This window comes from Tiliqua scincoides, chromosome 3 (assembly GCF_035046505.1).
Source record: "Tiliqua scincoides isolate rTilSci1 chromosome 3, rTilSci1.hap2, whole genome shotgun sequence".
NCBI lineage: Eukaryota > Metazoa > Chordata > Lepidosauria > Squamata > Scincidae > Tiliqua > Tiliqua scincoides.
The window spans coordinates 20,138,666-20,210,361 of NC_089823.1; the positions used below are offsets into that span (position 1 = coordinate 20,138,666).

The 71,696-nt window shown below is 44.9% G+C and overlaps 3 protein-coding genes across 3 annotated transcripts; all 3 read right to left on the reverse strand.

Moving 5' to 3' along the window:
* Nucleotides 1–21,796: 21,796 nt before the first annotated feature.
* On the reverse strand, nt 21,797–27,660 carry LOC136644075 (vitelline membrane outer layer protein 1-like). The gene is made up of 3 exons (XM_066619586.1): nt 27,487–27,660; nt 25,515–25,618; nt 21,797–22,094 (listed from the first exon to the last, which is right to left on the reverse strand). Exons 1-3 carry the CDS (start codon nt 27,658–27,660, stop codon nt 21,797–21,799), a joined length of 576 nt encoding a protein of 191 aa, XP_066475683.1.
* Nucleotides 27,661–34,464: 6,804 nt separating this feature from the next.
* On the reverse strand, nt 34,465–37,284 carry LOC136644078 (vitelline membrane outer layer protein 1 homolog). Its single transcript, XM_066619588.1, has 3 exons — nt 37,195–37,284; nt 36,437–36,540; nt 34,465–34,705 (listed from the first exon to the last, which is right to left on the reverse strand). Exons 1-3 carry the CDS (start codon nt 37,282–37,284, stop codon nt 34,465–34,467), a joined length of 435 nt encoding a protein of 144 aa, XP_066475685.1.
* A 10,694-nt stretch (nt 37,285–47,978) lies between these two features.
* Nucleotides 47,979–51,639, reverse strand: LOC136644079 (vitelline membrane outer layer protein 1-like). The gene is made up of 3 exons (XM_066619589.1): nt 51,472–51,639; nt 49,608–49,711; nt 47,979–48,288 (listed from the first exon to the last, which is right to left on the reverse strand). The coding sequence occupies exons 1-3, from the start codon at nt 51,637–51,639 to the stop codon at nt 47,979–47,981; spliced, it is 582 nt and encodes a 193-aa protein (XP_066475686.1).
* Between the last annotated feature and the right edge of the window lie 20,057 nt (nt 51,640–71,696).

Consider the following 71,696-nt stretch of genomic DNA (forward strand, 5'->3'; position numbering starts at 1 on the left):
TGTATGGAACTCGGTTTGTAAGGCCAAGCCTCCCATCCAGATTGCCTTGCACTGGAATCCTGATGTGATTCGGATTCATGGAGTTCTGTGTTCTGGAGTCCTGCCTCCAGCCTCATGGAGTCCCAGTGCTGTCACTCCCCCTGGGTATGAGTGCTGCTCTTTTGGAACCAGTTTCCCAAAAGAAAAACAACTGTTGGCAAAATGAATACAAAGCAGCAGTGTGTAGCTGTAGATAGATAAGGGGAGATGGCAAACCTTGTGTATTTGAGTATGATGTGCTTACATGTGCCTAAGTGTGATATGTTGAGTGTGCTGTATGTGACATGTTACAGAATGTGTTGTGTTTTATGCACAATGTGTTTTGCTCAATGCAAGATAGGGTGCAGGTTCCAGCATCTCTGATGAAAAAATGGACTAGGAGCAGGGAGAGCCAGGTACAAATACCCACCCAACCAGTCACTATTCTTCAGCCCACCTACCAAACAGGCATGTTGTGGTGATAAAATGGAGATGGAGGACCAAGTGTGCCCTTTAGACTGTTGGGAAAAAGGTAAGGGTAATCACTGTTAAAGGACACTACTGGTGCACCAGCCTAAGTTGGTCCAAAAACAGGTCAAAGAGAACATTGAAAGAGTCAGCTTTTACACTGGAGGGAAAACTTTGTACAGAACAGACTGATATCTGTTACTCATCTACCAGTTACATTTCCTTTGGCCCTTATATTGAACTCAGGTGAAAAAAAGTGTTCTTTAAATTATTTATTATTAGTGCAGAATGCGGTGGCCCGTGTGGTTACTGGAGGTAGGCGGTTTGACTCTGTCAGCCCGCTTCTCCAGGGGTTACATTGGCTGCCCATTCGTTTCCGGGCCCAATTCAAGGTGCTGGTTTTGACCTTTAAAGCCCTATACTGCTCTGGACCAGGGTATCTTAGAGATCGCCTACTTCCGTACAATCCGGCTCGTCCTCTTTGGTCATCAGAGAAGGCCTTTTTACAAGTGCCGCCACCTAAGGAGGTACGTGGGGCGGCAGCAAGAAATAGGGCCTTCTCTGTAGTGGCACCAACGTTATGGAACTCCCTTCCCCTTGACTTAAGAATGGCTCCCTCTCTTGAGACTTTTCGGCGAGGCCTGAAGACCCTTCTGTTTAAACAAGCCTTCTGAGTTCATGGCCTTTTTAACATCTTTTTTATATCTTTTAGTGTTTGTTACAGGCCTGATTTCTTTATGATCTGCTGCTGTACGCTCCTTTTACCTGCCTTTTTATCTGACTACTGTTTTTATGATATCTGTTAATATGTTAATGCTTTTATCTGTTTTTTAAATTATGTTTTAATCTGTTTTTAACTGTTGTAAGCCACCTTGGGTCCCTTTGGGGAGAAAGGCAGGGTATAAATAAAGTTGTTGTTATTATTATTATTATTTTATTGTAAATTTATACAAAGAAATTATTTTTTTAAAATGGAAATAAAAAAAGACCAAAAAGCAAAATGCACATGTCAATCAGAAATCTTCCAGCACAAAAAGATACTTAAGGCCTTGGAAAGCAAGTCTCAGAATTTCATTGGAAATTCCATGTATGATTTAATCATGTACTGAGAGTGTAATATATTAATTATGGTGTAAACCTAAGGAACTGATAAGCCAGCACAGCCTTCCCTGTACTGGCTCCAAGTGTTGTAAAAGTGCTATAAAGCATGTTTGCACCTACTCAGAGCTGGCTTGGCCAGCGCAGGTGACCTTACCATCTCAGCAGCACTGGTTCTGGTCCCTGAACCTGCTGGAAGATGTAAGAGTGTGCTGGGTGGTGCAGGGGGTAAGAGAGGGTGGCAGGAGGGAGTTTGGAGACAGGGAGGGGACATTTATGGGCTGGAGGGCAGAAAGGGAGAAGAAAATGCTAAGCTGAGTTTTTTAAAGGGCTCAAACTGTGATCTGGAAAAAAAAATCAGTCACCACCAAGTATCATGTTAGGTTTCAAAAAAGTGCTTCCCAACTACATGGTTATTATCACTATTCCTGAGGTAGAAGCAATTGAGGGCAGTGCAGAAGGGATCTCTTCACACCTTGCTCCTGCCGAGACTAATCTGATTGCTATTTGCCCTGAAAAAAAAGATACCAGAAGTGTTAATGGGATTGAGGCCAAATAGTAGCTTCTTGTTTAGGACAAATAGCAGAACAGAAGGACCAAATTTGGATTAGGAACATAGTGGGCACCTTGGACTAAAGTTCTGAACAAGGGAAGAACAAGCACTCCATGGACAAACATGGCCCTGGTTATCAGAATGTGTCACTTGGCTCTTAGTCAATCAGATTAATGAACCACCAAAGGTCATTGCATATCCCAATTGGGACATAGTTCAGGGCAGTGACCACAGGAGAGGCTGCCCAAATTTCAAGGGTATAAATTCAGGTCTCTTATTCTTCCATTGCCCTCCTTCAATTGGTTCTAGAGCAAGCCCCATGGCTGTCTCAGTCAGCAAAGTGCTCTTCTTCATCCTCTCCTGTGGCCTATGGGTTGCAGAAGCCCGGAAGTATAATTCCGTCCTCACGGTGCCAAATGGAGGAAGATGGGGTCTATGGGGACGTGCTGAATTTTGTTCCACAGGTCATGCTGTTGGCTTTCGAATAAAGGTAAGTCTCACTGTAGTCTGGCTGGCTTTCATCCCTGTGAAAAATATGAGCCTCACATTTATGCTGAATACTGTATGTTTCAGCATCCAGCCATAAGGAATCCCATGCTGCCTTTTAAAATCTCAATAGCATGCAATGATGGATGTTGCATTTGGTTGAGCGGCCCTGTTCATTTGCTAGCTTCTTCCAAAACATGATTCTCACTTTGGATGCAAGAACTCCCACATTAAAATACCCCTGCTACCCCTGCTAACTGGGTAAAAGGCACTTTTTCAAGTTAGTGGCACTTGTGAACTGGGTAAAAGTGGCACTTTTTCAAGCCTCTTTTTAGCAGGGGGAAAGTAACTGGCCTGCCTCACCCCAGTAGTGTCTTTTCTAGTGGCTATCTGCTGGTGTTCTTTTGCATCTTTTTAGATTGTGAGCCCTTTTGGGACAGAGAACCATTAGATATTTGATTTCCTCTGTAAACCGCTTTGTGAACTTTTTGTTGAAAAGCAGTATATAAACACTGGTGTTAATAATAATAATAATAATAATAATAATAATAATAATAATAATAATAATAATAATAATAATAATAAATACATAAGAATGACTGTTGCAACTGTGCAAAAGTGACTGTGTTTTTAGAAAATGTGTGGGTGGGAAAGACAATCCAACATTCATGTCAGTAGCAGATCATATCCACTGCATGCTCAAGTTCAATCCTCAGTTTCCTCAAATATCTCAGGGTAGCAGGATTGGAAAAGACACTCCTGAGTCCCTGGAAAGCTGCAACCAATCCAAGTCATGAGATCTGGGCTATATGGGCAAATGGAGTATAAGGCAACTTCATACATTTTCCTTTCATTGAGTCTTTCAGGAGCATTCCTTACCTTCTTAATAGTCGGAAATTCAGGATGCATACAGGAATCATTTTCTTTGTGGGAGAAAGCACTGGAGCGATTGTTCCAAAGGGGGAAAAAATGTTCCTATAGAAAGAACAGCAGCATAAGAAGTACAGGCTCCTGTGCAAAATCCATGCAGAGTCCCAGTTTCCAAAAGGCAGACTCTCTAGGCTTCTGCTCACTCCCAAATTGGCCCTTTCAGCCACACTAGGCGCTGTACCAGAACCACCATTCAGAGTGCAATACCATAGTCTTTCAAGACTGAAGGTTGCCAACATTATAAGCTTCTGTCTGATGACTACAGCATTGAAGGGCCAAACTACTCACATCACCTAGCACAGAGCATTTGCGCTTTCAATGCAAATAGTAATCGTAGAGGGCCTGATGCAGATCATAAATATGGCAGAGGGGAGGAACATTAGCCCTTTGGCTCCATCTTAGATTTGAGCCACAAGAACCTTCCTATGGCTGCTAGCTACATTTAAAAATGACATGACAAAATGACTTGTTAACCCATGTGCTCTCTGACAGATGTAATGGTAAGGCACATGTTCCCTTAAACACACATGTGAAAAGATCTTTGATTGTTGGATGTGGCCTCCCTATATCGAAAGCTGAGAAAAAGGAAGTCTGAACCAGGCAATAGTTTGGCTGCTATAATAGAGAGAAGGAAAACTGACAGCATTTGTATTTTTGGTCCACAAAATTAAACTTGTTTTTCAGGAGTTTCTTTCTTTCTTTCTTTCTTTCTTTCTTTCTTTCTTTCTTTCTTTCTTTCTTTCTTTCTTTCTTTCTTTCTTTCTTCATTTTTTTGGAACAAGACAAAACAAAAAAAACATATAAAACTACATCCTTAAATTATAGCAATAATGAAGTCATAAGTTCAAATTTGCTTATATTCCTTATCCATATTTCCGATTATTCTCTGACAGTTGCTGTTCTCTCCAGGAATTTCTTTCTGATCATCCAGAATTCTTGCTCAATCTCATAAATCTGACCAATCCATCTGAGAAGGGGCTGAGAGGAAGCAGTGATGGTTACAGACAAATATAGACTCAAAGGGGGTCTCAGAGTCCTTGCAGTTCAATCAAGAAGCTCAAGGGCCCAATCCTATTCAACTGTTCTGCACTGACGATGCCAGCAGGACTGTACTGCATCCTGAGGTGGAGGGACAATCACAGAGGTGTCCTCAGGGTTACAAATTTACTCAGCGTGTGGTTGGTCTGTGGAACTCCTTGCCACAGGATGTGGTGCTGGCGTCTAGCCTAGACGCCTTTAAAAGGGGATTGGACAAGTTTCTGGAGGAAAAATCCATTATGGGCTACGGCATTTGGGCCTCTTCAGCCTAGAAAACATACTTCTGAGGGGGGACATGACTGAGACATACAAAATTATGCAGGGCATGGACAGAGTGGATAGAGAGATGCTCTTTACACTCTCACATAACACCAGAACCAGGGGACATCCACTAAAATTGAGTGTTGGGAGGGTTAGGACAGACAAAAGAAAATATTTCTTTACTCAGCGTGTGGTTGGTCTGTGGAACGCTTTGCCACAGGATGTGGTGATGGCATCTGGCCTGGACACCTTTAAAAGGAGATTGGACAAGTTTCTGAAGGAAAAATCCATTACAGGTTACAAGCCATGATGTGTATGTGCAACCTCCTGATTTTAGAAATGAGCTATATCAGAATGCCAGATGCAAGGGAGGGCACCAGGATGAGGTCTCTTGTTATCTGGTGTGCTCCCTGGGGCATTTGGTGGGCCGCTGTGAGATACAGGAAGCTGGACTAGATGGGCCTATGGCCTGATCAGTGGGGCTGTTCTTATGTTCTTATGTTCTTAATTTTTCCTTTCCTCAGGGCTGCATTGCAACTGCAACAGTGCTGAAATGTTGGAAAGAACTGGGTCCCAGATCTAGGGGAGCTTGGAGCCAGGGCTGGCTTTAAGCATTTTGGACCAATTGCTCCAAATTGGGCCCCATGCCTCAGGGGGGACCACATGAGAGTAATCTAGTCTTGTATGCAATTTTAAATGTATACCCATGCTAATTGGGTAAGAGGCACTTTTTTCAAGTGGGTGTTCCTCTTTTTAGCAGGGGGAGAGTAACTGGCCCACCTCACCCCAGCAGTGTCTGTTCTAGTGGCTGTCTGCTGGTGTTCTTTTTGCATCTTTTTAGATTGTGAGCCCTTTTGGGACAGGGAGCCATTTAGTTATTTGATTTTCTCTGTAAACCGCTTTGTGAACTTTCAGTTGAAAAGCGGTATATAAATACTGTTAATAATAATAATATGCAATTTTATATTAAAATTCACTTAGATGCATTTGGTCCATTAACTCATGTGCACTTTTAACATGTACATTTTGATTCCACTATGCCATAGAGATATAAAAACTATAATAAATTTTATTTATATTTATGAGGTGTCCCAGTCCACTAATCATCTTGTCTATTTGGCCTTCAACCAGCCAATTAAAAACCCATTATGTTCTTGGGCATCAGATTGGGTGTGCTGTATGATTGGGCTGCTGGAACAGGAGAATATCTGGCACTGAATAGAAACCAGCAGAGTGAAGGTTAATCAATGGTGACATTGAATTTCTCCTTCTGATGGCCCAATATAACTGGTCATCATTGCCACACCTCTTCTGCTGGCGCTGTCTACCATAAAGCAGTCAGCGCCATTGTAAAAGGCTCTCTGGCAGCAAACTCAGTAGCATTGTCAACTCTCCTGCTGCCCACTAAAGAGGTAAGTCAGCAGGAGAGGCAAAAGGGGCTCGAGGGAGGGTGAAATGGGGGGAAGTGGGTGGGGAGGGGGGCGCGTGTGGGTGGGTCCAGTTCAGGAAGGGAGTGGGTGGGTTCAGTGGAAGCAGTGGCCCCCAAATACCAACCCCCTTCCCAGATACAATCCCACATCTGATGACCTCCTCCCAGAGCAGTTGATGTTTCTTTGTGAGAGGCAAAGTTCAGCTTAAAAAGGCAGTAGCAACAAACACTGCCTCTTCATGCATAAATGTGGGCGGTGTGAAGGAGGTGTATGGGGTTTTAAGGGGAATTGGAAAGGATAAAGTAACTGAGGAGGAGTAGAAAACAGAGAAGGACAGCATGGGAAAGGAAGAAAGGACCTTTGAAGTTAGAACTATAGGATTAGGCAAAGTGAGGGGGGAAAGGTGTGAAGCAATAAGAAGGGGAAGGAAGAGTTAACTTTGAAGTGGAAAGTAAAAGAAACCCAGAAGGCCAGATGGCCTTGAGGAAAAGGAGAGATGGCACCAGGGAGTGGAGATAACACACAGGTGCAGAAGATTAGATCCAACCAGGAAAGGGAGTACGTGTAGGAGTCCTTATTGGATCAAAGGGAAAAGCAGACCCAAGATATGATTGGTTAATTAGATAAGTGGGATCAGTATGACTCAGCAACATTGTAAAATGCTGATTGGCAGATGGGAAAAAGAGTTGCGCCAAGCCTGATCTCTGGGTCCCTGTGGGGCTGGCGAAGGCCAAGGAAAAACTCAGCTTCTCTGAAACTATGATAGAATGAAGATGTAAGTGTAAATAGGCATGTGCAGAGTAGAACTAGTGAGGTTTGTTTTGTTTTGTAGCGACATATACACTGACATTCCAGCTGCCCTCGAGGAGCCCATGGTATTGGGTGGCAGCTGCTTAAGTTACTAACTTCAGTTACAATAAAGAACTTTTTTACTTGGATTTTGGTGAATGTGTGGTGGGGGGGGGATTGAATGGCTCAAAAGGACCCAAGGGCTTGCGCGGGAAAGCAGCAAAGGGAGCCGGGGTGGCAGCTGTTCAGAGGCAGCTGTTCACCCTCAGGTTGGTAGGCAGTTTCATCACAATCTCTTTCTTGCTCTGCTGCTAGGTAGAGCCATACGGACCCGAGTACGACTTAACAGCCCTGAATGCCATCGCCCTGTTGTGTGATGATGGCAAAACAATTACATCTGCAGCTGCACCGTGAGTCCCTTTTTGCTTGCCCTTCCTCTTACTTCTCTTGGAGTGCGATGGTGGGATGGGCTGGGTAGGAGTAAACCTGCCTGAGTAAAATCAGAATTCAGAAAAGGAAGTGTCAGAATCAGACTCTCGGGACAAAAAGTAGCAGGTGCTAACGTCCTGTCCAAACGGCTCTTCTCAGGTATCAGGAGGATTTCCTCCCTTACATCCTCTCCTGCTGACATTTCTTCAAAACACTGCAGGGAGGGTTGTTCCCATGATTCCCCCCCCCCCCGGGACACTTGCCAATTTTGAAGGAACCTTGGCAGAAGAGGAGCAAAGGGTGGCTTGGCAACAGTAATGGTAATCACGGAGATGTGCTCACATCCACCCATGACAATAGAGAGAGATGGTGGAATTGAGCCACCTCAGGCAGCCACTGAGCTTCAGTTGGCCTGGGATGTCCGAGGTTGTAGTGAACTCCTGAAGTATTTCTCATCCTGCAGTCATTTCATTTTACCCTCATTGATTTACAACCCAATCCTAACTTGTACTGGAGCAGGAAGGCCAGTGGGCCTGCGCTGCATCCAGTGCAAGTTTGGGGCCAAAAGTGGCACAACCCAAGGCAAGGGGAAACCTTTCCCCTTACACCATGTCATGCTGCAGTGGCCCCAATTGGCTCTCACAATCTTGGATCTCAGGAGATCTTGTGCGCAAGATTTCATGAAAATTGTGCAAGATCTTGCGCAATCCAAGATAGTGGCATCCCATGAAACCATGTCAGTAGCGATCCTGGCCCCGATAGCACCTGGGCCCAAGCATGTAGGCTGCTGTGCCCGCCTTCTTACCACCAAAACTTTCCATTGTGATCTTACTGTGCCCACCTGCTGTGCCCACCAGCTTGTGCCAAGCTGCCACCCACCTTCACCAGCAGGCTTCTACCCCTGGCTTCCCTTTCAGAGTCCCAGGAAAGCAGCACACTACCTCCCTGGCTGTCAGAACACCTCTGGGCTTTCACCCTGAGTGGTGCGAGGGGGAGTGGTGCAGGGGGATGGCTGTACAGTGCGGCCAGACTGGCATATAGGGCATTTGTGCCCCTCGCCCCTCTCAGGTACACCACTGACCCTTGTGAGTTGGAAGCAGCTAGGTCTGAAGCAGCCTACATAAGAACATAAGAACATAAGAACAGCCCCACTGGATCAGGCCATAGGCCCATCTAGTCCAGCTTCCTGTATCTCACAGCGGCCCACCAAATGCCCCAGGAAGCACACCAGATAACAAGAGACCTCGTCCTGGTGCTCTCCCCTACATCTGGCATTCTGACTTAACCCATTCCTAAAATCAGGAGGTTGCGCATACACATCATGGCTTGTACCCCATAATGGATTTTTCCTCCAGAAACTTGTCCAATCCCCTTTTAAAGGCGTCTAGGCTAGACGCCAGCACCACATCCTGTGGCAAGGAGTTCCACAGACTGACCACGCGCTGAGTAAAGAAATATTTTCTTTTGTCTGTCCTAACCCGCCCAACACTCAATTTTAGTGGATGTCCCCTGGTTCTGGTATTATGTGAGAGTGTAAAGAGCATCTCCCTATCCACTCTGTCCATCCCCTGCATAATTTTGTATGTCTCAATCATGTCCCCCCTCAAGCGTCTCTTTTCTAGGCTGAAGAGGCCCAAACGCCGTAGCCTTTCCTCATAAGGAAGGTGCCCCAGCCCCGTAATCAGCTTAGTCGCTCTCTTTTGCACCTTTTCCATTTCCACTATGTCTTTTTTGAGATGCGGCGACCAGAACTGGACACAATACTCCAGGTGTGGCCTTACCATCGATTTGTAAGAGCCTGAAGATCACCAAAGGGAGGCTTGGGTGGTGTGGCAGTGCACCCCCTCGAGACTCACACCTGGGATGGCCCTGCCTCCCCCTTTCCAGCCTCGTGTCGCCACTGTTTTCGATATATTTATGAAACCATTAAAACTATTGTCTTCTTTGATAGGTGGGGAATTTGGCAAAAGGAGCAATATTGTCGCCAAGGCCAACTAGTCTCATTTGCTCTGAGAGTTCAAGAAGCCATGAAAGGGGATAACACAGCAGCCAACAACATCAAGTTTCGTTGTAGTGATAATACTCTACTGATGGGCAATGGAAATCCGAGGGGTGAATTTGGCTCAGGGACCAATCGCTGCACCAAAGGCTCCATCTGTGGAATCCAGACAAGGGTGCAACCTCCACAATTGGAAGCTGATGACACAGCACTTAATGATGTGAAAATGTTCTGTTGTGACTGACCAGTGTGTATTTCACCCTTTTAAAACACAGTTGGGTTTGCATTTCCATGGGCTTGCTATACATGGCTATACATGGCTACAATTAAACCTTGAAGCAAAAATGTTGTGTGTGCCTCTCTTTTCTCTGTTCTCATTCCATTCACAGAGAAATGCTAGTTACATTTCTACCCATCAATACCGCTGTGCCCATTCAAAGTGCATCAGCCTTCATGCCAATCTTACTGTTCCAATATAGTGCAAACATTCTCCATCTCTCATAGAAATATACACGGCATTCAACCCAATTCTATTGCTCAGCAGCGCAGGGTATACAGGCCCACCAGGACACTGACCGCTGCATCCAATGCTCTATCCAGGAATGAGGCCAGAAGGTAAGAAAGGGCAAAAACTTACCATTGTGATCTTCTGTCTCTACAGTCCCAGATGAGACCCTTAGATTCAGTGGTGTCACTAGGGTTCGCGTCACCTGGTGCGGGATGCCAGCGCATCACCCCCCCCCCGTGCAGTGGGCGGGGCAACACCCCAGGTGGTGGGCGTGCTGATGTACCATCACTCCACCCCCACTGGTCCTTTGGCGCTGTACCTTTTGATAGAACAAAGATAGAACACATTCTGCATGAAATTACTCATTGATTGATATATAACATGATGGTATTATTCCTCCAAACTGTGATTTCAGTGATTTTGGTCACTAGTGGTGTCACACACCCCCAGGGTGTCAACTTACTAACACCTTATTGCAGCAGTTCTCAAACTTTTAGCACTGGGACCCACTTTTTAGAATGACAGTCTGTCCAAGACCCACCAGATGTGATGTCATGGTGGAAGTGACATCATCAGGCAAATTAAAATAAATAAGTATAAATAATTAAGCAAAACAAATAATTAAATAAGCAGAAGCCAGCCCTGTTCCAACAAGTGAATGTCCTCTGTAGCCTGCCTGCAATAACATCCCCCTCCAAAACCAGTAAGGTTTTCAGCCCTACCCAGTGCCCAGTTCAATTTAAGAACTTCTGTTTAAACCAGATCACTGTCAGGATCCACCTGGCTTTGCAAGTCTCAAAAAGGTTCACCTTATCAGCTGAAGCCTCTGTTTTGATCCTTTTTAGTGGGGGGGGGGACTGCCTTCTGGAGCACTTGTTTAGCTGCAGGTGCATAGGATCAGCACCATTCTGGTAGCCTTGCACTCTCCTTCACCTGATCTTCCACACCAGCCAAGGCACGTTTGCTTACTCATGAGTAAACGCAACCGTGAGGCTTAGTTTCACTTTCCATAGGGCTCAATACATTCATCTGCTTGGAAGGAGGGACTTCCTTCTCAGGTGTGTTTTTGGGGGCTGCATTCATTGGATCAGGACCATTCTGGTTTCGTTGGATTCCTCTCAGCCTGCCCTTTTCAATGGACTAAGGCAAGTTCACCTACTCACGATATGGCTCACTTTAACTTTCCATAGGGCTCCATGCATTTTTTGTTCTCCAGTTTTTTGGCCATAACTTCCGATGGACAGGAGATATTTCACTCAGGCTTTTTGCATTGCATTCCACTCGAAATTCTGCATCCAACGGTGTATAATATGATAGGGTTACTCCTAACCACCATGATTTTAGTGTGTCACCCCCTCCAGTGCGCTTCACCCCCTGTGCGCGTCACCCGGTGTGGCCTGCACCCCCCGCACTCCCCTAGTGACGCCACTGGCTGGGAGCATATCTGGGCTAGGACAGAGGTTCAGAATGTGGCAGACACTACTGCTGGTGTGATCTACTCCCATCTGACAAAATACAAATGTTTTGGTCTCTGCTGAGAGGCCAAGATGAAGGGGGCAGTTCTCAAGTCTAACAGGAAGGAATTCCATTGATTTGGAGCCACTACAGAGTCAGCCCTAATTCTCGTTGCCACCACTTGAGCTTCAACCAATGGCAGCGCATACAGGATAGGGTCCTGTCCCCCACAGAAGACCACAGGGGGTGGGTTTTCTTATATGAATGAGGTTGGTAATGCCTCATATATGGTGTGGTGGTGATGAAAGCATTGGATCGTTCTGAGTGAGGAAAATGGTTTTGTTCATCACCCATATCAGGAGTGTTTTCCTCAAGTTGCCCGAATATTTGCGAATAAAAGATGGCAGCCCTGGAGAGGAGTGTAGAAATGACATCTGGTTTTCCTCAGTGTTGTCTCCCTTCCTCATCTCCATCCCACCAATCCTAACCTACCATAAGCACAGTGGAATACCAGGATTGGGAAATCATACATGTGCCTACTGCTGCAATCACTTTCCTGGGAGTAAGCCTCATTGTACACAGTGGAACTTACTTTTGAGTAGAGATGCATAGGACTTTGCTGTATGTGTGATAATATATGTGTTGTATGAGACATGTTGCAGAATGCGTTTTACAAACAATGCGTTTTGCGTGATATGGTGCAAGTCCCAGCATCCCTGATAAGAAAATGGATTAGGAGCAGGGAGAACCCTGGTGCAAATCTCCACCCAGCCAGTCACTATCCTTCAGCCCAACAACCAATCAGTCATGTTGTGGTGATAAAATGCAGAGGGAGGACCATATATGCCCCTCAGACTGCTAGAGAGAAGGTGAGGAGAATTACTGTTAAAGGACCCTCCTGGAGCACCAGCCTCAGCTGGTCCAAAACCAGGTCAAAGAGAATGTCAGAGAGAACATCACTTAAACTGGAGGGAAAATTTTGTACCGAACAGGCTGACATCTGTTAATCATTGACCCATTACCCATTGATCCTTTGGCCCTTATTGAACATGGATGAAAAAAAGTGTTTTTTCAATGAACTTTTCATTATAAATTTCTACAAAGAAATAATAAAACAAAAAATGGCAATCTAAAGAAGACCAAAAAGCATAATACACATATCAGCCAGAAATCCTCTAGCAAAAAGATAGTTAAAGGCCTGGAAAACAAGTCTCAGAATTTCATTGGAAATTCCATGTATGATTTAATCATGTATTATAAGAACAAAAGAACAGCCCCACTGGATCAGGCCATAGGCCCATCTAGTCCAGCTTCCCGTATCTCACAGCGGCCCACCAAATGCCCAGGGATATTGATAATGTAATATATTAATTACGGCACAATCCTCAGGAGCTGGTGAGATGGGGCAGACCTCCCAGAAAGCATGTTGAGAGCTGGCTGGGCCAGCATGAAGGATCACACCAGCTCGCCAGTGCCTTGGACTGCAGTGTTTGGACCCTGCGACTGCTAGAACAAGTAAGTGTGCAACAGGTGGTGCAAGGGTTGGGAGAGGGTGGCAGGAGGGAGTTTTGGAGGTGGGGAAGTTACATTTATGGGCAGGTGAGGGTAGAACATTGAAGGATCAGGACTAGGTGGGGTTGGCAGAATGGGGAAGGATCAGACCTGCAAGGGGATGCAGTTGGCAGAGGCCTCCTCTGCCATATCCTAACTCCCGCTCCTGTACCGGGTAGCCCTACACAGGCTTCTGACATTTGCACCAGCTAAATAGCTGGTGCAAATGTGACAAGCCCCATAGGGACAGCTGAGGCTTTACTTGGGGGGGAAATATCCCCTTACCTAGTGATGACCTCCAGCTGCCTCTCCAGCTGCATAGGCTTCAGTGCAGGCCATGTGACCTGGCTGCATCAGTGCAGTTTAGGGTTGGGCTGCCCATGTAATAGTGATTATGTGTTAACATGGACATACATGTGATGTTTCAAAGGTAAAAATACCAGGGTTGGGAACTCGAGTCTCAAGTCTGAGTCACTGACTCGAATTCCCAACCCTGGTATTTGTACCTTTTAGTCATGAAAATGCATGTTTTTCGGCGACTCATGAGTCGCACACATGGGAGACTAGAGTCGGGGCCACCTAATGCAGCACTCATTCCCACGCATGCTGACTAGAGTCTGCCTGTGTCTGGGTGTGCTTACTTACTGTTTTCATGGCATGGAAAACCTTGTGGGGCCAGTATTCCAATGGGTGAACAGCAGGGAAGTTCCAGCCTGGAGGCAGGAAAGGGTTAGTGTGAGCAGGAAGGAACCCACTACAGATATTATTTCCCCCACCCATTCATTGCCTGGTAAACATCATGGGTAGGCAGAAGACAGGCTGGGAAGGGAAGGAATAGATTATTTTCTGGAAAGCATCTAATTGACCCAGGGCACAATCTTATAGACACTATGAATTTCACTCAAATTCCCTGCCAAGCTGAGTTTTTTAAAGGGCTCACAGCCAAGTGTCATGTTAGATTTCAAAAAATTGTTTGCCAATTGCATGTTTATTGCTCCTGAGATAGCAGACATGGAGGGCAGTGAGGAAGGGATCTCTCCACACTTTGCTCCTGCTGAGAATCTTTTGGCTATTTGCCCTGAAAGGAAAGATACCAGTGGTGTCAATGAGTTTGAGGATCAATAGGAGCTTCCCTCTTTGGACAAATAGCAGAACAGGAGGGCCAAATCTGGATTTGGACCATAATAGTCATCATGAATGGATTAAAATTCTGAAACAGATTCATATATCTCCATCACCAGATATTTAGAGAAAAGCAAGCACTCCATGGACAAACATGGCCCTGGTTATCAGAATGTGTCGCTTGGCTCTTAGTTAATCAGATTATTGAATCACCAAATGTCATTGTACATCCCAATAGGAACATAGTTCAGGGACAGTTTGACTACAGGAGAGAGGCTGACCAAATCCAAAGAGTATAAATTCTCAGGTCTCTTATTCCTCCAGTGTCCTTCTTCAGTTTGTTCTAGTGTACAACAGCACCATGGCTCTCTCAGTCAGCACAGTGCTCTTCTTCATTCTCTCATGTGGTCTCTGGGTTGCAGAAGCCCGGCTGGTTAATTCCATGCTCACTGTGCGAAATGGAGGAAGATTGGGTGAATGGGGACCTGTTCAATTCTGTTACAGAGGTCATGCCGTTGGTTTCATGTTAAAGGTAAGTCGTACTGTCATCTCACTATATAACTGTTTTGGGCAGGAGGTCTGGTCTAGAGGGTAGACCCTCCGTTAGCCCGAAAATAACATCAGAAGGTCGCCAGTTCGAAGCCACCGGCAGCTCTGTGAATGGCGAGACCCTGAAGCAGCTGACAAGCCAAGCTGAATTATTCCACCTGCTCTTTGGTGTGAGCGAAGAAGCGTCTTGGCTGCCCTTCATGTGAGAGACGAAGGAGCCGCTTGTCAGCCTGCGTGGGAGGCAACCAGAGGCCAGAAGTGAGACCAGACCAAGAAAGATCCATCTGAAATGTTGTGCGGTTCTTGAAAGAGAGAACCTTTCTGTGATTGTAAAAATCCCCTTGAGGGATTTAGAAACAGCCTGCCTATGTAAACTGCCTTTAATAAAGTCAGAGGAGTAATCTGATGACCAGAAAAGGTGGTATGTAAATAACTAGTTGTTGTTGTTGTTGTTGTTGTTGTTGTTGTTGTTGTTATCCCTGTTAATTATAAAGGGCGTCCCACATTATCTGCACAGTTTCCGTTCCAGGACCCCCCACGGATAAGGACATTCCTGGATGATTAAATCATCCTGTCTTACCCTTAGAAGGTCTCTTTGGGTTTTCTAGAGCAGTGGCTAAGTGGCTAAGGGGGTGCAGGGGGTAGCGGTTGCACTGGGCATCAAGCTTTAGGAGGGTAACAAACTGAGCTTGACACTAGTGACCAAAATTGTGAAAATCTTGGTATTTATGAATAATACCATCATGTTATATATCATTGGAAAGGTAATTTAATGCAGAATGCAATGAAACCAACTGGACTGGAATATCTGTTTTCTCTCAAAAGTTATGGCCAATAACCAGAAAATGTAAACACAACTGCCTTGTAGAACAAAAAGTGGATTTGCTTAACTCCAAAGTGACCTATGAGACTGTTTGTTCTGCCAATGAGATGTTGTTATGCTACAGCATGGAACCAATAACATTTTATTTATTTACTTAATTAAATTTGATTTCGTCATGCAGGATTGGCTACAAAATGTTCTTTGACCCCCAGGTTGTAGATAGATGCCTTAGCTATGCCACTGACTGGGGGGAGGCAGCAGAGCAAGTGGGTGGTGAGCTGCTGGGGGGAGGAGGTGGGATCCTCCCAACTTTCACTTTTCGAAAAGCCTGGGTGCGATGCCATTTCCGGTTGTGACATCACTTCCGGGGCAACATTTTGAGCTTGGCACCAGGCTACACGATTATTAGCTATGCCACTGTTCCAGAGGAAAACACCCTATAGAGGAGACCGGAGCATGTGGAGAGCATGGTTAAGTGCTTGCACATAACTACAGCAAAACTCATTATCAATCTAACCATCCCAGTCAGATAAATGCTATTCAATTCAGGCAGTAAGTCAGTGTGCTTTGGCAATTCATTTATTTAGGAAAATGATACCCTGCCATTCCTCTCCTCATTGGGAGGTGCTCCAGGTAGCTTACAGTATTTTTAACAACAATTTAGGCAGGCGTGCCTCTTTGAGGACTTCCCTTTTCCTTCTTCTCCTCCTCCTCTCAGGGCAAGTGGTATTTCTTTGTTAGAGGCAGAGTTCAGAACTTTAAAAGGCAACAGCAACAAACACTGCCTCCTCCTCTTCCAGAAACACGGGTGGCTGTTCCGCCTTAGGTTGTTATACAGCTTCATCACAATCTCTTTTTTGCTTTTCTGCTAGGTAGAGCTCATGGGAATGGAGCCCGATGCAACAGCCCTGAATGGCATCTCCATGCTTTGCAATGACGGTGGAAGAATTTCATCTACAGTTGGATGGTGAGTCCCTTTTTGCTTGCCTTCCCTCTTACTATTTTTTTTTAGAATGTGATGGTGGGAGGGACTGGGTTGATGTAAGCTTGCTTAAGGGCCCGATCCTATCCCAATTTCCAGCACTGGTGCTGCGGCAATGGAGCCCCAATGTAAGGGAACAAAAGTTCCCATACCTTAAGGAGGCCTCTATGATTGCCTTCCCACCACAAGATGCAGTGCTTGCCCCATTGGCACAGCTGCACCGGCACTAGAAAATTGGATAGGATTGGGCCCTAAATCAGCACTCAGAAAAGGACCAGACCTCTGGACCAGACCTGGCAACTAGATCTTGGCTTTTGAAATGGCGCTATTAGAACCCATCCTCCTGGCACTGAAACAAATCAATTGCACTTTTTTGCAGCATAGAAATGATGTGCGTGATCACACTGCGAATCCTCTGTGAGGTTATGTCTCTATGAAGTTATGACTGAGGGTATGAGTAATGCCTGTATGTATATTTTCAATCAGAGTTGTCCCTACAATAAACTGCACCCAGGGCAGTGAAGCTTACCCGGAGCTCGGCATTCTGGAAGTTTGGGGGTGACAGAATAATGTAAACACATTGCCCCCAACCTTCCGACCTCTTGCATTGATTTAAATATGAAAAGTCTGCCTCCCTTCGAGAATCTTTAAGCCACTCTGGGGCCTGCTGCCAAGCTGTCAGGCTGGCAAGCAGCAAAAGCACAATTGACAGTGAAAGCACACACTGGCAAGGCCTAAAGCAGCCTGAAGGGAGGCTCGGTTGGTGTGATGATGCACCCTCTTGAGCCTCATGTGTGGGGCAACCCACCTCCCTGCCCCGGCCTAGTGACCCCACTGTTTTCAATAAATGTATGAAGCCAATAAAATCACTGTGTTCTTTGACAGGTGGGGAAAGTGGTCCATCATGAAGTATTGTCGCGAAGGCAAACTCGTCGCATTCGCTCTGAGGGTGCAAGAACCCAGGGACGATGAGGATAACACAGCAGCCAACAACATCATGTTCCGCTGCAGTGATGGTACTGAACTGATAGGCTATGGAAATCCCCGAGGTAAATTTGGAGCCTGGAGCAGACGCTGCATCGACGGCTACATATGCGGAATCCAGACAAGGGTGCAAAGTCCGCAATACGAAGGTGATGACACCGCACTTAATGACATGAGAATGTTCTGCTGTGACTGATCCGTGTGTATTTCACCCTTCCAAAACACACATGAACATGTGTGTGGGCTTCCATGGACTTGCTATTCATTACCATTAAACCTTGAAGCAAAAACGGTGTGCAACTCTTTTTTTTCTGTTATCATTCCATTTACAAAGACAGAAAAATGCTACATATGTACCCATTAATAACATTCTGCACATTCAAAGTTTATCAGCCTTTGTTCCAATCCTATTATTCCAATATAGTATAAAGTCTCCATTTCTCTCAGCCTAATTCTATTGAAGAGCAGCGCAGACTATACAGGCCCCCCCCCCCCCAGCACACTGGCCTCTCCATCCAATGTGCTGTCCAGGGATGCCAGAAGGTATGAAAGAGCAAAACATATCTTTGTATCCATCTATGCATGTCCCAGATGGGACTCCTCAGGTTTGTGCCAGTTCCTTTGCTAGCATAGCTCTGAAAAGCCTGCTGGGAGCATGTCTGGGTCAGGACAGGGGTTTGGGATGTGGCAGGTGACTTCTGCTGCTGTGATCCACTCCCATCTGGCAAAATGCAGATGTTTTTGGCCTCTGCTGAGAGGCCAAGGTGAAGGGGACAGTTCTCAAGTCTAATGGGAATGAATTCCATAGTTTTAAAGCCACCACAGAGAAGGCCGGCACTCTTGTTGGCACTACTTCAGCCAATGGTAGCGCATACGGGAGAGCTTCCCCCCCCCAAAAAAAAAGACCACAGGGGGTTGGTTGTCTCGTATAGATGGGCAGTGCCTCATATAAGGTGTAATGGTGATGAAAGCATTGGATCAGTCTGCGTGAGGGCAGTGCTATTGTGCATGACCCATATCAGGGACATTTTGCTCTAGTTGCCAGAATGTTTGCAGATAAAAGATGGCGGCCCTGGAGAAGGGTGTAGAATGGCACCTGCTTTTCCTCTGTGACACCTGCTTTTCCCCAGTTCTACCTCCCTTTCTCATATCCATCCCACCAAGACATGCATGGCAAATGCCTTTGACCATGGGCCAACTTCCAACTTCCAACAACCAACCATGGAGGCTGCTTAAAACAGCAGTAATAGAGGCCCAGCAGAGGTGTATACCGCAAAGAAAGAAGGGTTCCACTAAATCCAGGAGAGTGCCCGCATGGCTAACCAGCCAAGTTAGAGAGGCTGTGAAGGGCAAGGAAGCTTCCTTCCGTAAATGGAAGTCTTGCCCTAATGAAGAGAATAAAAAGGAACATAAACTGTGGCAAAAGAAATGTAAGAAGGTGATAGGGGAGGCCAAGCGAGACTATGAGGAACGCATGGCCAGCAACATTAAGGGGAATAAGAAAAGCTTCTTCAAATACGTTAGAAGCAGGAAACCCGCCAGAGAAGCGGTTGGCCCTCTGGATGGTGAGGGAGGGAAAGGGGAGATAAAAGGAGACTTAGAGATGGCAGAGAAATTAAATGAGTTCTTTGCATCTGTCTTCACGGCAGAAGACCTCGGGCAGATACCGCTGCCCGAACGGCCCCTCCTAACCGAGGAGTTAAGTCAGATAGAGGTTAAAAGAGAAGATGTTTCAGACCTCATTGATAAATTAAAGATCAATAAGTCACCGGGCCCTGATGGCATACACCCAAGGGTTATTAAGGAATTGAAGAATGAAGTTGCAGATCTCTTGACTACGGTATGCAACTGGTCCCTCAAAACGGCCACAGTGCCAGAAGATTGGAGGATAGCAAATGTCACGCCTATTTTTAAAAAGGGAAAGAGGGGGGACCTGGGAAACTATAGGCCGGTCAACCTAACATCCATACCGGGTAAGATGGTGGAATGCCTCATCAAAGATAGGATCTCAAAACACATAGACGAACAGGCCTTGCTGAGGGAGAGTCAGCATGGCTTCTGTAAGGGTAAGTCTTGCCTCACAAACCTTATAGAATTCTTTGAAAAGGTCAACAGGCATGTGGATGCAGGAGAACCCGTGGACATTATATATCTGGACTTTCAGAAGGCGTTTGACACGGTCCCTCACCAAAGGCTACTGAAAAAACTCCACAGTCAGGGAATTAGAGGACAGGTCCTCTCGTGGATTGAGAACTGGTTGGAGGCCAGGAAGCAGAGAGTGGGTGTCAATGGGCAATTTTCACAATGGAGAGAGGTGAAAAGCGGTGTGCCCCAAGGATCTGTCCTGGGACCGGTGCTTTTCAACCTCTTCATAAATGACCTGGAGACAGGGTTGAGCAGTGAAGTGGCTAAGTTTGCAGATGACACCAAACTTTTCCGAGTGGTAAAGACCAGAAGTGATTGTGAGGAGCTCCAGAAGGATCTCTCCAGACTGGCAGAATGGGCAGCAAAATGGCAGATGCGTTTCAATGTCAGTAAGTGTAAAGTCATGCACATTGGGGCAAAAAATCAAAACTTTAGATATAGGCTGATGGGTTCTGAGCTGTCTGTGACAGATCAGGAGAGAGATCTTGGGGTGGTGGTGGACAGGTCGATGAAAGTGTCGACCCAATGTGCGGTGGCAGTGAAGAAGGCAATTCTATGCTTGGGATCATTAGGAAGGGTATTGAGAACAAAACGGTTAGTATTATAATGCCGTTGTACAAATCTATGGTAAGGCCACACCTGGAGTATTGTGTCCAGTTCTGGTCGCCACATCTCAAAAAAGACATAGTGGAAATGGAAAAGGTGCAAAAGAGAGCGACTAAGATGATTACGGGGCTGGGGCACCTTCCTTATGAGGAAAGGCTACGGCGTTTGGGCCTCTTCAGCCTAGAAAAGAGACGCTTGAGGGGGGACATGATTGAGACATACAAAATTATGCAGGGGATGGACAGAGTGGATAGGGAGATGCTCTTTACACTCTCACATAATACCAGAACCAGGGGACATCCACTAAAATTGAGTGTTGGGCGGGTTAGGACAGACAAAAGAAAATATTTCTTTACTCAGCGCGTGGTCGGTCTGTGGAACTCCTTGCCACAGGATGTGGTGCTGGCGTCTAGCCTAGACGCCTTTAAAAGGGGATTGGACGAGTTTCTGGAGGAAAAATCCATTATGGGGTACAAGCCATGATGTGTATGCGCAACCTCCTGATTTTAGGAATGGGTTAAGTCAGAATGCCAGATGTAGGGGAGAGCACCAGGATGAGGTCTCTTGTTATCTGGTGTGCTCCCTGGGGCATTTGGTGGGCCGCTGTGAGATACAGGAAGCTGGACTAGATGGGCCTATGGCCTGATCCAGTGGGGCTGTTCTTATGTTCTTATGTTAACCTGGTATTGAGGAATAAAGAAGCCTGAGCCCAAACATAACTGAAATGAATGCATGGCTTATTAAGGGGATTATTTAGATGGTAAGGAAGGGAGGAAAGCATGTAAAGAAACACAGTAACTTATGAATGGAGTTGATTAGCAGCCTTGAGCTGCTATGTGCATTGTAAGAAGGGTGGCCTCTGCAGAGGAGGGCTGGCTCCATGACCTAGCAAGTACACAGAGTATTTCCTAAGAGTCCAAGGATTTTTTTAAATGAATACAAGGATATAGAGCAAATGAGAGGGAGATGGAGGAAGCCTATGGATAAATAGAAATGAGGGAGGTCAACCAGAACACAGAGATGCTGCTGCCCCTGAGTTGCTGTGGTCAGGAATGGAGAGGGAAATGGGGGTGTTGGCTCCCTGGGGAGCAGCTGCTTAACCTATAGTCAAAGTTGGGGAGATTGATCAGCAGGAAACTGGTCAGCAGGAAACAATCTGCAGCCTCTGAGAAAGGGGCCTCAGACAAAGATTTCCTTGTTATTCATTCTTGCTGGTTTCAAGCAACTCTGGAGGAAGTTTTATTTCAGCTGTAAAACCAAAATGCCAGTGATGGGGCTGGGGTTGGATCTAATATGAAGGCACTAGATGCCTGAGGGATTAAAAAAGATGACTCAGCATGTTGTCTTCACATTTTTCCATCAAGGCCCACAAGGCTATACCCTGTTGCTTTGTTCTTTATGTCTTCCCATCCAGAGGTGTTATATGTACCATTAAGGGATTCCGATGAAAAAAGTGTGCACGCAACTCTTCAGTCAAAGATTTAATTCAACTGCAGATAAAGATCATAGGTACCAAACCCACAGCAAAGCTACCAGGCAGTTGTGTTGTTAGGAGTGGGAAGCACTTATGATTCAAGGACAACAGAAGAACTTTACATCATTAAGTGCTGTGTCATCTTCAGAATCTTGAGGAGCCTCCACTTTTGTCTGGATCCCGCATATGAAGCGTGAGCACTGCTGGCTCCAGGGGCCAAAAGTACCCCATAGGTGTGAGTTGCCTACCAGTATAGTCGTATTGTCATCACAGAGGAACTGGATGTTGCTGCATGCTGAATCATCCCCATTGATCTGGGGTCTTTCTACTCTCAGAGAAAAGGATATCATCTTCGTCAGTCTGGGGCAATACTGAATCTCAGACCAACCACCCCACCTGCCAAAGAAAACAATGGAAAAGGCCTGAGATATGTAATCCAATGCTCATGCCAAGTAGTGTATATAATTTCTGACACCTCAGAGGGGATTACAAAGAGAATATCTAGAATTGCAATGAGGTTCAATCATCTCAGCATTCTTTTTATCAACAGTGGCCAGGCTCAGATTGATCCAAGAAGGCTTATATTACAAGGCTACCTCCTATTTTCAAGCTGTATGTATAACATCTCTGAAAAATGACTCTTTTGGCTCTCTAGCCTACTGGCTGCTGACAGATGCACACATACAACTTGGTACATCTTTTTGCTTCCTTGAAATGCTGTGGGGGGGGGGGGTAATGTAAATAATCAATGAAATACTCCCCATAATGTTTGGGTGGTCATGATCTCTGCAACGGCTGAGGTTGCTTCTTTCATTATATAAACTCTTTTCTCCATATAAAACACCAACCCCCTGTTTCCCTCAAAAATAAATGTTTCGGTGAGTGCTTGTATGGTTAAGGTGAATGACCTGAGCATTCTGTCAGTATAAAGCAGGGGTTGGCAACCTTTGTTGGTTTAGGGGCCAGTTGTTTGGCAATGAAGCCCGGATGACGTCATCACATCATCACCAAACTTCACATCACTGGCTTGCCAAGGTCCATAGTACATGGAGCCTAATTTGTGAGGCCAAGCCTCCACCTGATTTACCATGTACTGGAGTCCTGGTGTGACTCCCAACTCACAGAGTCTATGTGTTGGAGTCCCACTTCCAGCCTTGTGGATTCCCAATGCCATTGCCACCCCTAGATAAGAGTGCCATCTGCCGGTCAGCAACGGCCTTGTAACTGTGAATCAGATATCTTTGGTTGGCAGACCACATCAGGACCATGGGCCGTAGGTTGCAGACCCCTGCTTTAAAGTCTTAAAATTCATTGATCACGAAATGAAGACAATTTGTCCTACTCATAACAGACATTGTGATCACAAAACTGGAAGTGTCATGATCACTTTTGTTAGCTATTCTGAGGCTTGGGGAGCCTTGCAGAGTGGTCTGCAGGCTCCCTGCACACTCTAGAAGGCTGGTACTACCAAGAGTAAGTTTTTAAAAGCCCTTTTATACCCTATCATGGTGATTACATCTCTGCCTTTGCTATCGCCATGCCCCTTAAGGGGGAAGACACAGGGCTTCCCTGGCTGGGGCATCACCAGCGAACCTCAGGGGTAAGGGAACATTTGCTCCCTTGCCCCAAGGTAAGCCCATGCCAGTCTGGCAGGTCTACTCAGACCTGTTCCATGGTATTGTTGGTGCAAGTCCATGGGGAACAAGACCAGGAAGGGAGTTAGGATTCAGCAGATGCCATTGCCACTGAACCCGCCTCCTTCCCAGTCCCAATTCACCCACCTCCCTGCCCCATCGCCTCCACCCCATTCTGCTCACCCCCTGCTTCTCTCCCACCCCCTTCACACACTTGCTGGGGCCAGTGGATGTCCACCAGCTGCACAGAGCTGGTCACTTTCCGTGATGGCCAGGCCACATACTCTGCCATGTCACCTTTCATAATAACCAGAAAGTACCTAATGCCACCATAACACTAATTCAGCAGCATTAGGCATCCATAGGATTGGACATCCTATGGACATTCCTAAGGACATTCTATTGGACATTCCATTTGGAATGTCCGCCCCCTCCCCCCAAAAAAATATTTTCATTTTTCCTTTTGGGAGGTTACATTATGTCAAAAATCAAAGATATTGAAAGCACACACCTTTAGCTAGTTTAGGTGTTCCTAAAGTTATGAGAGTTCAAAATTCCAATTTTAAAGTACTGGTTCAACAAAGGGCACAATCTTGCAACTTATGTCTACTTGGTGGACTGATTCTGCCCTTATGGAACCAGGTTCTGAAAAGAAAAATGACTCGGTGCAATCAATACACAGCAGCAGTGTTTATTTGTAGATAGATAAGGGGAGATGCACTACATCTTTGTGTATTTGTTTATGTTCAGGTCTTAGGCACTTTTTGGTTCTATTTCAAACTTACTGTCTGCGGAACAATTTATCTATCAATGAGGAAAAAACCAAAATATTAGTTTTTTCCAAGTCTTGGAGGCCCCTTCATTGGGTAATCAATAACTGGCCTATTGATCAAGTTAAATCATTTAAATATCTTGGCATTCATTTACATTACAAACTTAAATGGTCCTTTCATAGAAACTCTGTGACATCCTCTTCTTCACACCTAATTGGGGCGATAACCAAATTTCACCATACAGCCGGGAACCAGTACGTCCCGGCTGCGCTTCATATCTTTAATACAATATTGGTTAGCCACCTGCTTTACGGGGTTCCTATTTGGATCCATGCCATGTCTAATAAAGTTGATCAGCTGGCCGCCTCCTTTTATAGACGAATTCTTGGGGTCCCTAATTATATCAAATTGTCTACTTTGTCTTTTGAGTTGGGTACACATCCCCCTTCAATTTTGGCCTGGAAATTTACTTTTAAATTTTGGTTACGGCTTTTTTTTAAGTCTGATCCTGATTCTCTTCTTGCCCACTTTCTTAAAGACCCCTTCCAATCCTCTTGGTCTTTGTTCTGTACATCTAAATTAGAATCTATTGGTATTTCTCTAGTCTCACTTTTTAACAGTGACTTCAACCAGGCGCTGTCTTTTATTTATGAAAGACTTGGTGAGTCTGAATTTTTATGGTTATCATCTGATCTGAATCGGATATGTTCTCCTATTTATTATGGTATTTTCCCTTCCTTTGCCAATCGGTATTCTTATTTTCATTCCCTTACGAATTCCCTCGAGAGGAGGGCTTTTACGTTAGCCTGGTTGAATATCTTCCCCTCTGCAGTGTTGAGCGGTTGCTACTCGCGGATACCCTTTGACCAAAGGTGTCGTAACCATTGCAGCATTGAGCCTGATTCTGTTACTCATTTCTTTTGCATTTGTCCTGCGTTCAGCAAGCTCTGCCGCTCTATTCTAGACCCTGTTCTTTCTAGCTATTCTGGCCCCTCCCATCTTCTTGCAGCGTTTCTTCTACATGACTTTTCGCAAGAAACGACGTCGCTTGTTGCCAAGTTTCTTGCAAAAGTTCTTATTTCTAGCAGTCTAAGGTAGCCCTGACTGGTATGTTTGAGTGTGCATTTTATATGTGGTTTTTTGTTTTATGTGTTTTTTATTAGTGGGTTCATTGTGACCGTGTATTTATTATGTAGGATGCCAATAAAGGTTGTTGGAATTCGTATTTGTTTATGATGTGCTTACATAAGCTTACAAGTATGTGTATGTGTGATATGTTGAATGTAGGGGACAGGAGCCTGATGTGCTCCATGACATGTTGTATCAGAGCAACAGAATTTGCTTTGGGAGCAGGAGTATCCATGCACCTAAAAGAGAGTTGTGTAGTTCAAAAACACAGAGCCACTCACGGTCCAACTGAGGATGAAATGAATGTGCCATCAGAGCAAACCAGACGGATGCCATTCAGGGATGTGTCATCGTAGCCTTTTTTACCACCTTGGTATGGCTCTATCTAAGGTAAAAGGGATTGAGAGACTGTGATAAGCCACAGATCAGAACAAAAAGTGCGTTAAGGGACAACCTCTTCCTGTGGTGGTACCAGAACCACCCACACTGATAATACATAACTTATTCACACAGGAATGCAATCTGGTTTGGATTCTATTATAGATCAACACAGTGAACGGTGTGGAAAGACTCTCGTTCTCTGGATTTTTTAAACACTCATTTTATTTTTCAAAGTTACTATATGGCTACCTCTCCCTAGAGGACACTAGGAAGTTCACAGTTCACACGTGTCTGTGTATGTTAAGGATCTCAGATCATTCTTAGCACTCTCACCAAACTACAATTCCCAGGATTTGGGGGCATACGCTATGACAGTGAAAATAGTGCAAAAGCACTTTATGTTTGTAGCATAAATATGCGCTCTTGGATGCAATCAATGTTATAAAGCATTGCTTTGAAGTGGTAGGAAGAAAGGAATTGATGAGGTTTCTATGAATTGAGGCTGAAACATACTCAACACAATACAACAGAACAAAACATGCACGATATCCTTTTTTCTGGGTTGTATCCTAAGGTTGTTTTCCATTTGCAGAAGAAACCTATTTGTGCAAGAAGGAGAGATAATTTTCACAGCTCTCCACTCTGCAGCTGGAAGTCTCTTTGGGGTATGGGGATATTTGTTCCCTTTCCCTGAGATAAGTCCCAGCAGCCACTATGGGTCAACTTGAACCTGCACCAGCAATATCACTGGCTCAAGTTCATGTTGATCCATGAAGATGGATCAGACCCAGAAAGGGGGTTCAGATTTGGCAGGTGATGTTTCCACTGAACCCACCCCCTTCCAGGCCCAATCCACCTCCTCTCCAACCCATCTCCTCCCTGTTCCGCCCACCCCTCCCATGTACAGCCCATCCCCAACTTCTCCCCACGCCGTTCTACCCCCTGTGTGGGCTTACCTGCTCCAGTAACCTGCCAACCTAAGCTGGAAGGCTCTGGCCTTCTCCCTGGCACTCCAGCATGATAGCACTGCTAAAGCAGTCTTCACAGGTGGTTTGCAGCAGCCATTACCAGCAGAACAAGACTTGTTTTGCTGCTTTAGTATTTCAACAAATATAATGGAAATGTGAAAGGTCCCTCAAAGAGATAGGGTGTGGTATCAACAGTGGCCCCTCGCTCTGGCAGGCAAGCATAGGGTTAACCCCACAGCTCTAACTAGCAGTGGGTATACTGCACAGTGGCAGCTATGTGAGGCAACCAGATCATTAAGGGATAAAAGCAGCACCTGAAGAAGGGAGAGTTTGGTGGGTGTAGAAGGAAGGAGTTTGGAGAGATTGAGAGAGAGAACTGAACTGATGGATTAATGGACTGGGGAACTAATGGACTGGCTGATGGACTATTGGACCTGCTGACTGACCTATGGACTAAATGACTAATTGACAGATGGGCGAATGGACTTCTGAGGATTGCTGGAACAGAGACTGCTGGAGACACTGGAGATTGGCATGTGGCTGCCACTCCCAAGACCTGCTAAGGACCAAGTTGTAGCTGAGGTGCCTGGAGAAGCTGCTGGCAGGAGAGGGGAGGAAGGAGAACCTCTGCAGGTTGAACAGGTGAACTACCCTGGGGGTGGGATCCAGCAGTGCAAAATGAGGGCCATTACTGGGGAAAACAGGAGAGCTAATTAGCTGAAAGTGGGCATAGGTTCTCTTGGTGAAACTTGGACTTGGAAATTGGAAAAATGACCCCACAGACTTAAACTGGTTTATTGGTCATCCTTCTTCTAAAGGAACCCTGGACATGATTGCTCTGTGACAGTATTCTAAGAATCTACTCAGCACAAGTTACTCAGAAAAGCTGTGTGCAAGGTTTTACCTTCAGCGAGAAACCAACAGCATACCCATGGGAACAAAACTCTGCTTTCCCCCAGCTGCCCCAAGGACCTCCATTTGGCACGGTGATAGTAGATATAACATAACTTTGGATGTTTGTATCATGGAGAAAGCAGGCAAGGATTGAAAGGATCACAGGGTAGGCGACACAGTTCATTGTAGGATGTGTTCTCTGGCTTCAGCTGTAAACATGTTGAAGAATAATAGCATGAACTTGTTTGGACAATACCTGCCCCCGGAAATGAACAGTTATACAGAGAGGAGCTGAAGAACATGGCCTTTTCCTTCTACCCAGGACATCTTTCCAAACCCCCCCCACCACCACCACCATATGATGCACTGGTTGCTATTCTGGTGCTGCCAGATTGATATGAGGGGAGTGGATAAGATTGGGCTATCAGGACCCAATCTTATCCAACTTTCCGGCACTGATACAGCCACAGTGCAGCTTTGAGGTAAAGGAACACACATTCCCTTATCTTGAGCCCCCCCCCCCGCTGCAGTGCCCACCCTGTTGGCACGGCTACATCAGAGCTGGAAAGTTGGATAGGATTGGGCCCTCAGTTTCTTACCCACTACACTACACCAATTCTCACATGTCATACTAAAAGTCTTTTTAAAAAAGAGCATGCAGAAGTGCTATATTGTGGCTTGTTTATAGAAGCTCATGCTCTTGTAAAGAAAACAGGGAAATCACCTCTCTTCCCAGTTCTTCCAAATTATGAATACAATTCAAATGCTTCACTGGACATGATTTAAGTAGGTAACGAACAAAATGAAATGCATCTGGTACAAATGGGTACCTTATACATGTTATAATGTTACATAAATGATTAAGAGCCCAATTCTGAGCTCTGCATGCTGGCTTACCGCCAGCGCGCACCGTCGCATGGACCACCAAGCAACGGAGAGGTAAGCTGGGGCATGGGGGAGGTAGAGAAGAGGCGGTTCTGGAGAGAGGGGAGGGGCAGGGAGAGGGCGGGGAGGAGGCATGACAGGTAGGTGAAAGGAGGGGAGAGGGCGGGGGGAGGCATGTTGGGGGAGGGAGGGAAGGAGGAAGCTCCACCAGATCCAAAGCCTCTGTGTTGGGCTCGCCACCCAACATGGAGGTTTTTGCCTCCCATTGCGGGGCTACTGCGCTTACCCGGGGGAAGGGGACAAAAGTTCCCTGCTCCCAAGGTGCCGCCGGACACTTCATGTGTTTTAGTTAGAATTCCTTTTCTTAGGCCTAATTGTGGCACCAATATGTTATCAACAGCTTTGATGCTGATCTTGGATAGATCAGCATTACCCTTAGTTCCAAGCTACACTGAAAGTGGGACTATTCTCAGGATGACAACAGTGCATGAGAAACTTACCCGCACTCCCAGTTCCAAGTGGGAATACCCCAGCCAATAGGATTTTAAAAAATGGAGGTGCTTACATACGCATGTAGCTTGGCTCTCAAGTAACAGATGAGTTTATTCCTCCTCGGAGAAAACTTACCAAATAATATGTGAAAAAAAGATTTCGGTTTTCCCAGGTGGTACTGAAAATAGAACACCATATCTAGATGCTCCCCCTCCCACATTACCTCACTCCAGTCTGTCAGCTTGTAGTGCCTGCACACTACTGGTTGAATCACAAGGTTTGCCTTCAGCTGCTGAGATCAGAGCAGGAACGATCTACTTACAGTCAAAACTCTTATTGCCAGGATGAAAGAGATTCTCAGCAGATCAGTGAAATACGAATGTGGGCAAGAGAATGAAGTGTGGGCTGCCCTGAGCAGCACTTGACGTGCTCTGCTGTTCCATACCTGAGCAGAACAGATGGAAGGCTGTGTATGGAGCTCATAAGTTTGATACCTGCCCCACCATCCATCAGAGGACAGGGTGCTTTACAGGTATCTGGAGTTGGATTCACCCAGGCCCAGGGGCAGAGAAGAAGAGGGTGGCAACAGAGGCTGGCCCCACTTGGATGCATTCCATGGGGAAGCTGTTGAGCGAGAAGCCACCGAATGGTCCCTTGTTGCACTGCCACTGAAGGATGATGAAGCATCCCAGGAACAGGCTGAGGAAGCGGCCACTTTGATGGCCAGCTGACATGGACCAGCTCTGTCTGGGTGGTGAAAATTTGGCCCATGTCTATGAACATTTGCAGAGGTTCATAGGCACCTGGGTGGGGGCAGAGCTGGCAGGATGGCATGGAAGCATGGGTGGCCCACCCTCTGTGAACACCTGCGATGGCCTGGTGGAGCAAGATCACCTGGGCAGGGGGAGGCCACTCACAAGGAATTAGCAAGATGAAGGGACAGACAGGAGGGTGGGACCTAGAAGGGGAGGAACAAGCAGGGATCAGAAAGACATAAAAGTGCAAACAAAAGAACAAAAAGAAGAGCTCTTGGAGTGAAAGCCGGTTTCGCTCAGAAGGTGTCATGCATTCCAAGAGCTCTTCTCCCCCACCATTTGTAAACAGCTTGTAAAGTGATCCAGGCACTTGAGCCCACCAACCACATCTGAGTCCAGAAAGCAAAGAAGCCCTTCTGGTCCCTGCCTTCTGTTCCCTCCAGCAATGACTCTTGCCAGCATCATCATGTGTGGGGTAGAAGCCAAGCAACTGAAGCCTCCACCCCTGGCTAACTCTCATTGTGACCCACAACTTGATTTGTTTATATTATTCATTAAAACATTTCCATGACTCCCCCAGCTACTTTCCTCAGCGCCCTGGGGAGTCATGGCACACAGTTTGGGAACCCCTGAATTACTGGGACTCCAAACTGGATAAACCTACATGGGCTAGCTTGGAAGTTTCGTATTTAGACCCACTTTCTAAGTGGATGGTGTTGGGCTCCAAGTGGAATAGGGTGCATGGAGCCCCACCAACAATCTCTTCAGTAAGATGTCTTTGGGTGATTACGGCCAGGAAATAAAGATTTGACCCCTTTACTCATGCTAGATTGACTCTATGGGATAACCCTGAGTTAAAAATAGAGAGACAACCCTTCTTTTGGGGTGATTGGACTGGAACAGGAAATTGTACATTGATCAATTGAATTAGCAGGATCAGAACTTTCTGTCCTGGGTTAAATTAAATAATAAATTTGGACTTCAACCCTTGGACAGTTGGAAATATTTACAATTAAAACATCTGTTGGTGACCAGATTTGAACTAGGAGTAATGTCAGCATCCCAAGTTCATTATTTGCATCCTCAGTAATGCATCCTTGCGCCAGCCTTCCCAACTCCTCTGGTGGCTGGCTTAAGTGCAATTTAGGATTGCGCTCTAATAAAACTAAAATTTTTAGAGATCTCAAGTTACAGCTGATTCATTAAAAAAGTTATTTTTAGGGCATACTGGACTCCTAAGCATATGCATAGTAAGGATTGTAGTAAAGATTTGTTGTGCTATTGTGGTGGTGAAAATGAAGTCACGTTTATTCACATGGTTGGTCTTGTACTGTGATTCAGCCTTTTTGGTCAGAGGTAGCATTTAGAGTAATAGGTCAAGCATTTCCATTTATTGCTACAAATTTACTGTTGAGTTACTTAATTACCATTATGGGTGGAGACTACCTGATGATCAGTGTAGGTGGATCCTTAAGTGCCCTAATAGTCACAAAACATCACATTCTCAAATGTTGGAACAACAAGTTTCCACCCACATATTTGCAATAGATTGAAGATCTACAGGTTCTTTTAATATTCGAATTTATATTCTTTAGAAGTCCATTTTCCACAGATAAATTTGTAGAGATTTGGAAGCCTTGTCTTGATGTATATGCGTAATCCTTCTGTATTTGATCGTTATACAATATTCTGTTAAGTGTGCATCATTTAAAATTAAAATAAAGAAATGTATAAAAAACAGTTTAAAGTAACCTTTCTTCAGAATATTTTGCATTGCGTATGTCATGTACATACTGTACCATTTAATATACAGTTCACATTATGTAGTCTTAACCATACACTTGAAATTCTGGAAATGGTCTGCCCTTTTTGCATGTGTGGTGGGTGTATGAGACTTCAAATTTAACTCAGCTCGTATGTAAGATCTATTGAATAATCAGTGAAAATCCAAACTTGGTGCCTATGATAATATTGTTTCAAGTTACTGAACAAGAGTTTCATATTTACCAGCACTCCAAGAAGGAAAATTAACTGCTGCTGAAATTGTTTGGTCACCTTGGTATGAAAGTTATAATTCTCCCTCCATCAGCTCACAATTAGTAAAATCACCAGGTAGATGAGACGGATAAAGTACCACAAAGATCTACAATGTAGTTCAGTGGTTCTCAAACTATTTTGCATTGGGGCCCACTTTTTACAATGACAATTTGTCAGGACCCACCCGCAGTGATGTCATTTACCTGGAAGTGATTGTCATGGCCGGAAATGACATTATCAAGCAGGAAAGTTTTTAACACCCTCCATTCAACAAAATTAAATCAAATTAAGTAAGTAAATTAAACGTGTACAATAAGAATAAAAATTATTTAAAATTAAGAAGAACCCTCCTAACTCTCCCAAGCAGTTCCTGATCTAAAAAGTTGCTGATTAAAAAAAAAAAAAAATTCCACAAACAAAAGTTGCAGTTCTATCCACACTTACCAGGGAGCAAGCCCCATTATGACTGTCATTATTAAAAGCATATACATAGTAGCCTGTTAAAAATACAGGTCTGTAACATTTCCTCAAATGCAGTCTCATAGCATGGTAACATCAAATCTAATATATTAAGAATAAAATTCACATTGAAATGAATGGGGACCCACATGAAATTGGCTCATAACCCACAGTTTGAGAAGCACTGATCTACATGATTCAGCACCTATTTCAAACATACAGAAACAGATGCCCACTATTCTAAATCAGTACACATATTGTACACAGGCAGTGTCAGAAGGAATTTTATTTCTGAAACAAATGTTTCAGTCTGTCATTGATGGAATTCCATTGTTTATCTCCAGATATAGCTTTTGATTGTCAGAAGTGTCCTGTTTCTATAGATGTACTTCTTGGTCCAATGCCCACAGGCCACAGATATCTTCTCTTTGGTCATTTAATAGTATATTATTGGATGCTGCTGTAGCTCCTTCTATATATGCTGCAGTAAGAAAACCAAACCAAAACAATGTGAATTCATGGCAATTGTGAATTCCGGTTATTTTATTTCATAAAGGACAAGGATTTCCTGCTTCATACTATGAAGAGTCACTCTCATATTAACAGCTGACCCCCTTCCTCCTCCAACCACCACTGAGCATTCCCAACCACCAATTTTCTTCCCAGCCACCAGTGGGCATTTCAGTTTGTTCCAACGTAAGTACATGACTTTCATGCAAGTTTTCATTCCCCCCCCCCCCATTCTGTCACTTTGGATGAAAACAAGTGGCGCCCCATGTTGCAGAAAATTCCCAGTTGACAGCAGAAGGCAGAAGGGAGAGGGCTGATTTATAAGGCAGGGGATCTTCTGCCTGCATTGCAAACCTATTAAGGGTCCAAGGCCAAATTGTTACAGTGGATCGTTGATCCTGGGTGCCGCAAGTGGATAGTGCCCTGCCAGCTCACCTCAAAAAAAACTGCCATTAGAAGCAGTGAAGCACATTAGGGTCAGTGACACATTTAATGTCACATACAAGTGTCCTCCACTCACTTGACAGGATAGGGACAGGAGCTATGGTTGAAAAGTGAAACTCGGTCTTTTCTTAGTTTACGCATGTTGCTTCCAATGCTTTTTTAGCAAGCAAATTACAAATGCATTTTTTATTTTGCAAATTCCTGCTATCACACAAAGATTTCTGCAAATGAACTCTCATTAACACTTTCAGGAATGGGAATAGACCCGGAGCTAAAGTTGGTGTGCGCTCGCTCTCTCTCACACACACACACGCATGCACGCACACACATAGGCAGTGCAATCCTAACTTGCGATGGAACAGGCAGGCAGGCAGGCAGGCGGTTTCCGGCTGGCTAAGGCTCAGCCCTAGGCAAGGGGAAAAAAATTTCCCCTTACCCTGGGGAGAGCTGCAGTGACCCCAATGGGTCTACTCAAATCTGTACCACCTGATAAGGTGCTGCAGATCCAGGTAGAACAGAGCAAACAGGAGCTGCTTCACACTGCCCAGGAATGAGGGCTAGGATCTGGCATAACCGCCAGGTCCTGGCCCCAACTCCTGCACTCCCCCTACCTGCTTCCTCCTCCCCACCTCCTCCCCACCCTCCATCCACCCTTTTACTATGCAGACCACTTTGTAAACTGCTTCTGTTGAAAAGCAGTCCACGAATATTCATCATCATCAAGCTCAGTGGTTCTCAAATGTTTTCACACCAGGACCCACTTTTTTCAAAATGACACTCTATCAGGATCCTCTTAGCTTTATGAGACTTTTAAAAAAGTGATCTAGAAAGAAAAAATATATTTTAAAAATGTATTTACAAGTAATATTTTATTCATTTATTTGCGAAAAACATGACCAATTTCTTGTAATGAGGCAGCCTTAATGAATAGCCTCAAGACTTGAGAGGCCTAGCTACATGACCCAGGCTTCACCTGCCCCCACTACCTGTCATTAACAGACTTAAACACACACGCACGCACGCACGCACGCACGCACACACACACACACACACACACACACACACACACCAGAAAAAAGATACTCAAACATTTATCTCCCTAAATTTACACAAGCTTACAAACTTCAGGAGCTCAGCTCCTTGAAAACTGCAAGAGCTGAGCTCTTTGCAGGGCAGTTAGCAGCTATCTGATTTCTGAATAGCCTCGGGGCTTGAGGCAATTAGTTATCTCATCTTTCCATCTCCCATGTTTTCAATGGAGGCTGGGTGGGACCCACTAGAAATTGGGTCACAACCCACCAAGAACTGATAAACGTAAAGACACACACACAACTATTAATTCGAAATGTAGGTGTGGTTAAGACCAGGCAACCGTACCTTAGGAGGATGACATTCTTACAGTTCTTTCATAAACAGCAGTAGAACAACACATCATTAAGTCCTGAGATATCGAGCCAGGGCCTGGTAGAATCAATCCGTGTACGCAAACCACATATGGAGGCAGGGAAGCAGCTAGAACTCCAATGGCCGTATTTACCCCATGTATGGCCTCTGCCCTCCAGTTCAGTGTCATCACCACATTTGAACTTGATATTGGTAGCTCCTGTATCATCACCAAAAATCCACAGAGGTTGAGGTTTGGCCACTCTTAGAGCAAAGGAGGTCAGATAGCTTTCGGGACACATCTGCCTACTCAACCAATTTCCCCGCCTGCCATAGAAAATAATGATGGTGTCATTATGTATATGAACATTAAAGATCTACAAATAGTAGCCATCCTTTACATCTTGGATGCAATTAACAATCAGAATATGTATTTGCTGTTGTGTGTGAAGAGAAACGGACTATGTGCCCAGCTGTTTCTACGAAGAGTGTCCAACTTCATGGAGGTTCACAAACAGGGTAATAAAGAGATAGAAATCTCTCTTCTTAAAGCTCGCTTCTGATCACTGAAAGAGCATTGCTTCTGCAAATGCAAGTAACAGGTGGATCTAGCTTCCCTTTTAGCACACTCCTAGCCATGTCTACTCAGGAGTAAGTCCCACTGTATTCAATGGACTCACTTTCCCAGGAAAGTGTTATAGGATTGCAGCTTTTAGCTAGCTAATCTTACACACTATATAATTACAGCATTTGTATTTATAAAGCATTTATTAACAGCATTTATATTTATAATATTATTCTTGTTATTTATATAAATTATCTTTAACACCTGGTGGAGACAATTTTAAATGAAAATAAAACAAAACCAACACAAGTGCACTAGTATTTGTGAATTGTACCTAAGCTGGCTCAATGATCAGTGGTATTGCTAGGGAGCGCAGAGGGTGAAGGCTGCACTGGGTGACAGACACGGGGGGGAGGTGTGTGACACTACTATTCATCAAAATTTTTAAAATCTTTGTAACACTTTGTATTATATATCAATCAATGCGTATTTTCATGCGGAATGCAATGAAATAAACCACCTTGAAATATATCTCTTCCATCCAAAGTTATAGCCAAAAAACTAGCGGGGCAGGGCGATGGTACATCACCACCGGAGGCATTGCCCTGCCCACTGAATGGAAGGAGGTCCATTATAGGGGTGACACACCTTGCCTCCTGCACTGGGTGAACAAACCCTAGTGATGTCACTGTCAACCATTCCAAAATTAAAGCAAAATATTTTGATTTTCTCTCCACCTTACTGGAATATATTCCCTTCTTCATGAAATCCTGGAAGGAAACCAGGATTTTATTACGAGGATTATATATTAAAGTAAGATGGAGGCTTTGCACCTGATGGCCAAACAGCACATGATTTTAATTGCATTGTTGACCTTGGTATACATTCCTTTTTCATATGTGTTAATAGGACACACAATGGGCCCAGTACAAACTGAGGCCACCTGCATACTACGTGACATCAGTAAGAAAAATATTTCCATTGGTTCCAACTGGACATTTTTCCCCCAGTGTAAATAATCTACATGGGGGATGAGGAAGACAATTTGGATCAGAACCACACTGCAAAGCCCATCTCCTTACCCCCTTCGCCTGGATGTTGAGCCAGATCAGATACATCACAAATGCTAATTATTTTTAAAAATGCAAGTATGCCACCATCAGTGACATGATTGAAATCATGTCTTGTTTGGTCTTTAAATGTCTAGACTCTTTGTCAGTCTTTGTTCATATTCATGGGATCACGTGATGTTAGGTCAAAAATGAGGAACCACCTCTCATTGAGAGCATTCAGCTTGGCACTCAGAACAAGTCAGACAGACTAGGATAGTCATCCAGTATCAAGACGTAAGCAAGCATAAAAACGCTTCAGCCCCTCCCGCCAATTCCAGCTGCAAAACAACATGGAAAGGAAAGTAGAAGCCAACTCACGGTCCAACTCGGGACTCAATTTGTGTACCATCAGAACAGTAGAGACGGATGCCATTCAGGGATGAGTCATCCTGCCACAAGAGTTTACCATGCGTTCCATCTAACTGGTGGTGAAAAGAAAAACTATCTGATAAATCTGTTGCTCCCATCTAGGGTCCCATCATAGTCCACATTTATGCAAGGGTAAAACATACTGTGGCTGTTTTCAGTGAACATTAGCAAACACACTGTGTTTTAGAAAATCCAAATCTGATCAAATTGTAACAGCCAAGTTAAGGCAGTGGTTCTCAAACTTTTAACACCGGGACCCACTTTTTAGAATGACAATCTGTCTGGGACCCACTGGAAGTGATGTCATGGCTGGAAGTGACATCATCAAGCAAATTAAAAGAAATGTTATAAATAATTCAATTAAAGCTCAAAAATCAGGCTCTGCCTTGTGGCAGCTGCCACAAAGGACAAGCAATGCAGCGCTCAATACAGTGGCTCTGCCAGCCCTGATATGCTGGTGTGGCAACAGGAAGGACTGTGGGCATTCCATGGGTTACAGAAGACCTGTATGCCACCAGGAGGCCTCCATAGATGGAAGGAGAAAATATTTTTACTTACCTCTGGCTGGTTTTTGATCTCCACCTTCAACCTTTGGACAGTAAGAAGAAGACACAGCCACTCACCTTGATTGAGAATCCCCTGGCATAACCTGAGGGACATATCATTGGTTCCCATGCCCAAAAACCACGTTTTCCTCCATTTCCTACAGCAATTATTCTATAGGTAGGCCGGGTTTGTCCATACCAGAGGCAGATGGAGAAGATCAAGAATAGCATTGTGTGAATAGACAGGTCCATGGGAAACAGCCTCTTCTGTACAGAAACAAAATTAGAGAATAAGGGCCCAATCCTATCCAATTTTCCAGCACCGGTGTAGCCGCAATGCAGCCCCAAGGTAAGGGAACAAATGTTCCCATACTTCAAGGGGGCTTCTGTGACTGCTGCCCCACCTTAAGATGCAGCGCATGACCCATTGGCACAGCTGCACCGGCACTGGAAAATTGGATAGGATTGGGCCCTAAGACAGAGGAAATTTATACTTGAGGAATTTTGGCTGGTCACTTCTTCGGTGAAAACCTCTTTGAATCTGTTTCTGTCATTGCCCCTAGAAGTGTATGCAATTTATCTGAGTTGATGCAGGAATTGACTGACTAACTCGGAGTTGCTGGGAGTTTGTACAAAGTCAGTTTTATGGTTTAAACTAGAAAAGCACACCTGGCAACCAGTAAATATTCTAGAACTTAAAGCAAAATGTGGAGCAACAGCAGTGAATGGATTGCTATCCATTAAATACAGATTGTGTCAAAGGAATTGCTAAATGGTGTAATTGACGGTTTGATACTTGGTAAAAAAAAATCTGAATCGTTTGGAATTGATCTGGTTATTTTAGTTCTTGTAAATCAACACACAGTGATTTGTGTTCAGCCCCCACAAATTTTGGTGGGGACACTTGGAGGTTACAGTTCCAATCACGCCGAGCTAAAATTGATATTTCCTATGGCTCCAATTTACTTGGCTGTCATAAGAACATAAGAACATAAAAACAGCCTCACTGGATCAGGCCATAGGCCCATCTAGTCCAGCTTCCTGTATATCACAGCGGCCCACCAAATGCCCCAGGGAGCACACCAGATAACAAGAGACCTCATCCTGTGCCCTCCCTTGCATCTGGCATTCTGACATAGCCCATTTCTAAAATCAGAAGGTTGCGCATACACATCATGGCTTGTACCCCGTAATGGATTTTTCCTGCAGAAACTTGTCCAATCCCCTTTTAAAGGCGTCCAGGCCTTTCGCCATCACCACATCCTGTGGCAAAGAGTTCCACAGACCAACCACACGCTGAGTAAAGAAATATTTTCTCTTGTCTGTTCTAACTCTCCCAACACTCAATTTTAGTGGATGTCCCCTGGTTCTGGTGTTACGTGAGAGTGTAAAGAGCATTTCCCTATCCGCACATCTTCAGCATCTCTATTGTCCACTTTTTTATTCATACCAGTATGTTGCTGGAGTTGCTGGAGCAGAGCTCTGCAGTGCCCAAACGCCACTCCTTGATGGTGCATTGGGTGCTATTACTACTACAGCCACTACAGCCACTATTACGGCTGTTATTACGGCTACTGGCACAACAATCAGGGATCAATCCAGCCAGGTGCGCCTTATCGTGGTCCTGAGCCTGTCTTTCTTAATGGACCCTTTCTTTCTTCCTGCCCCAGATTTAATGTTACTCCCTCCCAAGTTTCTTTGGGAAGATACTGCAAGTTTCCATTTCTTTACTGTTAGTGCCCTTGTAACTCAGGCTCTGTATAATTTGGGCATATTTGCTTCCATTGTGTAATCCATGTGGATTCTCAGGCCACCTATTTGGATTCTGCCCTAGAGAACAAACGAGGGCTCTCGGACACAGAGAAACTGCTTTTTCTCCACAGCAATGGCCCCCCAAAAGTCACTGAGCGAACTGCGAAATTTCTTTTGTTAATGGACCAGACTTTGGTAAACTGCCTTTTTGTATGATTAACGTCTCCCTGGAAGGAGAAGTCTGTTAGTATGCCAATAAAGGTTGATTTGATTTGATTTCAACTGATGAGGTCTAAATTTCCTCTTTGCTCCTTTTCTGTATATTTGTGGGGGGGCGGGTGATGGGTGACAATGAGCTCATTATCTCAGTGGGCCATAATGTTTGCCAAACGTGGCGGGGTGATGGCAGTGGGACATGGACACAAGCACTGGGGGAAAGCAGTTCTCATCTCTACAGCCCTCCCAAGAGTCGCCATCTTTTATTTACAAAACTTCAGGCATTTTGAGTTCAGAGCTCCTGATCCTGGGAACATGCAGGTCAGCAACGTCACATTTAAAATGGGCAAACCGGGTCAGCCTCCTGCAAAAACATCACTTTAAAGTGGGGAAGGGGCAGATTTTGATGCTGCTGAAAATGTGAAGAGTGCCCTCCCTTTCAACTCACAGCAAGAACAGCTCAGCTAAAAAGATTGTTCCTGATTTGCCTTCATTTGACATCAGGCAACCGCTCAGTCCTGCATAATACTGGCTGATCTGAAATTCTTGTCCTTCCTTCTCCCTGTTTCCAAGCTGCTGAACAGAGAGGTGTCACATTTCCTACATGAAGAATGAGGCAGACTCTGATCAGAACAGTGGACTAGGAATGTGATCAGGGTACTGGGCTGTACCAACCAAGCTCTGCTGCTCCGTAACTGAGCAATGCAAAATTGTCAGCACTGGAGATTCTTTTCTTCTGTGCTTCCCCCAACCCCTTTCACATCACCTTTCATTTCTGCTTTCCAAAGCAAGGAAGCCCTTTTTGCTGCTGGGTGGAGTGATCAAGAAAGGCTGGCCTGCAGCCTTGGTCTTCCCTTCTCCAAGCTGCTGAGAATAGAATGGGGAAGTTCTACTTACCGTCCTCACATCTAGCTTCCTACAGACCAAATAAGATAGACCCTGGGCAGAACTGTGTAATTTGTTTGTGGGCAAGGTGGTGAGTGGGGGCAGGAAAGTGAAAGGTCAGACTTGCCTGTCCTGAACAGTTCCTGCTATGCTCTGTTCTTCCATAATGAGAACCAATTGAAGGAACAGCAAGCTCTTTTTTCTGGGACTCCCCCACTCTCAGCTCTACCTGCCTTTCATTACTACCTCCAGACCAAAAAGTCATGTACAGCACAATCCTATGCATGTCTCCTCAGAAGTAATTCCCATTGATTTTAATGGGGCTTACTCCCAGGAAAGTGTGGATAGAATTGTAGCCTTACCTTTGCAGAAAATGCTTGAGAAAGGCAAGAGTCTCATTCCAAGATGTTGCATCTGGTGTCCAAATGTCTAAGACTACAGTGCACTTTGCTTCAGCAGCAATGGTTGGTTGGCAACCTTCAGTCTCGAAAGACTATGGCATAAGCCTACAGCACCTGGTATTCTCAGGTGGTCTCCCATCCAAATACTAACCAGGCCTGACACTGCTTAGCTTCCAAGATCAGACAAGATCAGACATGTGAAGCTACCTTCTACAGGATCAATATTCTACTGAATATACTTAAGTAGGGTTCAGTAGTCCTTCGTTACTAAGTCCTGGAAATTGTATTTCATTCTCTGTCGGAGGCGAAAGACACAGGGTCTCTTGCGGCCCAATCCTAAAGAGACCCAGCACCGGAACTGAGCCCTAGCTCTGGATGCCGTAAATGTGCCATAAAGCACATGTATGGCACCCAGTGAGAAGGGAGCGCCAGCACTGGGCCCGCGTCTGTCAGGCAACGGGCCCAGCGCTAGCAGGAGGACATGGCATTGCCTGGGGTGAGTTCAACCACCCTGGTGGGGAGAGGACAGAATGAGGGTGGAAAGGGAGAGGAACTGGAGCAGATCCTGAACTCCACATCAGGCTGGAAGGCCTGATGCAGAGTCTCTCAAGTCTGCGCCGGCAAAATAGCCAGCACAAGCTTGAAAAACCCTATTGTGGGACTTGGGGCTTTCACCAGAGGAAGAGGACAAAAGTCCCCTGAGGAGACCTCCAGTTGCTTCCCGGCACCTGCTGGATACAGCAGTAGCCATTTTGGTGCCTCTGCTCTTCTGGGCACTGGAAAGTTCAGGATTGGGCTCTTGGCTCTCCGTGCCCTCATCAAATTAGGTTCTCAAAATTCTGATAAACACTGATTAATCTGGTATCACCCTGATAACATCCGTGCTGTAGGGATGACCACAGAAGGACAGAAATACTGGATTCCTTAAGGCATTTCAGACATTCAGATATTTTGCGGCAAATGCTCTCTTGTGGGGTCATTTGACAGGAGGTAGCTGTACCTATTAGGGAACATCAATTCACATGAATATGTCACTTCTTGCCTGAAATAGATTCAGTTTTCTTTAAATATTTTACATTATGATATGACCCTAGCCAGACTACACTGTATATTTGCCACTGATTTTAAATATCGTTTTTACATATGTTTTATTCTGTATTTCTTAGCTTGCTGTAAACTGCCTTTTAGGCTGGGGAAAGGTGGTAGAGAAATTGTCCAAATATATAATTGCAAACGTACACTTCAATTTCTGGAGATGTTCTGGTTAACCTAAGACACATGAATACCAGTTCAGTTCAGATGTATCTGCACAAAGCTGTCAGTTTTAACAAAACAAAAGACACTGAAGGGGATACACAGCACCGAACCTTGTGGTTAATAAAACACAGTGAGACTGAGGCAAAAGAAAACAGAATGACAAGTGCAGCTAGGCTTAGTTCAAGTGGTCTCCAGCACTGCAGAGTACATTAGATCATACATGTCTTTGTCTGATTTTGAATGCTTGCCACTTCAAATAATGAAGTTTAGTAAGTAGGATGTTTGTTCCACTCACACAGAACGAGGCAGATTTCTTTTTTTTTTTTCCACAATCCGGTGTTCCAGAGTGGGTAAAACAACTGGACAAAATCTTTCTCAGAATCTTTGTAAAGGTGATTGTGCCACAAATAGTGACATCTGTTGTCTTTTTCAATGGCATTCCAATTCACAACTACACAGGTTGTGCCTCATCATCCACTGGGGTTCCATTCTGTTCCAGGACCCCTCGTGGATTAAAAAAAAATCAGTGGATTTTTTATATCAGTGATACCAAATCAATGGAAAAAGACCCACTTTTTAGTTTTAGTTTTAAAGACCCACTTCCACGTTTCTTGCTCCTCTGTTGTCACCCCAGAATGCATTGGTATAGATGCTATACTTCATTCAGCCACTAGATGAGGTGAACAATGGAATCTAGTGGAATGTAATTATAATTATTTAATTGCGCAAAGGTGGGAAATTGGATTTTGCTGCTTTTTCCCTTGTTACAAGGCATTTAGAGGTGGACCCCAGTGTCAGTGGTGAGTCAAATCAGTAGATGCCAAATCAGTGGATACCGAGGTCCTGCCTGTATCTTCAAAATAGTTTTTACTTTTTAGAAGATCTCCCATGGTTAATCTCCAGCTACAGCTCCTGATCTGACTATCAGAGACAAGACACTTCTGATTTTGTTCTCTGCAGAAGATTTTTTTTAGCTCTAATACCCACTAACTACTGATGAATTTATTTTTCATTTAAAGTGCAAACCTAACCTGTACCAGTACAGTCAGACCTCTTGGCCTGTGCTGTATCCAATGAACGTTAGCAGCAAGATAGGAGTCACCTCTGGGTAAGGGGATTTTTTCCCCTGCCCTATGGAGTGACTCAAATCTGCCCCAGTTATTTAGCTGGCACAAATCTGAGAAGCCTGGTGTAAAGCCAGGCCAGCTGGGAGGGGGGGTTATGATGTGGCGTGCATAGCCACCGCCAATCCCATCCCCCTCCTGGGCCCAATTATGCCCTCCCCCTGCCCCAAAACACCTCATCCCCTCCTCCAAACTGCACTCCTGCCATCCTCTCCCACCCCAGCCCGTACTGCCTAGTGCAAACCTACCTGTGCCAGCTGGTATAGGGTTGAGATCCAGCTTGGGTGAGCTGGCACAGGCCTCTGTGGGCTCAATCCTACCCAATTTTCCTGTGCCAGTGCAGCTGTTCCAATGGGGGAGATGCTGCATCCTGTGGTGGGCAGGTAGTCACAGAGGCCTCCTCAAGGTATGGGAACATTTGTTCCCTTATTTCGAGGCTGCATTGTGGCTGCACCGGTGCTGGAAAATTGGATAGGATCGGGCCCTGTGTCAGCCCAATGCAGAGACCGCTGCGCTGGCTTAAATGCCAGTCTGGCATTTAGAAGTTAATAGGCTGAGAGTTAATAGTGTCGATTTTGGAAGATGATGAAGAAGAAGAAGTAGAAGAAGGAGATGATGATGGTGATGGTGATGATGATGATGATGATGATGGTGGTGATGGTGGTGATGATGATGACGACGACAACGGCGAATATAGGTTCCCCTACGCAGGCTGCAGAGAAAAAAATAACTAAGGTGAAGGCACTGCTATTTTTGGATTTTCATTATTTTGTAAAGGGCAAAGGTTTCCTGCTTCCTGCTACAAAGACACCTTTGTTCCATTTTAACAACCAGCCCTCTCCTCCTCCAACACATTTTTCCTCCCACCACTATAAAGTTCAGCGTGCTCCAGCTGAATATATATAACTTTCCGACCAGCTTTCATCCTCCCTCTCTCTATTATGTCACTCTGGAGATAAGACTCCAGATCAGATCAAAACAAGTGGTAAGGCGACAAAATGCAGCAGAGGATTCCCAGATGCGAATGGAAGGCAGAGAATCTCCCTGCATTGCAAGCCTATTAAAAGTCTGAGGCCCAGTGTTGCAGTAGATGCCTGATCTATGGTGCCATGAGTGACGAGACCCCCGCCAGTTGACCCTAGAAAGCCTACTCTTAATTCCTCCTGTGCAAAAACCACGTTATATATTTAAGAGCAAATATTTCCCCCATAGGAGCGGCAACAAACTGCAGCAGGGAAGTACAGTACCACAACCCAATCCTACTTAATGCCCCCTGCAGGACCCGCTGAACCCCGCAGGGGGGTTTTGGCCTCTGGAGGCCTCCTTAGGGTAAGGGAACATTTGTTCCCTTGCCCGGGGATAAGTCCATGCCAGGCTGAAGGGTCTACTCAGACCGGTGCCTGTTGTATAGCTGGCACAGGTCTGCGTGGATCCAGAACTGGGGATCAAGGCAGGGAAAGAGGGCTGGATATCAGCATGCACTGCTGCCGCTGATACCACCCCCTTCCTGGCCCCTCCTTTCTGCCCTCCCCTTCCCGTCCCTCCCCCAGTATGTATGCAAACAGTCTAACGGTATGGGAGACACGGGAGACTATAGGCACTTCTCCAGTTCTCAGGTATTTTTCTCTGGATGGTTGTCAATTATGGGTGGAATCAATTTGAAATTTTATAAACTTGTACAAGCCTCCAACTCTTCCTGAGTTATTCTGGAACCTCCTTTCATCTGTCAGCATTCCAGTTTCCTCTATCAAGCCCTGCATTTGCTGTTGGAGGGAATGATGATGCTTTGCTTTTTCCAGCACCAGGCCAGTTGGTATAAAACTTTCTCTGACAGTATTTCGTATCATTTTGTCATATGTTTTAATATATAATTAGATGGATAGGCAGCCTGATCCTCTGCCCAGGAAGTGCCACTCACATGTGCAATGCCCACGCAACAGCCATCACAAATGTGCCATAAGGTGGTGGCTAGGGAGGGAGAGGTGCTGGTGGGGAACCAGTACCAGTTGACCCTGGGTCTCCATGCTGGCATGAAGATGTTGGGCACCCACAAGAAGTGAGTACTCCACTGGTGGGACCACTCCACTCAGTGGGAAGGTGTTCCTGGGTGGGGGGCAGAGGAAGGCAGAAAGGGGGTGTTTTCGGGGTGGTGAAGGGTAGCCCATAGGGCAGTTCAGGCCTGGGAGAGGGTGGGGATGGTAGCAGAGGCTACCCCCCTCACCCATGCCTGAGAGCCTATCATGGGCTACTCAGATCTGCACCAGCTATTTTGCTGGTGCAGATCCTTGCAGATCCATACAGGGGCTACTGGGATGTGACACGGGGTAAAGAATCAGATGTTCTCTTACCCTGAGAAGACCTCTGACTGCTCCTCCTGCCCCACAGGATACAATGGCAGCCATGTTGGTGCTGCTACACTGCAGGGCAGGAAGGCAGCATAGGATTGGGCCCAAAACCTCCATGTTTCTAATCTTAAAATGATCGTCAAGTTGGCTATGTACTGGAAAAGTGCCAGTAAAGAATCCCCCATATTGAGCCAAAGGACTCTTCCTCTGGGAAAGAGGGATTGTTTAAGTTACCCCAGTTGCAGGGAACAGGACAATCAAACAGTTCCTTTGAAGAAATTGATACTGTTGACCCTGACTTGAAATACTTTCAGCCCTCAGTAAACGGATTCTGGTCACTTCCTGAGCTAATGAACTCTCCCCCTTCTCTTTGATTTATTGGAACAGCAACTAGGAGCTGTTTCCAGGAAGCAAAGTGCTTGATAGCCTGTTTAGGAATTAAGTTATCATCATTATTGAAGATACTTCCTTAATGGATGATTTGGAGACAAACGCTGTAGATAAATCATGGAACTTCTGAAGCTCATGTCTATTCAGCAACAAGTCAGATGTGCAATGGAATTTGGACAATGCTAGTTATGAAGGATTAAAAAATGCATTAAGGCAGGGGTCTCCAAACTTTTCGGCCGCAGGGCCACATCAAATGCCTGGCACAGTGTTGAGGGCCGAAAAAAATTAAATATAAATACATTAAATAAATGCATTAGAAATGGAACTTAGATGAATGAATGAATGAATGAATGAATGAATGAATGAATGAATGGGCTCAAATGTTTTGGATTACTCCAAACACCAACACAGCTCAAGAAATAAATCATACACTTAAATGGACCTCCATTCCCTCACCCTACAAGCACAACTCTGGTTGTGTTTGGTCAGCATGGTCAGAGGCTCTCAGGGGATCAGAGGCTGGGCACGGGCCGTATAGAGACTCACCATAGGCCACATCTGGCCCCCGGGCTGGGGTTTGGAGACCTCTGCATTAAGGTATTAGTTGCTGCCATGTACTCCAGACTCTGAGAGACAATTTCTTAAAGTTCCTGGTGAAGTCACATAGAATTTGAACTACAATCACTTCATATCACACAGATCGGGAGTCCTTCATTTCATCTCTCTGTTCCTGAAATTTTTCACCTGACTGTGAAAATAAGTCCTTAGTTCTCTACCCATTCCGAGTAAATCGAGCGCCATGCCCTAATCGTTCCTCTTCCATTTCCTTTTCTGCACTCTTGAATTATTTACTTGGAAAAGTACAGAAAGAAAGGAGTCAGGAAATAATTGATTGTGGCATCTACTCAGCATCAGGAGGTCTGAAAGGAAGATCCTGGGTACACATTTACCTTCAGTGAGAATCCGGAAGTATGTACAATGCCACCTGCAGGACATCAGGGGGTGGTGTATTGTCCAAGAGGCAGCTGATTCAGAGGCTAACTGTCCTAGCCCTTTGCTTTGTCCTCTTTAAGCAGGGGTGTGTTTCTTTCCAGCTTCCTTCCTGCCCCTTTTCTCTCTCCCCTCCCCCATCCTTCAAGCATACAGACCTCTTTCCAGCAACATGGTATCTACCATGCCATGAGGTCTCACACATCCATGAAAAATGAATAGGAATATACATATGTACTGTGAATGCAGTACTTTTTCTTTGAAATATTTGTTTTTCTGCCTCTGCTCCTTTTTTTACTCCCATCAGCAATCAAGTGGAGGCTTGGGGGTTACTTCAGGGAAAAGGGTCTTTGCCAGTCTCAAGGCAAAGTTGGGTATGTTAAAAGGGGAATGGATTGACACTGCTGTCTCTCTGAGGGGGAAGTGTCCAAATTCAGACACAATCCTATACGTGCTTTCTTGGGCATAAAGCTTATTGAACACATTGGGAGTCACTTCTAAGTACGCTTGCATAGGATTGTGCCGCCAGCCTCAGTTTTAACCCTTCCTTGGCTAAGGTTTCTCTCCACAAATTTACATTTATTATTTTGATTATTTGTGTTGGCTACTTTGGCAATGTCACCTCTGTTTTGATTGTGATTTTCTCTACCATCACAAATAATTGTGTTTGCTCTATAATCACATGTGCCTTGTTGTCTCTCCCATGCATCCATAAATGGTTTGATGTGTTTCAGTTACAATTGGCATCTGTGGGTTTTTTCCTACTGGTCGGGCTTACCCATTGTTAAACATGGGGAGGGGGAGTGGTACACAAGTGCCATGTGCTTATAGGGGAAATAATCATGCTGGGACCAGTTATAGTGCCCAGTGGCACAGCTACATGATTCAAGGGTAAAGGAAGAGAAGGTGAGGGTGAGTTGTCCACGAAACAAACTGTATGTGGGGGTGTTTGACGATGACAGGGAAGGAGGAGTTCAAATCAAAACCATGCAATATGTCTACCTAGTGCGGCGATTTTCAACATTACAACTCCTCTGTCTCCTTCCCCTCCCTGGACTGGAAAAGGAAGATGGGGGCAGAGAAGGAGAGTGGGAGGACACATCATTGGATAAGGGGAGGGTAAGCATTTGGCATGCTGCCTCAGGAGGACTTGGGCTGGCTCTGGATATCAAAAGAAATTCAGAACAACAAACAGAAACCAGGGCACCCCCCTGGCACACATTACAACTTCTAAACATGAAACTGACAAATGATGATTAAAAAAAAAAAAAAACTCTTAGTTCAGCTCTATATGGAAAATGCTGGTGATGAAGCTGGATTGCAGCACCAGCATCAGGGACTCTGAACATGATTCAGGATAATATCTCCAGGTTCATACATCCTATGTGGGCACTCCCCACTGATCATCCTTTAGCGCTTTTGTGAGCCTCCCATCCAGAAATGACATACACGGTTCAAATAAGTAAGGTTAAAAAAAAAAAAGATAAACAGATAAACAACATTCAGTTCAGATTGAAGTATGGTTCAGATTTATGTCAACAAATTCTGTAGAACACAAGCAGTTGCACAATAAGAGGGCAGGACTCTCATCTGTCAGGGGGACAGCAGAGGAATATCACATCGTTAAGTGCCGTTTTATCAATCTCACCGTAGGCAGTCTCAACCCTTGTCTGAAGCCCACATATTGAGCCGGAATGGCAGCTACTCCACGAGCCAAAAGTGCCCCAGTCATAACCATAGCCCTCCAGGATCTCCCCACTTTCGCACTTGAACTGGATGTTGTTGGCGGCTGTGTCATCGTATGCCATCCCCCAGCCATGAGGGGGGTCCACTCTCAAACGGAAGGCGTTCATGTTGCCACTGTAACAATATTGTTGCGCAGACCAAACACCTAGCCTGCCAAAGAAGACAACGATGGAGTGTGATTGATTGAATATATAATCCATACATTGATTTTATATATGTTTATAAGTTTTTATATATGTTATATATGTTTAAATGCACATACATGCATCCGGGCTGATATATATATATATATATATATATATATATATATATATATATATCAAAAACAGGCATACAAACAGCCATCACTCATTATGCTTCAGATGGAATTAACCATAAGGATACATGGATTGTCACCATGAATGAACAGCCATAAGAACCTAAGAACAGCCCCACTGGATCAGGCCATAGGCCCATCTAGTCCAGCTTCCTGTATCTCACAGTGACCCACCAAATGCCCCAGGGAACCCACAAGACAAGAGACCTGCATCCTGGTGCCCTCCCTTGCAGCTGGCACTCTGACATAGCCCATTTCTAAAATCAGGAGGTTGCACATACACACCATGGCTTGTACTCCGTAATGGATTTTTCCTCCAGAAACCTGTCCAATCCCCTTTTAAAGGATTTAAATCCTTTTAAATCTGCCATGGAATACGTTGCTCTGCTGTTTCTATGCAGAGGGTGGCCAACCTCAAGGAGATTCACAAAACAGGGCAACAGGTAGGCAGAGATCTCCCATTCATACTCCTCAGCTTCTGCACTGTAATCATTGAATGTGCATTGTCTCTGAAGCTGAAAGTTGTGACTTGGACTGTCATATTTCTTAGCCATAAAAACCTCCATTTTTCTTTTGCCCATCTAGTCTGTTGCTCTTGTTATCAGTATAGGTTCTCTTTCATATCTTGTGGAAACGCATTTAAATGAAAATAAAATATAATCAAGACAAGGGGCCCAATCCTATCTAACTTTCCATCCCCGGTGCAGCTGCAGTGCAGCCCCTAGGAGAGGGAACAAATGTTCCACCACAGGATGCAGCGCAAACCCCATTAGCACGGCTACACCAGGACTGGAGAGTTGGATTAAATTTGGCCCAAAAGACACTAATAGCACAAGACCTTTGAGAATCAGAAATAGGTTTCCAAAATTTATGGTGGTTTCATATGAATATGGGGTGCTAATTTCAAAAATGGCATCAGTTTTGCCCTACCATGTCTAGTTTTGGAAATACTGCATAGCTGTGTTAGTGAATGGTACAAGTAGCTTTCTTGTGAGGAAGGCTACACTATGGCTTCATCACAAAGAAGTTGCTTGAGCCATTCCCTAACGAGGCGATACAGTATCTCCAAACTAGAAATGATAGGGTAAAACCAATGCCATACACATGCACCCACCCATACCCAACGGAAGAGAAAAAGAAATAAGCTACTCACTCTCCAACATTAGACTGAATCATTGAACCATCAGAACAATAAAGACGGATACCATTCAAGCTTGTGTCATCCTGCCACAAAAGACTACCTTGGTACTCCTGTATCTGGTGGTAAAAACAAAATAAATCTGTTGTTGCAGATGATCTCAGAAAAGACGTTGCAGAAAAGACTACCTACCTTCATTCATGAGTAAAGGACATAGTTTTCAGTTGGAATGAGCAACATGTGCTGGCTTACAACCTGAACATGACTGTATTGTACTGGCCAGACAAGATCTACAATTTACAGCCCAATCCTGTTTGCACTATATGCTGGCGAATCTCATAACCTACTGCTGAAAGCATGACAGCCAGTAAGCCCTGCACTAGCAGCAGCAGGCACAAGACTGGCAGAGGTTAGCACAGGAAAGTTGGCAGCAGGGCAGATCAAAATGGGGATTAGACAAGGTGGGGTGTGGGAGACATCTGGAGGCCCCATTCTGGGCCTGACATACCCACTTCACCATACATATGTGAAATGTCTGAGTGACTTCCTCATATATATGTGAAATGTCTGCGTGATTTCACATACGTATGTGAAATGTCTGTGTGCTGAAATGTCTGCATGACTTCCTCTTTGCTGACGATACAGCTATCACTACCCACTCTGCCAAAGATCTCCAGCAGCTCATGGATCGTTTTAGCAAGGCCTGCCAAGATTTTGGACTGACAATCAGCCTGAAGAAAACACAGGTCATGGTTCAGGATGTGGACTCACCTCCCTGCATTACAATCTCTGCACATGAACTGGAGGTTGTCCATGACTTTGTGTACCTTGGCTCAACGATCTCCGACACTCTTTCTCTCGATACCGAGCTAAACAAACGCATCGGTAAAGCAGCTACCACGTTTTCCAGACTCACAAAGAGAGTCTGGTCCAACAAGAAGCTGACGGAACATACCAAGATCCAGGTCTACAGAGCTTGCGTCCTGAGTACACTTCTGTACTGCAGCGAGTCATGGACTCTTCACTCACAACAGGAGAGCAAACTGAATGCTTTCCACATGCGCTGCCTCCGACGTATTCTCGGCATCACCTGGCAGGACAAAGTTCCAAACAACACAGTCCTGGAACGTGCTGGAATCCCTAGCATGTATGCACTGCTGAAACAGAGACGCCTGCGTTGGCTCGGTCATGTTGTGAGAATGGATGATGGCCGGATCCCAAAGGATCTCCTCTATGGAGAACTCGTGCAAGGAAAGCGCCCTACAGGTAGACCACAGCTGCGATACAAGGACATCTGCAAGAGGGATCTGAAGGCCTTAGGAGTGGACCTCAACAAATGGGAAACCCTGGCCTCTGAGCGGCCCGCTTGGAGGCAGGCTGTGCAACATGGCCTTTCCCAGTTTGAAGAGACACTTGGCCAACAGTCTGAGGCTAAGAGGCAAAGAAGGAAGGCCCATAGCCAGGGAGACAGGCCAGGGACAGACTGCACTTGCTCCCAGTGTGGAAGGAATTGTCACTCCCGAATCGGCCTTTTCAGCCACACTAGACGCTGTTCCAGAACCACCTTTCAGAGCGCGATACCATAGTCTTTCGAGACTGAAGGTTGCCAACTACATACATATGTATGCGAAAAGAGCTGGCATAGATCTGAGTTGGCCTATTCGGGATCAGAGAGTGACGAAGAATGGATTTTGTATTTTTCGGTTTGAACCAGTCTCCTGTAGAAGTGTAAAGTATTCCTTATAATATTAATTTGTATAATACAAATAAATTTTATTTACTTAGAAACATACAGGAAGAAAGGAGGAAAAAAAAGGTTGATTATGGCATCTATGCAGCATCAGAGAGTCTGAAACAAATATCTATGGTAGACACTTACCTTTAATGAGAAGCCATGAGCATAACCTTTGGGGCACAGGCTTAGGTTTGAATAATAACCATTTTTCACCCCATTCTCCACCCAGATATGTTGATAAAACCGGGCTTCTGAATCCCAAAGGCAGCAGGCAAGGATCAAGAAGAGCAAAGTGCCAACGGAGAGGTCCATGAAAGGTCACCAGTTATGGATTTCACTGCAGAAACATAGTTTATTATCATTATCATTATCATTATCATTAATAATAATAATAATAATAATAATAATAATAATAATAATAATAATAATAATAATAATAATAGCAGCCTTGAGAATGTATAGGGCAGGAGTTTTGCTGGATCTCCCCTTCCCTGGTCAAAATCTCCATGTACTCTCCTTTTCAATCATTGCCCTTAAGGTTGATGGAGTTGATGCAATATATGACCAACCAACTTTTTGACTACTCTTATTCCAGTCAACAGCTTAGAGCTGCTAAGAGCTTGGCTGGATCATTTCATAGTCCAAAGAAAAGTACACCAGGCAATCAGTCTAGAATTCATAGTGAAAGGCAGGGCAGTGGCAGTGGCTGGATTCATTTGCCTTAAACAAAGATTGCAGCAGAAGAATTGCCAAATGTAGTAACAATTGAATTAGAATGTCAGAGAAACTGGGAATTTAGTTAAGGAAAGTATATTCACACCTGACTTTCTTCTATAACAACAGCAGGCAATCATCATCATCATCATCATCATCATCATCTGTGGTGGACTTTACCTCCATATTAAGACTGTCCAATCCCCTTTTAAAGGCATCTAGGCCAGGTGCCATCACAATGTCCACTGGCAAGGAATTCCACAGGTTAATTACACACTTGGTAAAGAAATGTTTTCTTTTTTTGAATGACACTTTGCTCTGGTGAAACATTTCACCAGATGTTGCCCAGGACTCATCTTCTCTCCTTCTCTATATATCTGGGGAGAGGCACCCATGAACTTGTGATATCTATAAGCCTTGGCACTTATAAATGGCTGAGGGTGGTGGTCAGGGCCAGTCCAAGATCTCCTGATGCCCAAAGTGGCTTGCCAAATGTAGTCCCTTCCTTACCCGATGATGTGACAGCCTCTGGTCCTCCCACTCCCCAATGCTCTTGCTCTGCACTCTTCTCCACATTCCCCCTTCATCTCTGTCAGCATTGCCTCACTCTAACTGGGCACATATTTCCATTCTCCTTGTTCCTTCTTCTTAATTTATTCATGGTGGCAGTCCGATGAGCAGAACCTGGGCTACAATACCTTTCGACTGGTCCTGTTTATTATAATCAGAGTCCAATCAAGCAGAAGCAAGACAGGAGGGAAAGAAAATAAGAGGTGTGGGGGTTCCCACGACAAATATTGGGGGGTATTTTCCAGCTACTCTGATGGGTTTCAACAACCTCTGTAATTCAAGCAGATGTGGTTCCTGAGCCATCAGGCCTGATACCTGGACACGGGCAGTTGGGGTATCAGAGAGCCCACCCCACTCACTGGCTCAGGAGGAGGCCAGAATCCCAAGCTGCAGGTTCTTCTGACCTCCAAGGTATTTGCTCCTGAGCCAAAGCCAGCATTGGCCTGGGACCCACAGTCTCACTTAACTCTGGCTCTGGGTGGCTGACACATCCTCATGTGCTCTCTTCTCCTATCTCTTGCAAAGCTCCTTCTTCCTTTCCCTGTCCACGTCCTGACCCCTCTTCTCTGTTGGGCTCTGCTACGGACCGCAGACACTCAGCTATAAGTCAATCTCACAGATAAGTCAAGGGCAGGTTTTGAGCCAACAATCATGGAAATTTCTATGACCCTCGGATAAGTCGGGGGTTAAACTTAGGGGGGTGTCTGACTATAGTTTTGTCTGATTTTACTTGAGGCCAGATCCTGAAAAATAACCCACCACTAAGTGTTAACCAAGTACTGTAGAGTCTCTAATTTATTAAAAACATAGTAAAAGATCATAAGATACATTTTTATTCTTTTAAAATTCTGGTCTTCACCACCTTTTTGTAAACACTATCCATGCACTGTAAACAACATACCAGTAGAACAGTGGTTCCCAACCTGGTATTCATGTACTCCCAGGAACACTCAATAGGACCTTTAGGGGTACTTAAAAAAGAATGGAATAATGGCAGAAAAAGGCAGGTCATGCTCCAGAATGCTTTGCAGGGCCAGCAAGGCAGGAAGGAAGGTAGCTAGTTTGCTGTGAAAGCCCCACCAATAGCTAGTTTTTGGTCATCAATTCATCTATGAAACAGTGATTGAAAACCAGCACAGTAAAAAAGCTGAAACATAATATGGAAAGTGATCTATCACTCAGAATTTCTTAGCACACTTCTGGTGCAAAACAGTGCAAAGGCAGAGTCTTCTCTTCTTCAAACAGATATAAAGAGAAAACACTCTGACGAATACATGAAGTCTGGGCTTTCATATGGAGGAGATGAGGGCTTGTCTTACTAATTACAAACATTTTGCTAAAATGAAGGGCACAATTTATGGAAATGGGCTGCCAAGGGATATGCAAGTGATAAAGGTTGAACCATGAATCAAATCCACCTTTAAGGTGTCTGATGTGTTAAGCCAGAAGTTCTACATACAGCATATAACACATAACTGGGAGTGTGCAATTCAATTCACAGCAGAGAGATGTAGCTGCATATATTTGCAGCCCTTTTTACTCAGAAGTAGACCCACTGCTTTCCATGGGTGTTATTCTTAAGTAAGGGTGCATTGAATTATAGCCTGGAACTTTGCTTCAAATGGAAAGGAGGATCCCATCCTGGTGTTGAAAAAAACAGATCTCTGCTAAATGCAAAACAGAACCAGGATGCAACAGCATTTGCAAAATGGAACAGGGGAGAAGAAAAGGTTAACTTTGGCTGGAATTTCCCAGGAAAGTTACTATAGAAACAAATGATCTCTGCATTGCTTCTAATGAGACTGCTTTAAACTTTTCAGAGTTGAAAGGCTCTGCCCCCTGATTTGACCCAGAGATAAGGCAAAGTGATAATTGGAGCTTGATTACTTGGCAAAAATTTTATGTACTATAGGGGAGTATCTACAGTACTCTGGTTTCTTCCCCTTCCTTCCACCAACTCTCACCTTCTCCAAGCATCCCTCTGCAGCCTTTCTCACTTCCTCCTTGCTGCCCATCCTCTCTCACTCCTTCAGTCTGCCCCCTCCTTCCACCTTACTCTCTTCTGCCCCTCCTTCCACCCTTCCCTCTTGTTCCCTCTCCTCCTCTACACCTAGTCCAATCCACCAGTGACCCAGCCATCTCCACAGCCAACTCCTATCCTACCAGTTGTGTCCCTAGCCCCAGCTGCAGCACCAACCAGCTCTTGGGAGTTGGCAGCTCCTGGCAATGAGGTCATTGTCAGGTGTTTGGATCTCACTGCAGATCAGAGGTCCAAGGGCAGGCGACGCCTCATGTAGATTAACCCTGCAAATGTCATTTCAAAGTGGGGGGGGGCATTTTGATGCTCCAGAAAATTCCGGTGCAGTGCTCTCTTTCCCCCTTTTTGGCTCAGCAAAAAACATTTATAGCAAGCACAGTTCAGCTGGACAGCCTTTCTGGCTTTAGTACATTAAAATTTGGCAGCTAGTCAGTTCTGTGCAATTCTCACTCGGTCCCCATCCTAGGATTCCCTTCTCCCCTCTCTGAACTGCTGAGGAAGTTCTACTCACGGGCTCGCTGCAGTCCAGTTTCTGAGAAGAAGAATGGAAAAGACCTGGGCAGCACTGTGAAATGTCTCTGTGGGTAGGAGAGTGGGTGAGGGCAGGAGAGTGAAACGTCAGGTGTGGTTGTCTTGAGCAGCTCCTGCCACGCTCTGCTGCCCCCTAACTTGGCAAAACAAATTGAAGGCAATGGAGCCTCCTTGCTTCGCAAGCTGCCTTTCCTTACTCCACCACCAGAAAGCCCTTTAGTATTGGATGGAAGTGCTTGAGAAAGGCAAAGGCAGCATTTCAGTATTTTCTACCTGGTGTCAATATGTTCCAGATCAACAACATTTTGCTTCAGAGCCTATCTACAGACTTTAACAGGTCCCCCCCCCCCCGACTTTAACAGGTTTAAACAATCCTTCCATCCCCTGGAAGCTGGAGTTCAGTATCTGGGAAGGGAAGGAACTTGCAGTTTCTTAGACCTAATTCACAGTCCCCTTGCCACAATACCCAGAATTCTTGGAGTGAAAACTTGACAGTAAGGCACCAAGTTGACATTTCAATTTGGTATAGAGTAGAAGAATAGTTGAACATAGTTTTCAGGCACAGGTTGCATTCACACAGCTGTAGTGGCAAATGTTCTTTTGTGGGGTTATTGAACAAGAAGTAGCAAACCCCAGAGGTGAGAGTAGTCACATGAATGGAGCAGGCTGGATGGGGACTGGGCTGTACAGGATGGATCTCAGTGGCAAAAGCACACACCAGATCCTATCCCCCACTTTCCCAACCGCCCTGCTGCTTTCCTCTCCTCAGACTTATCCCAGTTACATTGTTGGTGTGGATCCGAAGAGACCCACAGGTGGCCAGAAGGGGGAAGTACTATCACTGGCCTTCTAGTTGCCCCTGCCCCCCACAACTAGATTTCAATTAAGGGGTTGACAATTTAATGGACCTCAATTCAATTGACTTGAGAAATGAAGGATAATTTCTGAGGTCCCAGAGGCCTGGTTAAACCCTAGCTTACAGAGCTCTCTCAGCAATGCCCAAGGAGCTCTGTAAGGGAGTTAAGCCATTTTTGCCCAATGCTGCATATACGCAACAGGGATCAAATGTGTACACCTGTGGGCCAGGCAGAAAGGGGTTAAGGGTCAGAAAGTGCCAGGGGGAGGTTTCCCTACCATTCCGTTTTGCCTTCAAGCAGGGCACTCAGAATGGAGCCCTTCCATCCCTCCAGAAATGCAGTATTCTTCAGGAAGTGGAACTCACTGGAACACAGTGGCAGCTCTAGTACTAGCCCTAGAAGTCAGGTAAGCTTGCCCTCCAACCCCTCCAAACCATGACCAAGCTCCTTCAGTACTGCTGCTTCCCTCTTCAACTGGGGTAGAGAAAAACTTTAGGAATGGAGACACGTTTCTGACATTTCATCCCTGAGAGAGCTTTCAGTAGGGGTTTAATGGACTTATGGGGAGGGGATATTCAGGTCCAGTGGACTTCAGCATTAAACCAACACCCCTTAGTCCCTTAAATCAAGGGATTACTGTAGTCTGCCATGGCTGATAAGCAGTCCTTCAAAATCCCCAAGGGCTATCTGTAAGCATGGGGAGACCTACCACCTAAGGCTTGTGAGAGAGACAATACTCTTTAAGGCAGTGTAGGATTCAAAGCAAGCAGAAGACAAAAGGGGGCGAGAAAGAGAGAGTACATTGTGGAAGATGCTGGCAAAAGACCGGGAGTCAGGCTAACAAAAGAAAGAGACTGTTTTATTTTTGAACTGGAATGAAGTCAAGAATCTGCCAGGACAGGTTAAGCTGGATGTAATTTTCCCCCTCTTACTTTCATATCCCAACTGTTGTAATTGGTTATTGAAAAAGATGCTTTAGATCTCATTTTATAAATACCTGTTTATTGATGCATTTTTACCCTTAACTGCAGATGATTTAAATAAGAGCAAGTTAAATAAGAACCTGCTCTAATATGGATCCTTGGGGGACCCCACTTCTTCTTTCTTATTAAAATTGTCCATTTATTCCTATGCTCTGCCTTCTGTTCTTAAACCAATTGCCAATTCATAAAGAGGCCTACCCTCTTATTCTTCTGGATGCTTCATAATTTTATCTTCAATTGTGCTTTTTCCCCCAGTTTACCTGGAACAGAAGTTAAGCTGACTGGCCTGTAATTTCCTGGATTCCCTCTGGATTCCTTTTAATTCATTACTCTGTATTTTCCTATTCTCTAGCACACAGGCTGATTTAATGGACAAGTTACTTTTTTGATTAAAAGATCAGCAACTTCACATTTGAACTCCATACAAACTTGTAGGTGGATGCCATACACACCCAATGATTTGTTAATTTGTCAGTATGTAGTACCTTATCCCTTATCACTTCTGTTTAACTCAGAGCACAATCCTAAATTTGTCAATAGGAGAATTAAGCCACAATCAGTCAGGCTTTATACCTTCCAGACTATTCTGGTGTCTTGTATTCTTCAAGAAGCTCTCAAGTCTTGGGGGGCTTTGACTGTAAACAAAGCAGTACACCTAACCTGGATTGATTCCGAACCAGCAGTTTAGTCTCATTATAATGGAGAATTCAAACAGTGATGTCAATCTGTTGCACTCTCATGTGTTCAACACTCCCTTTTTTTTCCAGATCTAATTGATGACGAAATTCATCTGCAACTGGAAGATTAGCTTATTCCTTGTGGACGGAGCTATTGGGCTTTTAATCCATAGTGTTATGCAACTTGTACTATTGAGAAGGCACCAGGACTTATTTTCTTTATTTCTTGAACAAAACTGTTGCACTACAACATCATTAAAATAAAAACTTAATAGAGAAAATCTGCAATTGAAGCTCCTCCCCCCTCCAACAAGAATAAGATTAGCTCTACGGCAATTAAATCAAGGGGCATTTAACAATATCATCATTATTAATCCTGCTGACATTCAAACAGCAAGTGATAAAAGAACAGAAACTGCAAGCAGAAGTTCTTTTGATTAATTCTGCAGGGGATCTTTTATTAATCATACCTAACTTCCAGGTAAACATTCTAGAAGAATTCTGCAGGGGATCTTTTATTGAGCATACCTGACTTCTGAGTAATGATAGAAGAATCTGCACCATGGTGACTGTGTTGTGGACTAAAATGGCACTATATATTAAGTGGTGTATAGATTCTCCTTTCCATTTTGTTTCCAGCTGATTGAAGAAAAACAAGGGCCATAGAATGGAAGCAACTCAGAAGGCAGAAGAGAAACAGTGGTTGGTGGGTGTGGTAGTGTTCCCTATTGAAAGGGATGCGGTTTTTGTACAGGGAAAGGATCATTTTGAGAGTGATGGCTCAGGGGCGATTTGATGGTGAGAGTCAGACTGGCCCTTTTCAGGAGAAGGCTGGTTAGTCATAGGCAGACCACCCCTCTTTCTGGTCCTTCTTCCATACTCTTGGATGGACTGCCTTATTTAGCAATAGGTTTCTACACAATGCAGTGGGGCCCTGCCCCTATATCATTTTGAAAAGGGAACTTTGTTATAACTGCTATGGTTATTCTTAGAGATTTCTCTTCTTTCCTTTTCTGTACTGCAGTGCCAGATTTTTTCTTTTGCTGTGACTTGTTCTGTCTTGCTATCGCTCATTCATTCTCAGCTTGGCTGCACGGCTGCACACATATCTTGCTTTTCCATCTCTCAGCCAACTCAGCTCCCTATAAACTCAGTTCCCAATCCTTTCTGCTTCAGCGGGCTTTCTGCTCACACACAAAGCAGAGCCCTGTAAATCCAGCAGCTTCCAGACACCTCCAATGGCACTCAATCTGTCAGCCCCAGACCGGCAGACCCTCACCCTCAGTGATCAGACGAGAGGAGACAAAAAGACAGAGGGAATAATTTTTTGAATATCCTTGGTACATCCACACTGCACAGTCTTCATATCATTAATCTTTGGACATTGATTTTCAACTAGCAAGTCACAACAATACACTCCAGAGCAGGGCAGTCCAACATTGGGCAGCCGGGGGGGGGGGAGATCATGACCCTTTTGAGACCACCACCCCCCCACTGTGACAACCTGGAAGAAATTGGTGATGACGTGATGACCTCACCGCCAATTAATTCTGAGCTGCCAAAGTCATTTGTCAGGTTCAGGATGCAAGTGGCGAAGGTGGGTGCAGTGGGGTTTTCTAATCTCCCTGCTGCACTATTCTGGCTTATACTTTTCCAAAGGAGAAGCTGGAACAGTGTAGAAAGAAGACCAAAAACATAAGAACATAAGAACAGCCCCACTGGATCAGGCCATAGGCCCATCTAGTCCAGCTTCCTGTATCTCACAGCGGCCCACCAAATGCCCCAGGGAGCACACCAGATAACAAGAGACCTCATCCTGGTGCCCTACCTTGCATCTGGCATTCTGACATAACCCATTTCTAAAATCAGGAGGTTGCACATGAACATCATGGCTTGTAACCCGTAATGGATTTTTCCTCCAGAAACTTGTCCAATCCCCTTTTAAAGGCGTCTAGGCTAGACGCCAGCACCACATCCTGTGGCAAGGAGTTCCACAGACCGACCACACGCTGAGTAAAGAAATATTTTATTTTGTCTGTCCTAACCCGCCCAACACTCAATTTTAGTGGATGTCCCCTGGTTCTGGTATTATGTGAGAGTGTAAAGAGCATCTCCCTATCCACTCTGTCCATTCCCTGCATAATTTTGTATGTCTCAATCATGTCCCCCCTCAAGCGTCTCTTTTCTAGGCTGAAGAGGCCCAAATGCCGTAGCCTTTCCTCATAAGGAAGGTGCCCCAGCCCCGTAATCATCTTAGTCGCTCTCTTTTGCACCTTTTCCATTTCCACTGTGTCTTTTTTGAGATGCGGCGACCAGAACTGGACACAATACTCCAGGTGTGGCCTTACCATAGATTTGTATGCTGCTGAATGAATGGGATGAAGCATGTGGGGGCTGCAGCCAGACTTTTGGGAGCTGCCAAAAAGGGCCTCATAGGTTGTGCGTTGAAATACCATGCTCCAGAATCATTTTTATAATCTTTGTTTTGTGTGTGGGGTCGGGTTATTGATTTTTAGGGGAAAGGCAGAGGTGATTAAAAAAAGAAGCTATGCATAGTGAGAATGGAACAAAATATTAAATGCCTGCTCATTCATAGAGCACATACTGATATGTGCTTGTGCTTCACATCCCAAGAGGTGAGAAGTTTCAGGGTCATAGTGTTGCCTGGGTACCAGCTTCCTTTAGAGGAGAAATCACTGGAGGTTTGTGGAGTCTTTGTAACATTTTTTTTTATTTACATAATCTACAGCTTTGAGCATTGAATTGAATTAGCCAGCAAGCTCCTGCAAGCAACATCAGCTACATGTGCTTTAAAGGTATGTCTGCCTGCCAGTTCCTTCTCTTAGCTTCTGTTGCTAAAACTTTCATCCAGGGTCTCTTAGGAGGTGGAAAGGTGACATACAAATGCCCAGATTTTAAAAAAAAATGGAGTCTCCACCTCTTGCTGAATTTACAAGCCTTGCTTTTCCGTGGAGCAGAAGCGGGTCAGCTCATACACCTCAATCCCTATTCCAGCGTGATCATTCAGAACAGTGACACATGGTGAGGTCCAAGCCTGGGGAGGCACTGCACACAGACCTTGGTGACCCGGAAGTATGGTGGTGACATAGTGAAGCAAAGTGAAAATGAGCTTCTGCATTATTTTTATGCAGCATATGCACAGTGGAGGCTAAGCTTTTGCTGCCACAGCTCTCATCTCTTCACAGGGAGAGACTAGAGCTGCGGCAGATGAGAGTTCAGCCTCTTCTGAGATTATGCAACCACTCAGAAACTAGGTGGAGTGGGGTGCATGATGTGATTCCCTGTGATTGCACACGCACTCCACACAATTTCTGAGCGGTTGCATGATCACTGGGAAGGCTGAGCTCTCATCTGATCAATCTAATCTATAAAGATTCCCTTGCTGGAGATGTTTAAAGGTCAATCACATTTCTTTAAAATATCTTTTTATTAAAGTATTTTATTGAAGGATGCCTTGGAACTTCTCAGCAGAAAGGTGAAATATACACATTTTAATAAGATAATTAAATACTTGCTAGGAGATGCAGCGCTGACCCAAGGAGGAGCGGCAGTGTGGGACGTTGCCCACATGGCGTGAAAAGACTCACATCGTCTGACCAGTGTGATAAGGATCTGCAGAGCAGTGGCTCCCACACTGTTCACATAACGGGAGAAGGTCCCCTCGCTACCTTGGGCTTTCTGCTCTGTTGTTTGCCAAGACTAATCCAGGAAAGAGATGTGTTGCCACGAGCCTGGACAATGACCAGCATTGGTAAACAACCTGCCAGAAATTATGAAGCTGACAGCAAATGATATCAGCATCACAATTAAATGTCATACTTAACATTCGCTCTGCTATGGCATTATGAATGTAAACAGTAATGACATTAGCAACTCATGTTTCACATAAAGGCACCAGCTGCCAGCTGTTTTGCTAACACCTGCTTCCTGCTGTTGAAGTGGGGGGGGGGGGAATGCTCGCATCATACCTTCCTAAAAGAGAAATTAAATCCCTCTCCCTTTTGGAGATCTGTTCAGTTTGGTCTTTTGGCCCAAGGATAAAGTCCTCCTTGTATTTCGATTGTGGCCCGCCTCTCCCAAGAAAAATTAATAGGAAATGTCAGTCTAGTTTGCGTAATCTGTGAGAAGGCACATATAAATAATTGCTGCTCTGAAAACGCACAAAAACAATGATAGGAAATTGTGCTAAATGGTCTGCAAATGCACCAAAATTTCTCTTGTTCATCTTTTTCTTCCAAAAAGATCTAACCATGGGGTGGCAGCGTATTTAGGCCTCCTTGAATTATCACTCTGGAGAGAGCTGAAGCCAGGGGCTTTTCATTCAGAGTATTGAAAATGGTCTAAATACAGAAATTTTGCCCAGGTTGTTCACACCTATTCCAAACTCTTTCTGTTCACACATTTTGCAAGTTTGTGCAGTGCTTCAGAAATCTGCCAATGCCCTTTTATCCAAACACAATGGAAGGATGGCCCATTGGGACTAACTTCCAAGTCAATGGGTTTAGGATGCATAAAAATTTCACGAGGCATTGCCTACAAGTGATCACGTCTGCATCAGTGTTTCTCAAACTGTGGGTCGGGAGCCACTAGGTCGGTCGTGAGCCAATTTCAGGTGGGTCCCCATTCATTTCATTATTTTCTTTTTAATATATTAGACTTGATGCCACTATGGTATGTGACTGCATTTGGGGAAATGTTACAGACCTGTACTTTTAACAAGCTACTATGTATATTCTTTTAACAATGATAGTAAATGGGACTTACTCCTGGGTAAGTGTGGGTAGGATTGCCGCCTAGGATTGTTAAAAATTTTCCTGCTTGATGATGTCACTTCCAGTCATGACATCACTTCTGGTAGGTCCTGACAGATTTTCATTCTAAAAAATTGATCCTGGTGCTAAATGTGTGAGACCACTGTTCCACAGATAGTAAGGCATTTAAGTGTTCAAAGCACTTCCTAGACATTATCTTTTGCAATCCTTATCACAACCCTGGAAAGCAAGTTTTATTGTTCCCATATGGCAGGTGGGGGGGGGGGGCAAGACAGAGTCCCTTGTCCGAAGCCATCAAGTAAGTTTACATAAGAAACAAGATTCAAATGGGGACTTCTGGTTCCTAGTTCTGCGGTTGCCTGCTACAAAACTTTCAACCTTTACAATGTTGCTTTTAAAAAGAGCAACATTATCATATAACTATATCTCAGGATATTGCATTTTATTTTTCAATCAACAGCATGTTCTTGGTTTTTGCTGTTGTGCACAATTATAAAATACACACACCAGCATACATGGAAGCCCCAGCTCAATCTGGCATTGTGGTTTCAATTGTGGTGACTGGCCAGGAAGGCAAACTAGCAATTTTGAGAATGTGTGCTGTAGTAACATACTCACGTGCTACAGTAGTCTCCTGTCCTCTAATCCACCCTACATTCTGTAGCACACAGAGCTTCCCTAGATGGTTAAGAATTATAATTTTTCTCCCACCTTTCTTAGAATGCTAATACACACTCATCTAGAACAATAAAAAGTTTAAAAGAGAAAATTAAAGTCATTGATAACATTTTCAGCTTATCAAATCTGAATAAAATGTTGTGGCTTTTCTTTTTCTTTTCTTTTTTTAAGAATTGTGGTATAAGGTCTAATACATGTGACGCTGGTAATTTAAAGTGTCTGTCTGAATAAGCCCAGAAAAAAAGATGGCATTAAAACCCAACTGGTGAATTGATGAATGTGCCAAAGTAATGTATAAGGAAATCGTTCAGCCTTTGGGGTTTCTAATCTTGTCCATCTCCCTTAGTACAGCATGTCTAGATCTGGATTATGCAAAGCTTACTTTTTAAAAAGGGATTTCAGAAATTCAAATGGAAAAAGCAAAGTGCAGGATAACTGCAAAATGGCAGGGTTTTCTTCCACATACTAATTTGTAGGAAAAACTCTAATGGAAGGTGATGCTTATTGAAGGCAGTTCACTGATGCACAGAATATATATTCTACAAAATTTCAATGCCAGTCTTAATATTCAGCTTCAAGGCAATCTAGATGGAAATGTGCCCAGTGCTAGCTTGCGTGACGATATGGAAATGTGTTAGTTTGACTTCATATTAAGGCTTCAGTCCTATAGAGGACACTAGGCTTAGATGGCCTGAGTATTTGGTGCCTTCATATGTTCACATAACTTTGTTCTAACAAGCGACTGAAAATTAGGGCCACAATTCAGTCTCAACTATGACGTGGCATCCCAGAAACATTAAACTGTGTGGGGTTTTTTCATTTTTTTATTTATTTTAATCTATATAGGTTTACATTTTTGGCACAAGCAGACCTTATGATATAGTCTTACTTTTGTGCTTTACAAAAATGAAAAGCAGTGATGGTTGACATCCAAACGTGGTTGTTATTATTAAAACAAATTCAAACAACAATCACTAAGTTGTTCCTTCTCTCAGCTATCCACACTAATGCACACCAAGTGCTCTCTCACTAACCAGCTGCCTTCACTTCTCCAACCAATTCAAATAGCCACAACCTCAGAGTGCTGCTTGCCAGTAGTAGGCCAGGTTGGACCCTGGCAGATGGGTCACGCTTATCAAAGGGCCCATCTGGCCAGTCTGACCTCTGAACATTTGGTATTAGCAGCAGCAGTGGTACCACCCAAATAACTTTTCCTCTAAAACACAGACACAGACACAGACACACAGAAAGAGAAAGAGAGAGAGAGAGAGAGAGAGAGAGAGAGAGAGAGAGAGAGAGAGATTGTGAGCCCTTTGGAGACAGAGAACCAATTACTTTGCATTGTAAACTGTTTATGAACTACTTTTTGTTGAAAAGTGGTATATAAATATGCTTATTAATAACAACAACAACAACAATTCAGCAGCTTCATTTAGATGTTAGAAAACATGGGAGAACAAGGAGACAGATCAGGAGAGAGATCTTGGGGTGGTGGTGGACAGGTCGATGAAAGTGTTGACTCAATGTGCGGCGGCAGTACAGAAGGCCAATTCTATGCTTGGGATCATTAGGAAAGGTATTGAGAACAAAACGGCTAATATTATAATGCCATTGTACAAATCGATGGTAAGGCCAAACCTGGAATATTGTGTCCAGTTCTGGTCGCCGCATCTCAAAAAGGACATAGTGGAAATGGAAAAGTCTGGCAGGAGGTCTGGCTCAGTTGGTAGAGCTGCCACCTTGTATGCCTGAAGAGCTGAGGCTGCCAGTTCGAAACAACCGGAAGTACCCGAGAACTGACGACACGCTGATATACTGATGAGCTGACCCTCGGTGGCAGAGAGGAGTTGCCATCAAGTGGAGCATGGGAGAAGAAGGGCCAGACAGAGGCCAGACCGGGAAGGAATCCAGCTGGATGAGGAGTTCTATGAAAGACTAGAACTATTCCATTGTAAAAATCCCTACGGGGGTTTAGAACAGCCTGCCTATGTAAACCGCCTTGGATTAAAGTCTGAGGAGAAATCTGATGACCAAAGAAAGGCGGTGTATAAATAAATAAATAAATAAATAGGTGCAAAAGAGAGCGACTAAGATGATTACGGGGCTGGGGCACCTTCCTTATGAAGAAAGGCTAAGGCGTTTGGGCCTCTTCAGCCTAGAAAAGAGACGCCTGAGGGGGGACATGATTGAGACATACAAAATTATGCAGGGCATGGACAGAGTGGATAGGGAGATGCTCTTTACACTCTCACATAACACCAGAACCAGGGGACATCCACTAAAATTGAGTGTTGGGAGAGTTAGAACAGACAAAAGAAAATATTTCTTTACTCATCGTGTGGTTGGTCTGTAGAATTCCTTGCCACAGGATGTGGTGATGGCGTCTGGCCTGGACGCCTTTAAAAGGGGATTGGACAAGTTTCTGGAGGAAAATTCATTATGGGTTACAAGCCATGATGCGTATGTGCAACCTCCTGATTTTAGACATGGGCTATGTCAGAATGCCAGATGCAAGGGAGGGCACCAGGATGAGGTCTCCTGTTATCTGGTGTGCTCCCTGGGGCATTTGGTGGGCAGCTGTGTGATACAGGAAGCTGGACTAGATGGGCCTATGGCCTGATCCAGTGGGGCTGTTCTTATGTTCTTAAGGAGGAGCCTTCTGGCGCCTCGTCAGGCAAAGGCCAGAGCAGAAGTCTGGTCCCAGCACCACCTCTAAGCCAGACCATCCCAGAAGGAGTGGAGCCACCTATATCAAGTGCCCCCACCCCAGAAGATAACATGGTCAACAATAGTTAGGTCCCCATGGTCCAGGGGACACTCCTCATGTTCATCGCTTTGTGCAAGTTGTTCACTAGGGCAACAAGTGTTCATTTGGACTCATTACAAGACTTCTTCCATCATCACTCTAGTGATGATGTCCTACTATCCTTCCTACTTCAATACTCACACCTTCCAGGAATACCAAGGTACTGCCCGAGAAATGAGAGAAGGAAGAGGGTGTTTAGGAGCAATCATGTCCACCATCCGGGCCATCTCTGCATTCCAAAAATGGACCAGGATATTGACAGAACCATCAACGACAGTAGTAGGAAAATCCCCCAGAGCTATCAAGAAGCCTATTGATTGCACTTGTCTGGTGTAAAACCATCCTGGCCTGTTGCCATGGCATTTGGCGTTCTCGATGTTTGTAAGAAAACAATCACAACACAGTCCAGCTGAAAAGATGGGCGCAGCTGTGGAAAACCAGTTGGGTTTTTGAAAATCCACAGCCTGCTTGTAGGTCACTCCTGTTCCATTGCTTAAGTCTCGATACACAAACCCTGACTCTTCACAGCAACTCATCAAGAAGCGACTCCTGTGTGGATGTCTGACTCCTGGGCTTTTCTAAACGTTGCTTGTCTGCTTTGCAGAGATTTGCCAAAATGCAGCCCTGTCATTTGTAATGAGGCAATAGGCCTTAAAATTACTTGTGTCATCTTGTTGCTTCTCTGAAGGTACATCGGATCCTTTACCTAAATTGATGTCATTATCGCAACACTCTTTCTTACAGCCTGTTCTTTTGATGTATTATTTTCCCAAAATGTTTACAGCACAATTCTGAGGCAGCTGGTGACAGCGAGAGGCAACTGCAAGGAGATGAGGATGCTCATCTTCCGTGTGACTGGCCAGAAAAATTCATGGCAGGGACAAAAGGAGGTGAGGCAGAACCCACACTGCCTACTCCACAAAGCTCCTCTCTAACCAAGAAAGAGTATCTCACCTGGCATCTAACACCAGGCATCACTACGAACAGGCACACCAGGCTGGGAGGCTACTATGATTACAATGTTGGCATCCTTCAGTCTCGGAAGATTATGGTGTTACGCTCTGAATGGTGGTTCTGGAACAGTGTCCTCTCTAGTGCGCGAAGCCTGGGTAAAGTAGGTATGGAGGATAGACTGTTACCCATGCAGCAAATCCCCCCTCTCCACGTCGCTGAAATGGTCCAATGGAAAGGCAGAGGCCAATACGGTTGGTTCCAGCGGCGTCGCAGGAGTTGCCAGAACGTGACTGTGTTCAGCCATGAACTGCCTCAGGGACTCCGGCTCCGGATTTTGCCTTGAGGTTGACTTCTGAAGCCTTTTCCATAACTGGATGTAGCCACAAGGCAGTGGAGGTTTGGGATCAGAGTTTTCCTTCTCTCAGATGAGCTGCCTTCCCAGGCTGACGAGTCCCATCTACCCAGTGGCTGTTTAGTCGCCTCCTACGACAAGTACAGCCAAACTGAGGGCCTATTCTTATCCCCAGCTTTTAATAATGATAGTAAATGGGACTTACTCCTGGGTAAGTGCAGGTAGGATTGCAGCCTAGGATCGTTAAAAATTTTTGTGCATGATTATTTATTTATTTATTTATACAGGTATTTATATACCGCCTTTCTTTGATCATCAGATTTCTCCTCAGACTTTAATCCAAGGCGGTTTACATAGGCAGACTGTTCTAAACCCCCGTAGGGATTTTTACAATTGAATAGTTCTGGTCTTTCATAGAACTCCTTGTTCCAGCTGGATTCCTTCCCAGTCTGGTCTCTCTCTGGCCCTTCGCCTCCCACGTTCCACTTGATGGCAACTCCTCTCTGCCACCGAGGGTCAGCTCATCAGTATATCAGCATGTCACCAGTTCTCGGGTACTTCCGGTTGTTTCGAACTGGCAGCCTCAGATCTTCAGGCATACAAGGCGGCAGCTCTACCAACTGAGCCAGACCTCCTGCCCTCCTCCACCTCCTGCAGAAGTGATGTCACTTCTGGTCATGACATCACCTCTGGTGGGTCCCGGCGGATTGTCATTCTAAAAAATGGGTCCCGGTGCTAAATGTGTGAGAACCGCTGACATAGACCCCTCAAAGGAAACACTGCATGGGCTGATCATTGGGCTGGCATGTGACACAGGGGAGCTACTGCAGTGGCTGACCCAGCTAGTCACACCCCCATGCCCCATGACCTCTGCTTCATCGCTGGCACCTGTCAGTATGGTGCCATCCTGGTCTCCTTGCAATTTCATGCCATACTCCATGGCAGCAGAGAATAGGGGCTCAGGATCCCTGAAGGTATCTCCCCCTCGGAGCCCAGCTCAGGAAATCTAGCATCCCCGTGGAGTGAGGATGCTACATTTTCTGAGAGTGGAGAGGATCCTCCCTTGCAGAGTCCCACCCTGAGGTCTGATGAGGTAAGAAACCAACTAAAGCAGGAAGAAGGGATTCCTCTCTGCTAACACAGGGGTGGGCAAACTTTCACCTTTAGGGATCCTGTACCATTAGCAATTGTATAATAGAGGGAATTTCAGCAGGCGAAGCTTGTCATCCCACAGGTGACAAGCTGTACCTGCTGAAATTCTCTCTCCTACACAATTGTTAAAGGTTCAAGATCCCTGAAGTTGAAAGTTTGCCCACCCCTGACAGCCAGAGGTATGACCAAGTCATAATTTTTTAAAACTGAATTAGCGATGGAGCAACATCTGAAGACAACACAAAGGTATTTAAAGCCACCTTGAGCTTTTGGAAGGCGGGGTATAAATGTTTAAAACCATTTCTGCCCAACGTTGCATATATGCAGCAGGGATCAAATGTGCACACCTGTGGGCTGGGCGGAAATGGGTTAAGTCAAGTAAGTAAGTGAGGTTGCTGGGCTGCTGTGCCATTGCAAGTTATCCGACAAGTGCCGGTGAGGTCTGGCTGCACCTGTTGGTTAATTGTCTGTCATGGAGTTTGCAAAGCCACATGGGCCTCACTGGAATGGGTGAGCAAACTCACCAAACAACAGCTGGACCCCCAGTGGTCACTGCAGGCAAGTTGGTGGCTGCCCTTGGGGTCTGCAGAGTGTCTGTCCTTGTGGGATGCAAGGAGGAACACAATGCAAGTAAGAGCAACCTTTTAACATTTGGTCACACCTGGATCGAGATGAATGCTCAGCATTTGTAACAGAGAAGAGGGCCACATCTCATCACCTGAGTTGCAGTCTCCCTGGCAGGAGCGCATATGCTGGGGTTGGTGTGCTGCAATTGGCTGTTTTAGGAAAGTGGGTGGGGCAAGGTTGGCAGGAGGTGCAATTTTCTAGTGTTCCTCATGGTTCCCTATGAATTGACTCGTTCCTACATCAGCTTTGTTGTTGGCCTAGCATTTCTCCAGCATCAGGGGAAACCATCATCTGAAGAGGGGTTAGGATATGACGTACATTGACTCATCCCCATGCCTCCCACACTCTGCCCATACCCCTGTGTTACAGTCCATCTGCTCCCTATTTTGGTCTCTCTGCCAATAAAGTAGTACCAGGCAGGGCCTAGGAGAGGGGGGTAAAGGGGGTAATTTGTAGCCAGGCCCAGGGTCAAAAGGGGGGCCCAAAAGTCAAAGGAGGGGGCCCAGAAATTTCCTGGGATCTGACATTTTCCTATCTGCTGGGGACACTGCCATGACTGGGGATGCTGGGGACACTACTGATGCCACATGGGTGGGTAGACCTGGGCTCCAAAGACTTTTCCAGTTGTCTCTACCCTCCCCTCCCCCTGCTTCCCCTTCCCTGCCCCTATTCTGCTTGCCCATCACCACCTTCCCCTGCTCTGTTTCACCCCTCCCCCTTTGCAAAGGGCCCCAAAAGAAACTTTGTACCCCCTAATAAAGTTCCCCTCAGAGATCCTGGTACCAGCATCTAAGTTATGGCAGCATGCTGATTTTCTAGTGTTGCGCCAGAAGGCAGACTTCTGTGCCAGTAGGGCCACCATTTCCCTAGTATACTTGGAGTTACACTAACTTATGTTAGGGAAAGGATTGGGTCATGACCAACCATCCTGTAATTTCTCTGATCTCACCTGCCTCTCTCTTTCATGAGTATTGGTGTTACATTCACTACTTTCCAGTTCTCTGGCTGGTATATATGCCCAGGGATTTGTTACCTTTTAATTTGCCATGCCAGTATGCTCTAGAACCTCACCCCTCACCACTTCTATTTGACTCATCATGAGTCAGTCTGAAGTACCGTCTCCCTTGGGAAGGTTACTTCAGATATGGGCATCTGCCATTTGTCTTTGGTAGTAAAGACAGATGCAAATAATTCATTCAGGTTCTCGGCAATCTTCATATATTCTTTTTGGTTCCTTTTTATCTCTTCATTATTTAATGGCCCCTTAACCTGATTGCAACAACAAAATAAACAACTTTGGCTATACATCCCAGCACCACAGTGTGGAAAAATCTTTCTGCTGGGTCAAGTGATAATCCTGAGGAAGATCCCCACTACGGTGATTGAAATGCTGGATAGTTTTCTGAAGCTCTGCAAGTTCTTTTAGTCTGGCCTGGATTTAAATAAGCAGTTTTTGAAGATTGTGGCATTCATTAGATCTTTGTTGTTTTAATTGATTTTACTCAGGTACTTTATTTTTACGTTCATTTTTGCATTTCCCGTTATGCAGGCAGAGATTTCCAGATGAGCTGTTGTAATTTTAAAACAAAATTATGAGGTGTTGTTTTTTTTCAAATATAGGAATGCACATTATCTGCACCCAAGCAGAGTGTTCCAAGTGTGACGCAATGAGATCAGTAATTGGCCTTTCCTGTAGCTACACTTTTGGGTACCATTTGCACTTCTTTTCTTTGCCTTGCCGGGAAATTGCCATAGGAAAATTAGCAAAATGCTGTCAGATCTGTGGCTTTGAGAGACCCTGCTGTCTATGGGGAAAATAAATGGGAGCTCTGTGCCAGGGAATAAATTGGCTGCTCCTCCATGAATGCAGGAGGTTTCACAAACTAAATAGTTTGAACGGAAAACAATTTCCAGAGGATCGATGAACAGTGTGGAGTCTAGCAGCATCTAGGTCAAGCTGCCAAGCCAACCTCATTGAGAATGCTTTCCCACTGTAACCAGAAAAACATTTAAAACCATCACACCAGGGAAGAAATCGAATCAGATGTTAAACTTTCCTCATCAGGGTGGAGGGATGGCTACAGTGTTCTTCGATTGGGACCCATGCTGGGTCTGTATAATCAAGTCCATATTATACATTTCTACAGAGTGGGATAATTAGCAATGTCTCTACAGTGAGTGACAGCAGTTTCCTGATCTTATCAGCTAAGACAGTGGTTCCCAAACTGTGGGTCGAGACTGACTGGTGTGTCACAAACTGATTGTTGGTGGGTCCCCAAAAGGTGATGAAAAGATCAGATCTGCCTCAAGTCCTGAGGCTGTTCAAAAATCAGATACGATTGCTGCTAATTACCCTACAAAAAGCTCAGCTCCTGCAGTTTGCAAGCATGTGTAAATATACGGAGATAAATGTTTGAGGTCTTTTTCTGGTTTTTATAAAAAATAGATCTTTCTAGATCTCCTTTTTTAAAAGTCTGGTAAACTTGGGTGGGTCTCGATAGAGGGTCATTTTAAAAAGTGGGTTCCTGTGCCAAAACGTTTGGGAACCACTGAGCTAAATGCTTAGAACAGCCATTTTCAACCACTGTGCCATGGTATGCTGGTGTGCCACAGGAGTTTGGGGAGGGTCATTTATTA

Excerpts from the sequence above, each read along its gene's own strand:
- LOC136644075 (XM_066619586.1), bottom strand. The coding sequence starts at position 27,660 with ATGAACTGTGTCGCCTACCCTGTGATCCTTTCAATCCTTGCCTGCTTT. Across the intron at positions 25,619-27,486 it reads CTGTTGGTTTCTCGCTGAAG|ATAGAGCCATACCAAGGTGG; the intron begins GTAAAACCTTGC and ends CTTTTACCTTAG. Across the intron at positions 22,095-25,514 it reads ATTTCATCCTCAGTTGGACC|GTGGGGTGGTTGGTCTGAGA; the intron begins GTGAGTGGCTCT and ends TTTCTTTGGCAG.
- LOC136644078 (XM_066619588.1), bottom strand. The coding sequence starts at position 37,284 with ATGGACCTGTCTATTCACACAATGCTATTCTTGATCTTCTCCATCTGC. Across the intron at positions 36,541-37,194 it reads CTACCTATAGAATAATTGCT|TTAGATGGAACGCATGGTAA; the intron begins GTAGGAAATGGA and ends TTTCACCACCAG. Across the intron at positions 34,706-36,436 it reads ATTGAGTCCCGAGTTGGACC|AGTGGCCAAACCTCAACCTC; the intron begins GTGAGTTGGCTT and ends CTTTGCTCTAAG.
- LOC136644079 (XM_066619589.1), bottom strand. The coding sequence starts at position 51,639 with ATGGACCTCTCCGTTGGCACTTTGCTCTTCTTGATCCTTGCCTGCTGC. Across the intron at positions 49,712-51,471 it reads CTCATGGCTTCTCATTAAAG|ATACAGGAGTACCAAGGTAG; the intron begins GTAAGTGTCTAC and ends TTTTACCACCAG. Across the intron at positions 48,289-49,607 it reads ATTCAGTCTAATGTTGGAGA|GCTAGGTGTTTGGTCTGCGC; the intron begins GTGAGTAGCTTA and ends CTTCTTTGGCAG.